Here is a 72,089-nt window from a genome sequence, read left to right as displayed (position 1 = left end):
TGGCTTCATTTTGGCTTTTCTCATTTTGTGTATGGATACTTACTACTCTACCAGTGAAATCATATGGCTGATCTAGAGCCATACAGAGAATAAACTCACCAAATGTTAGCAATACTGGCTAGTACCTTCTGAAAAATTGTCTTTGAGAAGTTTCATACTTCACCCACTGTTCGAAACAAAATGATCTTTTGGTAATTTTGGTAATTTTCGTTTCACCTCTATTGCTCTTCTAGTTTTGGCCAGAAAATGTTTGCTTGCCTACCTCTCTCAATTATATGGTATATTACATCCTTATACCAACTTCAGTGGTCATGTATCTATAACAGTAGAAAACGTGGTTGATTATAAGTACAGATGGTGTTTAATGACCACCAATATGGTTTAATGAGTAACTAGAGGAAGCAACCTGTTGAATACTGAGGACTGTACATACTAATGCGGTATAATATTTGACACAACATAATTCAAATGTATTGTAAAGTTGGCAAGGATCCAGAACTTGGTTAATAAAAAGTAAGCATTGTTATAGTACCATAAACGAAACACCAAGAAGGTTTTAGAAAAGATGTTTAGCGGGATGTACGAGAGTAGAACCATAACCACAGGATGTATACTCTGGCAATAGCTTGGATATTGATTAATTTATTAGAAAACAAGCCAGCAGGGAATATCAATTTCTCTATAAATGTAGTAGAAATATTATAAAAGCTTATCAAGAAAGCTCAAAAAATAAGGAGGATTAAAAAAAATAAGGAGCAGTACACTCTTTAACCCCCTAAGAACATTTTATCTTTTATCTCTCTTCAGCCTTATATTTCTAGGAAGCATTAGGTCGAGTATTAGTCTGAATCCATTGCAACCTTTTTAGGTCAGAAATTGTTGAGTATTGGCAATTTTATAAGGTCCAACTTAACATGACTATTTCCATCTTGCTGAGGGAGAAACGGAATTTATTATTGAGACAAAGAATTCTCAGAGAAACAGGGCAGAGAGCTATTTAGCACTTCTGCTCCCCAGTGTAGTGCTCTTTCTGTGTTTTTTTCTTCGTAGCTCCAGCTCCAGCGGCTGTCACAGAGCAGAAACTTGATAAATGTCTGTGGTGGTTTTGAAAACTGCAGCACATTTGTTGACACTCTTCCCATCAAGAGGTAGAGTCTATGTCCTTACTGCTTGAATCTAGGCCATCTTGTAATTACTTTGACCTATAGAGTATGGTGGAAGTGACGCTATGTGAACCCCGAGGCTAAGTCATAACAGGCCATGCGATTTTGCCTGGTTCTCTTGGAATGTTCATTCTTGTGACTCTCCCCTGTGCAACCCAGTCGCCTTGCTGTGAGAAGCCCAAGTCATATGGAGAGGCCACATGTAGGTGCACATGTGTAGCCCAGACTTCCAGTCATTTCAGCCCAGATACCAGACATATGGAGTGAAGGAGCTTCCAGATGTGTTAACCCCCAGCTGTTTGAATCTTTCCAGCTGAGACTCTGGACACTGCGGAACAGAGTCAAGCCGTCCTCCTATGTTCTGCTCAGATGTCTGACCCACAGCATCTAGGAGCATAATGAAATGACTGTTGTTTTAAGCCGTTAAATTTGCGGTAGTTTGCTATTCAATAATAGATGACTGGAACAATGTGGAAAGAATGTGTACTGCTTGTCCAGGAAGTCAGGCTTCACTCTCAGTTACAAAATCGAGACAGGCGCCCCCAAGTTATCTGAGTTCCGACCCGCTGCTCTCCCTGCCCTTTGAAGCTTGTGCTTGCTGTTAGCTGTGCAGGGGCATAAGCTATGCATGTCGAGGTGACACTGCCCCTCATTGGCTTGATGATCTGCGAAGGCGGAGGATGGTTTCTGCCTAGTGTGGGAGTCTCAGTCTGCAGACACTCTGGTTTGTCAAAAATGAGTACCCTTGAAGAAGGTACCCTCAAATGGGTTCTGGATGCTGCTGGAATGCCAAAGGATTCCTCGTGTGTGCATATCTTTTACTTTTAAGATAACTTTAAGATGTACTTTTAAAAGATCAATGCATATTCATTATACCATGAATTGAAAATAGAGACAAGCGAAAAGAAGAAAACAAAAGACATCTATAGTCCCACCTTGAAACAAGTGCTGTTAATACCTCTCAAACCTGCTTCATTGGGTGTAAATCACATGACCCATTTGTATATGATACAGTGAAATGCATGATTATTATAATCAAATTTATAAACATATTATATATTCATTTTTAACGTATGTGATCATACTATGCATATTGTTCTATAACTTCATTTTACCAAAATGTTGTTGACACTGTTCCATGCCTGTATATAAAACTCTAATTTATTTACTTGTACTGATTGCACCGGATTCATTGCATGATTGCTCTGTAATTTATTGCTTTCCCTGTTGATGGATGTTTACACTTTTTCCGTACCTTTATTGTACAAATCCTGTATCACCTTCTAAAGGTAGTGCTTAAATGATTCAGGCTGGCTGTTGGCTGAGGTTATTTCTTGTCTTTTGCTTATCCCAGGCACATCTTTAATAGGAAATGTTTTCCCTTATCCCCTAAATCTGTCCTTGGGAAAATCCCAAGATAGCTATGGGATCTTGAGATTAGACACTATTTAAAGGGAGTAGGCATTTTCCTTTACAGACTTTGTACAGAGTTGTAACAAACATGTGCTCCACCAAAGAAAGAAATATTTAAAGATGCCATGGGAAGTGGTTTAGGCCAAACATGAAAGCTTTTTTCTTCCCTCACTGTTGTATTTGTAAATATGTCCTCTCTGGTTTTTGCAGTTGGGAAACATCAGCATAAACATGGAATAAAAATGAGCTGGTCAGCTAGTTGGTTTAGGTTTTCTACAATAGAGGAAATAAAAAGGAGATTTAAAATGGTATCTACATGGATGAAGCTTTTGTCATTCTTTTTTTTGTTTTTGTCTCCAAGCAAAAGGTCCAAAAGGACACTCTTGCTTTCTTTAAATCAGTAAATTATAGGCTGCAGTAAATTCTACTGCAAATCAGTAGAGTATAGGCTTTTCTTGACATTCTTTGCGAGAGTAACCTGCAAACTTTTCACAGGACATTAGTGATGTTGCTAAGAGGAAGCACTTGGAATTGGGATTTTGAGGTACTAATGAGAAAAAAGGCGACTGAGAGGAGCTCTCTCTTGACAGGATTTGGACATCTTCTGTTACCTTTCCGGCTCCTCAGTGTATTCCATAGCTTGAGGCATTAACCTGCAGCTGGTTGAGTGGCTGGTTTTTGATAAAAGGGTAAGTGTGGAGGTAGTTGGAGGTTGGGGGCAAGCTTAGGTTTTGCTGTCAGTCTGAGTTGAGTCGGACCCCAGTTCCATCATTTACTTGCTTGGAGGCATAGAGTCTAATTGGACCTCTTTGAACCTCAGTTTCCTATTTTATATGATGCAGACTGCACAGGGTTGGCTTTGTGAGGGATGTAGGAGGTACATATAAAGCGATTGGCGCAGAAGAAACACTCACGAATATTGGTTTCCATCTCTGCCTAAGATTGCCATTTTGAATGTCATAGTGTAATGAGCTGGAGAAAATGAAATTCACCGGAATTCTCCTGAAAAAGTGAAAGGCATCTTTGAGGGAAAGCATTTTTATGAGAGCTTAGGCTAGTGCTAGTTGCCTACTTCCTCCTCCATCACAAGGGGCTGATATATGTTCTAAATCTGTTTTGTGTGGTTAATGGAAGAGGTTGTTCCACTGGTCATTCCAGAGGTGTTGAGAGTGAAACCAGGAGATTCTGGGAAGACATGAGCTCTGTGAGGTAACCCATCTCCATGTGTCACCCCAAGTCTTCAGGAAGCCTCTCCAAGTCATGAAACACTTGATGTGAATGGTGATTATCTTTAGGAAAATAGTAAAGGAACTGAGAGTGCTGTGGATTTAAAGATAGCCAGGGATTCAGAGGCAATAGAAGAAGGAGGAAATGAACTTCTGAACTTGCAGAAGTTGTGCAGAGGGCTTTCTACTGTTATAGGCAACGGAATTGGGAGTCAGGACAAGTTTAACCTTGTCTCCCAGTGGAAGGCCGATCCCTGGGTTAGCTTTTCTCTTTAAGGTTGTGCATCATTTGTGAGTAACGTTTCTATTTACATCTCTTTTGGACACTGGAGCAAGACTGATTTAGCCAAATCACTGGGAAATAAGACCTCTGAGTCTGACTCTTCTGTCTCCCAGACAGGTTAAAGAATCCTTTGACCTGCTAACACTTTTATGACCTTGTCAAATATTTAGTGGCTTTCCTCACAAATCCAAGTACCTTACTCAGAAATAATGTTAACTGGCAGCAGGATAGGTCAGGGCTGGATAACATCTAAAATTAATGCAAGAAATGTACCTGTTTGTCCAGAATAGAGTTTCTTCCCATTTTGACCCATTTTTTCCCCCAGATCTTGGGCTTATGCTTATTTGCATGTCTGCATTATTATGCACTTTCCACTCTACAATCTTTTCTGTTCAAGGAACAGACTGTAAGTCAAGAGCTAGAGTTGGATTCCAGTGCTTGGGCATATACCAGCCAGGATCAGACCTAGAGAACAGATTTCAGATGGAGCCAACCAGTAGGCGAAATATTCTAAGAAATATAGACGGATGGTCGAATCCTTTGTTTCCTCTTGGATTTGTCTATATATACTCAACAAACTTCAACCTTTCTTGATATTAACAACTTTATTATGGTAATTATTGGAAAGAAAGAGGGTTAGCTTTGTGCCAGGTCCTGCATTAGATGTCTAAACATAGACCATGAGTGTAATAAATCCAAGTGCCCCTTAAAGGATTGTAGGAAAAAAGTTTTCATTATAAGTGACAATAAAACCTATGCATTTGGAGTTACAGCTGACAATAAGGATATAACTAATATTGAATACAGGACGATAAACTTATGACTTGTAATTTCAGAAAAAGCTGATAGAATACTAATTGGAATGACTCCTTTCAGTAAAGATATTACAAGTTCTGCAAATGCTACTGAGTGCCAAAGCTATTAACCAGAGAAGATTATTCGAGGAAAAGGAAATGAATAGTTTTGAATACTCGTTAAGTGCCAGATTCTTAAATATATATTGTCTCCTTGAATACTTATAATAACCTTGTGATGTAAGTATTATTACTTTTACAGATAAAGACATTGAGGGTAAGAGAGGTTAAGGATTTGACTAATCTCATATGGCAAGTGAATGCAAATGTGGGGTCTAGAATTCAAACCATGTCTATTTAGCTGCTAAATGTAATCTCTTTCCATCAGTCAGGTCTCTGTAGCGTTAATGCATTTGATTCAGAAGATATTTTGCTTCAAAGCCCAATATAGGGGGTAGAACAGTTATCCACAAAGTCAAGAAATGAGACGTTCCAGCTTCACATTTATTGGCAGTTGGCAAATGTCTGTCTTCCATTGCTTCTCTAGCCCCTGGAGAGAAAATAAAAGTTCACAAGTGTAGTGAAAAGAATGGGACATGTCAAGGTGTTTTCAGACATAGAATGTTGAGAATAAAGATAATGAGTTGAAAATATTAAAGAGAGGCTGGCTGACTTCTTAGAGAGAGTTTGCAATGTCAGAACTGTAGTATGCAATCCCAGAAACTAGTCAGTGTCCCAGATTTGATGAGGCTCAGGGAACTGATTCAGTTTTCGAGTAGACTATTATTAATTTACAAAGGTGAATTTCATTTCCTGTGACCTATAATGGTATCTACCACCCAGGGATGGGGGCAATGCACAGGACAGCTCCCCACAGCAAAGAATTATCAGTTTCAAAATGTCAGTAGTAACAACGTTGTGAAATCTTGCTTTAAGGTGAACAGTCCAACAGACAGCAGACCTCTTGTTCTGCAGGTCTTTCAGACAACAGTGTGTGTGAGAGGGTAGGAGCAATAGAGACTCTAAGGAAACTTCAATATGTAGGTTCACTTAGGTTGGCTCCCAAAGGAAAGTTAAGTAACTGACATTAAGGCTTTGAAACCCATATTTTCTATTTCCAAATCCAGTGATTTCCATAGGTCCACCATTTTGACTTAGCAAGTACTCTGCACAATTTCATAAGAGATTTCTTTTGAAGAGAATATCTAGTTAGAAAATAACTCAAAGTGGAGTTATAAAATATAAACAATTTTGTTAGCAACAAACACTTTTAAAAATGAAAAGCTTTTAGTGAGGGTGCATCAAGGTTAAAGTACCAAATTGCAACTTTCTATAATTTTTGAAAAAAAAATTGTCTTTGAGAAAATGATGCAAATGTGTGAATATCTATTTAACAGGCCCAAATGTAATTTACTCTAGAAAGTTGGTGGAAAAATTGCTCTTTGTTTTAGAACGAATATTGGTCTATGATGTGGTGTTGTAAGGGAAATCTAGATATACACAATATTGGGGAAATTATTTTATTGGGGTGACTTATTAAAGAGATCTGGAGCTTCAAGTGTACAATCCAATTTTATTATTTGTGACCAAGTGTTATTTTTATTTATTTAAAATATTTTTGTTTACTAAAAATAATAAAGATGATGAACAGTGAAATTCCTCCCTAATTTCTCTTCTCATCTTCCCAGTTCCTCACTCTTTCCCTCAAAGAGAATGTTATTAGTTTCATCTGTTCTCGTCCAGAATTTCCTTATGCATATGCAAGCAAATAAAAAGATGCCTTACCTTTTTTACCCAAAGACTTGTACTACATACACTGTTCTTTATCTTATTTTCTTATTTAAGAACAGATGTGAGCGATGTTTCCAGATCAGTACAGAGAGAGTGTTCTCATGTTCGGTTTTCACTACTACAGGATATTCCATTGTTAAGATGAGCCATAATCTACTTAACCAATCGCCATTGAAGGGCATTTGTGGCTTCCAAACTTTTATTATTAACCTTATGCATCGGTCAATTCAGACATTGTGCAGGTATATCTGTGAGATAATTTTTGAGAAGAAGAATAGGAGGGTCAAACTATAAATGTATTTTTATTTTTGAAATATATTGTAAAATGGTTGAACAAAGGGGTCACATTCCCACTAGTAATACACAAGAGTGCTGCTTCCATGTAAACTGATTAATGCAGCACGTTATTAAACTTCTGGGTTCTCACCAATATAGTGAGTTCACGTTTGGATGCTTAGAACTGTTTGTATTTCTATTTTTTTGAACTTCCTGTTCATATTGTTTGCCCATTTTTCTACTGGGTTGTGATCTTTTCCATATTTATTTCTAGGTGCTTCTTACTATGCTAAGAATATATATCCATGAAATAAGTTCCATATATTTTTCGCAAGTTTTCATTTTTCTTGACTCATCTGATGTATTTTGCCATTTAGAAGGTTTAAAAATTCTTTTGCAGTCAAATTTATTAATTTTGTTTTAAGGCTTTTGGATTTTTAACATAGTTAGGATGGTCTTTCCCTCACTAAAATTATAAAAGAATTCTCTGCTGTTTTATCTTAGCACTTTTCTGTTTTCCGTTTGAAAATTAGATGTCTGCTCCACTTGGAGTTAACTAGTATGGTGTGGGTTATGGCTCCAAATGCATTTTTTTTCCCCAAATGGCTATGTAGTTGGACTAATACTACTTATTGAGTAGTCCATCTTTCCCCCACTGATATGATATGACAGCTTTGTCATCATTTTTTTTTTCTTTTTGTATAATCTTTGAAGGTTTTCGTATCAATGTTGTATTCACTTCATAATTTATATGTTTCCCTTTCTTTTCTATGTTCTGAAACATTTAACATTGGGTTTCTGCTGTTCAAAGGTTTAGTATATTTTCCCCTGTGAAACCGTTAGGACCCGGTGCTTTGTTAAAAGGTGGCTCTGACAACTTTTCTGTTTCTTCTATGGAGATCAATGTTTAGATTTTCTCTTTTTTTCCTGGGATAAGTTTTGGTAAATTCTATCAGTTTTGGAAAATTATCTACTTTATTTAGATTTTCAAGTATTTCTGTGGAATTTAGCAAAGTATTCTTATGGTTCTTTAATTGTCTATGCATCTTATCATATTTTACTTTTTGTATTTGTGCCTCCTTTTTAAAAATCACAAGATAGAGAATCATTCATCTATTTTTACTGTCCTCTCTTCTCCCCAACAAAGAATCATTTTTTACTTTGTTGGTTCAATTGTTTTCTTAGTTTTTATTTCATTAATTTCTGCTATTATCTTCATTAACTTCTTTGGTTTATTTTACTCTCATTTTTTAGTGGAATGTGTAAGTAATTATTTTATTCTCTTTTTAGTGGCGTGGGTGGTTAAGTTTATTAATTAATCCCTGAAAACAGTTTTAGCTGATTTTCATAAGTTCTAATGTCTGTAGTTTTCCTCATCCATGCTTTCCAGAAATCTGTAATTTCAGTTAGTTCTCTTTGACAAATTGTTCAAGAGAAAAATTTTTAATGTTTAGGAGTAGAGGGTCCTTTCATCTTCTCCTTTTTAAATTAGATTCTAGTTTTATTCCATTGTGATTGGAAAAAGCTGTCTGTTCTATTTTTACTTTTTGGAATCTATTGAGATTTTATTTGTGGCCTAATAGACAATTCTCACGACATTTCCATGAGAACTGAAATAAAATGCATTCTTTATTTCAGGGTGAGGAATGACATGTATCAGTAGGAGCACTTCATCAACTTTGTTATTTCCATCTTTAATATCCTTGCTCTTGTTATTTTTTTGTGGGCTACTTGATTGATGTCAATGACTGAGAGAAATGACTTAGCCCCCTATTACTAAGACGTCTCTATTTATTTCTCTTCATAACTCATGAGATTTTTACTTTGTGAATACTGTGGCTAAATTATTTGGTGCATGCATGTTCATAACTTGAAAATCTTCAATTTGAATAGCAAATTTAGCATTACCAAGTGCCCTTCTTTGTTTCATTTAACGCTTTGGAGCCTTAATTCCACCCCGTCTAGTGTTAATGTTGTTATCCCTGCTTTGTTTATTGCTTTGCATTGCATGGCATAACTCTGCTCAGCCTTCTTTTCTATTTATCTGAATCGCTTTTTAAAGATGTGTCTCTTTTATTTTGGCACAGAATTTGATTTTGCTTTGTGAACCAATCTGAAAATCTTTTTCTTGTAATACACACGTTTACATTTTTTGATGTAACAGATACATTTCATTCGAATTGTTTTATGTTTTGTTTTCTCTTCTCTGTTTTTAACATGTGGTTGACTGTGTTCTTTTTGTTTGTTTGTAGCTCTGTAATTTATAAAGGTTTGAATTTTTGTTTTAGTAAATGACTTCCATAATTATAACTTTCTGTGGCCTTCTACTATTTTAGGCATCTACTACTTCCCAAATGATCCTGTTTCCTAAAACTTCCTCTTCTTTACTCTATCACCTGCTATTAGTCAATAAAATTAAGAAAATGCTTCCTTTGTACTGCAAAATGTGTCTCTACTTTTAGTACATGGTTTGTATCTTCTAATGTCCTTGAGAAGAACTCATGGGTACAAGATTCCTGTAGCTTCACCTTCTTTTCCTGGAATTTCTGCATTTCTGCATTGTGGTCCTCATTCAGGGAAGTATTTATTTAATTAATATTGAATATAAATCCTGGTAAAATGCTTGGTTACAATTTCACTCTGCTCCCTGGCACCATTTTTCTGGTAAGGATTTTTATGTGTTGGTAAGTTTTGCTACTCCTTCCTGTTTTTCTTATAGTAAGTTTGTATCAATGTTTTACCTATATCTTTTTATTATTCATATTTCAATCAATTTTGTTTCCCTGCATGAGCTCCTTCTGAGTTGTTCCTTGGTGATGGTAGGAAGGGGTACAGGATGCCCAGACTAGTCTTCCAGCCTTCACAGTCCAGGGGCTTCCTTGTTTTTTGCTGCCACAGAGACAGGCTGCTTCCTGAAAATATAGCTCATCTGCTTATTTTTTTTTGAGTAGAGCTTCATTTTCTCTGTCTTTCCAAATCAAACTGAGTGCTGGAGGGCTTTTTCCTCCAGCCTTTTTTACCCCAGTTCCTGCACTCACTGCGACAAGCAAGAGCAATAGCTTACTTCAGGATGAGTTCCTCATCTTCAGGAAATGTGCTTTTTGCTGGCACTCCCTTAGATCTGCCACTGCTGGGCCTTCTCACCAGCCCCCGTGCTACTTCTTGTTGCTTCTAGTGAAGCCTCTGTCTCATCTCGGTTGCTTTTGGGAGCCCTTACATGAATTTTGCAGTCTACAGATTATATGTGTCCTGATTTCACTGAGAATGGAATTCGTGCAATTTAATTCTCGTTTTTGCTTTTGTAAGGTTTACAGAAGGAGAAGTATTTATTCTGGAATTCTGATACAATTTTAAAAGATAATGGGCACACTACTGTTTTAGGTGCATGGGTCAAATGAAGCACATCTGTAATTTTTAAAATATACTGTTTCACCCACACACTTATGAGTAATTGTAAACATGGGGAGGGAATATTGGAAATCTTATGTAATCTTCACCTTTAGTTTTATGTTTTTAATTCCAGCTTCTTTCTCTTCTACCCAAAGTCAGGGCATCTCTGCCAGACAGCGATGGATGTGTTTCTAAGTCTCTTTAAGACAGTTAAGTTTCTCAGATTGTGCAGTTGCATTAGGGACAATGAGGCAGGTTCTTTGACATTCTATGTGACATGGTATTTGTGCATGGTTTGGTTCCCCACAGTTTTACACCATCTCGCCGTTCCCACTCACTTACATGCAGACATAGTTGTAGAGTTCTGGGGGAAAACTATGGATAATAGACAAGGCTTTTTAAAACCCTAAGTCATGATATAGAGTCAGTGAGCATTGCAGTGAATGGCTTAGTCACAACATGGAGAGCAGTCTTTATTTTTGGGTAACCTGGAAGGTATAAGCATTTCATGAGATGTGGTATTTTCACTCACATGACATTCAAGTCATCTCTACCACCATCTTTCAATGTCAAGGGCAAGGTTATCTGTATATTTCTTTTATTATTATCTTCCAGAGTCATTGAGCTGCTTAGCAACCCTCTAGTACATTTTCTGGGTTATTGCCTATCATGTTCAAGGCAGAAATGGTTGGGGGATGGGTTGAGTAGTGATGGCAATGAATATGAAAAAGATTTTTTAAAAATAAAGAACATTTTGCAATATATTAATTTCTGTGCTGTTGGTGATACAAAGATGAATAAATCATCTGCCTCATATTCAAATGGAAGGCAGTAGACTAGCATTTATTAAACACCTATTATGTTGCAAATATTGGGCCAAGAATTTTATTTAGACCTTTAAACAACCGTAGTGTGTGGGCATTATTAGCCCTATCATAAAGAGAAGGCATCTGAGGCTCAGAGTGAAGGGGTAGAGCCCAGACTTGGATGAATAACCTAAAAGCTCACACTCCTTCTGCTGTACCATACTGATTACATTTCAGTACAGGGAACAGACATGAGGCAATTCCCTGACATGCAATTGATGGCCTGGGACTAGAAATGAAACCAGGCATCCTCTGGGTTTCCAATTTGAGTACTTGCATTAAGGTGCCGTCTAAACCTGGGTCCTAAGATTATGGACGCTATTTGAAATTCTGCCTGCATCCAGAGGCTGGAGAAGTGGCTGGAAGGAAGGAAGGGGCAAAATGTTAAGCACTTTTGGGGTGCTTAATGCCAGGAAGATTAAACATTAATAACCAAACATAAATATTATTGAGAATGCACAGTTTCAGAATATATTGTACTCAGAAAAATATGTAAGCCAGCGGGTCTCTTACCCATTCTTTAAGGGAAAGATTATAAAAGTGTGCTCCGTGCTTCTTACTCCTCAGTGGCTGGTCTCACACTTTCTGGCTCGGCATAGATGTGGGAAATCGGATGCTTTTTTGTCCCACTCTGGTAGAGAATTCAGCACTTGTCACTGCATTGGCTCTTTCCTACCACCTCCATTCTCACGGCCCCACTAAGTCAAAGTCATCTTGCCACTTCACCCTCATGGGCTTTGTGTTGAGTCCACTGTACTGTCTTCCTCACACACATTTGCTTTCAACGCAGGTTATTTGAAGTACAACTTTGCAGTGTGCCATTTCCCATGTCACATGAAGATAATATGGCTGTGTAATTAAAAAGTTTAGCAACACTGACATTTCTGTGTTTGCACTAGAATTATCTTGATATTACCAGGGATTGAAGAATGCTGCCACCTGCTAGGAACATATGCACATGTTTGAGCAAAGGTTAATGAGTCTCTTCAGAAAAATGATTCAGGTGTGGGATCAAGAGTAACTTGGTACATGCTAATGTGATAGAGCTGTGTGTTCTGAGAAGAACTAGGTCAGTTTTGGGGAAGACAATTTGAAGATCCCTGTTTTGAGAGGTGATTGGTGGAATGGTGGTTTGATTGATTATTTCAGTCTTAAATATAAGACAAATTTTCTCTGACTTGACTAGACGCTCCACCTTGCAGGTCTGTGTGCAGATATTAATTATGTGTCAAGCTAGTTGCACATATTTTAGGGGGTCAAATGTCCCTTTACTTTAATCTCTGTGTATTTGTCTTTGTATAGTTTGATGCTGTGCATAAAGATGGCAGCCGTTGTGGCGTTATATAGACAATGACTTGGATTGTATTTATTGAATACAAATATAGGTTGATAAATTTGATACTGTTTAATTATACTCACCTTGCATATCAATTCTCCATTCTCTGAAGGTCTTACTTTAGTTAAATATCACGGGCAAGACTTTGAGAGAGTCTTCTGAATCCCTGTTGTTGGTGGTGCTATGGAGTTGATTCTGCCTCCTAGTGGCCCTGTGTACAGCAGAGTGGAACCCTGTCTGGTGTTTTGTGCCATCCTCCCATCTTCCAGCACTTTATCAGACAATGCTCCGCTCCTATTCACAGGGTTTTCATGCCCAGTTTTTTCGGAAGTGGGTGGCCAGTTCCTTCTTCCTAGTCTGTCTAGTCTGGAAACTCTGATGAAACCTGTCCACCATGGGTGACCCCGCTGGTATTTAAAATACTGGTGGCATGGGTTTCAGCATCACAGCAACGCACAGCTACCATAGCAGGACAACCAACAGACGAGTGGTGTGGTTCCCTGACCAGGACGTGTACCCAGGCAGCAACGAGTCTTCATTACTAGACCACTGGGCTGGCTTCTAAATTCCTGAGTCTTTGGCAAAAATGTTAATTTCAGAAACCTATTTGTTGAGGCATTTTCTCTCTGGTTTACAAAGAGTGGTAGCACACCATTGAAGATTGCTTTCTGGACAAGTAAGACATCCTTCTCAAATCAAGATGGTGGCTTAAACTGAAGGAGCACTTTCACATCCCAGAAAAGCGTAATAGTGAAGCTTGTCTCTCTCTTACTCAACTTGCCTTACTTTGAGAAAGGACTTGTTATTTTAAAAATAGTCATCTTTTATTTCCTGCCTGTCAGGGCCTCTCTGCTTTCTTTGAAAAGCCAGCATTTACTGATACTCTGTGATTGACACTTTCCTCAGTACTAAAAGGGAGCAGAGAATAGGAGAATATTCCGTTTTATTGACAGGCTCTGAGACCTTGTCGGGGACAATTGCTTAGCAACCTTTATGGTGCCACTTTGGGGAAAGGGGGAAGAAAAGGCCAGAATTACATATAAATGGAAGGAAGGCATATGTGACAAAGGCCAACTATCATAAAACACTGAGTATTATTTTAACTAGGTCCTTAAATTAGCAATGTAACTTGTAAAATCTGCACAAATTATCTTTTCTTCCCTTGGGTTGTTGGATTACTGAAGAGTTGAGATAATGTTAGATTTCTGCAAAACGCACATCGATATGGGGAAGTGAAAGGTAGCTGTGTTCAGGGAGAGAAGTTGCTGTCTCGACTCTCGTCCTGGCTGTTTGACTCTTGTTCAGGCCACTTTATGTTCCTGAGCTTCACGGATAAAATTGGGATAACCACCCTTGTGAATACTGAATAGGTTTATAATGCATTTGAAAGGGCCTTGAAAATTGTTGAGCACTTATAATATAAGGGGTTTTTATAATTGTGCTATATTGAGACACTGTGTATTAATACGATACACATGTAAGTTTATGATACACATGTAAGTTGGACATAAATATCATTTTATTAGTATAGAAAGTACACGGGCTTATGTTTGAAAGTATTTTTCAAAGTGCTTTTGTAAATGTTGCACCACCTGATCCTTATAGCTCTGTGACAAAGAGTAACTAACTCCATCTTCCAGTTAATAATTCTTAACCCTGTCTCTAAGTATGGAGTTTCCCACAGCAACACTGGGTGGTGGACAGGGGCTTGATCAAGTCAGCTGGTCCCAAGCTTGGGGTATTTCTACTCTTTTATCAACTTCTGTTGCTACCTTCAATTATTGTTGTAATAAGATTATGTAAACTAGCTCTTTTCAAATTATCTGTGGTGAACAACTAGTTTTTTCTTTTTTTAAATATTACTGTGTCACACATGGATACTGTCATAAAATACAATAAAAATGAAATGTTAGAGTCAACTTTCTGGTTTGAACAATGGACTATGGTTAAGTAAGTTATTATCATTGGGGAGGGTGGGTGAAGGGTACATGGGAATCCTGTACTGTTTCTGCAAATTTTTTGAGTCAACTTATTTCAGAAAAATTATTAAGAATAAATTGTTAGAAAATAAATACAAAATACAATTCTTACATTTTTAATTATTAGCTTCAACAGACACAAAATTACTCTGTCAAATGGCTATCAAAGTTTCTAAATGCATACTCTCGATTTCAATACTTATTCTGGTTACTACAATACCAGTTAATACAATACTGGTGGTAGACCAGTAACAAACAGGCCCACTGACTACACCAGCATGAATGTTAATGAAAATACATTTCTCTTCTGTTCAAATAAGTAGTTCTTGAAGGAATTGGAAGTTCTCAGCCTCAATTTTCAAGTGCAAAGGAGAGCGTCTTGTTGTCCCAAACTTTGTCTGTGCCCAATCAACCATGGCAGGGTGGAGAAGGTAGAATCATGCCTGACCCAACTTAAGAGTGAGCATTCATTCTCAGAGCAGTGGGGAAGAATAGAAAACCTCAAGAAGTGACCAGTAAATGTCTCAATATGTGACCACTGCTAGAGATACAAAGACGAGTCCTTGATGGAAATAACTGTAGATAACTGTCAAAAACTACCAATTACTAAAATAATCTGAGTCTCAGAATACGGCAATTCAATGAAGAGAAAACTCCTACTTGGGGGGATTACAGAAAGTTTCTTGGGGTGGGTGGCATCTGAGCAGTTTAGATAATCCTTGAAGTAAGTGTGAAGTTTGACAAGAGATAAATGGGGGAAGTCATGGTTGGGTTTTAAACACATTGTTATTTCAGAAAAAGCAATCATTTAGAGGTGGAGAGGATGGATTAGAGGTAGGGGGTCATGCAGCCATCAGGAGTCAGGATCAGGGAGGCCAACTATGGGCTGATGCATGGGAAGGAGTTCAAACACTTGAAACACTGGTTGTGGGATGAAGAAAGAAATGGATGCAAGAGAAATTTCAGGTGTACTATAGAGCACAGCAACTGATTTGATGTGGGACATTAATAGTAAGAGACTCAGGGAAAGAAACACATTTGGGAAGAATAAGAGTGAGTTCGGTTTGGTGTACTGCTTTCAAGGGGCTGGTGCTGGTTTAGATGGTGCTTTCCTCAGATAGAAACATGGGTGTCTAAACCAGGAGTATGTGTTCCCCAACTTGGTACCTTGAATAGCGTCCCCTAGAAAGATATGTCCGAGTCCTAACCCCTGGTCCCCTGAATGTGCCCTTCTTTGGAAATAAAGTCTTTGAAGATGGAATTAAGTTCAGGATCTCTAGAGGAAATCATCCTGGATTTAGGGTGACTAAATCCTTATAAGTGTCTTAGAAGAGAAAGGAGAGGGAGATTTGACACACAGAGACACACAGAGAAGGCCACTTGAAGACAGAGCAGAGATTGGAGTTATACTGCCACAGGCCAAAGAACTCTAGGGGCCACCAGAAGCTGGAAGAGGCCAAGAAGGATTCCCCACTGAAGCCTTTGGTGGGAGCAATGCCCTGCTGACACCTTGATTTCAGGCTGATGGCCTCCTGGAGTGTGAGAGAATAAATTGCTGTTTAAGTCACCCAGTCTGTGGTAATTTGTTATGGCAGCCCCAGGACACTAATACAGAACCTCTTTTGAGAGTTCAGTATATACTTGTCGAAAGATGTTGTTCTTGTGTTGTGAAGTACAGGGAAAATCAAGCTGTTTCTTCATCTTTATTAGTATCTTGTTTCTGGGTATTTTCAAAGGTGGCTTTTCTTGCAAGTCAGCAGAGGTGGAAATAAGATAGTTCAGAAGAATGAAGTTTAGGACACCCAGCAAGTGTGAAAGTGTTTGAATTACAGATTGATCCACTCCCCCTCCCATCTAAGTCTTTTCTTTTTTTCCTTTTTCCCTTCCCTCCTCTTCCTTTCCATTCCCTTCCTTTCCTTTTTTTCCTTTCCTCCTTTTCCTCCTCCTCCTTCTTTTTTACAGAATCTCTCTGTATTGGAAGATTTATTGCCATAAAATGAAAACACAATAAGTTAGCTTTAAATTATTTTTTCTATTTCTAACTTCCAATCAGAACTTATCACCTTGGAATATCTAGTGTTATTACATTCAAAAGTAACCAGGGCTGGCCCCATGGCCTAGTGGTTAAGTTCTGTGCACACTGCTTTGGTAGCCCAGGTTTGGTTCCTGGGCACAGACCTACACTGCTCATTGGCAGCCATGCTGTGGCAGTGACTCACATACAAAATAGAGGAAGATTGGCACAGATCTTAGCTCAGGGTGAATCTTCCTCAGCAAAAAACAAAACAAAAACAAAAACAAAAACAAAACGTAACCAGAGCCCCTTACACAGTTAGCCAGTTCAGTCTTATTCTGATTAAAGATGTGATTTTTCTCTTAGGCCTTTTGAAGTATTGAAAAATAACTTGCAGACCCTCTAACTTCATTGGTACTGTCAATATTTGACAAGATATTATTACCTGGCAAGCAGGAATTCTGTTTAGCCCACGGTCTAACACAGGCTATGGCACAGAGCAGGTTTCCACATATGTTTGTTGACCTAATCTGTTGAATACAGGCTTGGATTTACTGGCCTAATAGTACAGAGTTCTTAAAGTGAATTTTCCTCATGAGATGGAAGCATTTAAGTGTCTCAGACTTTCATGAACTTGGGAAACCACTATATGTTTGCATAACCATAAGAGCTCTCTCCACTGTAAGTATCAAAGAACCCGTCAACCTTGCTTAAACAAACGGAATGTGTTGGCTTGTGTAACAGAAATGCCAGAAGTGCTGACTTTAGGTGAGAGTTGATCAAGCACCTCAACAACGCCGAGAATGGACCAATTTCTTTCTGTTTTCCTGTTCTCTCTTCCATGGTATCAGCTTTATCCTAAGGTGGGATCCCCTTGCAGATCTAGGAAGACAGCCAGTATGAAAGACAACTACCTGCTTGTTTGTTAATATCCCTGGGAAAGAATACCCTTACCTAAGCTGTCAAACAAAAATCCTGAACTTTCCTCTGATTGGACCAATTAGGGTGGACGTCTATCTTTGAACCAATCACTGTGGCCATGAGTCATAATTACACTACAAGAAAGACCTCATAGTTGGTTTAATGGTGTCTTGGCCTGACTCCTAAGCATAGGGTACTGAACTCCATTTTGATTTGGCAGTCCTTAGTTCAGAGATTCACTAGACCAGGGTATGTTAACTTGGGAAGGCTGACAATAATAAATGGGGCTCTATTTGCATCCAAATATATTGCACTGAGCTATACTCTTTAGTTATATTATATATTATATAATCCCAAAAGTGATGGTGTGCCACTGATCCAAATGAGGGGGAGTCTCTCTCAAGATGTCTTCAGACTGGCTAATCTGCAGAGCTGTTCCAGCCCCATTTATGGAGGCGGGCAGTTGAGTATCTAGAAGTCTAACTAGGCCTTACTCTCTGAAATTTATCATCTGTAACTGTGGGTCTATTGTTTAGAATTTTTGTAACCTGGAAGCATGTAACTCCTTTGGAGAATGTTGTCGACCTCCCTGCTGTATATTTTTTTTTTACCACACTGACTTCTTCCTGTATCTTTCAAACAGTAAACCTTGTTTGATTTACCCAAGCCAAGGTCAATGTTTGTTCTTACTCAGTGGATCTGTCTACTATTGACATTTGCCAATTCAGTGGTTACCCATAGCTAGCTGGCTTAAGTCAATACTGAACCACTCCTGGAGCTGGGCCTAGGGTTAGTCCCACCTAAACCACATAGCAGTTCCACAGTGGACCAGGGCTAGGAATGATGCTGTGAGAGGCTATCACAACGTCAACTCATTTCCATTGTCTGTTCAACTTCTAATGAATGTTTCACTTGCTGTCACAGAAACCATTAATGTCTTTCTTTTGCAAATGAGAAGACTGAGATCACACTCTTCCAATTTAAATTATTTATTAGTCCAATATATGTTATTTGTTTATACAAAGAATATTTGGAGCTACGAGAAATGTTACTGGAGCCAGCATGCCATAGGAAGGTGGTTTTGTTTTGTGCTTCACGGAGGCTCGGGGCTTCCCGAGATACCTCACAGCTGAGGTGGACGATGAGGGGTGAGGCTTCAGGCTCCAGCCCTGCTTCACTCGTGGTGCTGCTTTCTTGGATGTTTCACATGTGTTGTAGTTATACAGGCAGGATTCCTTTGCATGCAGGATTCTGATGCTGCTAGCATGAAGGTTGAAAACCACTTCTCCATCCTAGATCTGCGACCTTGAAAAAAAAATCCCTCCCTCTCTTTGATCCTCAGTTTCCTTTACCTGTAAAATCAAGGTGCCAGACGAAAAGTCCTTGAAGGTCCCTTTTATCTTCAACAGCCTACGATTTTGTGACTTTTGCCTTTGGCCATAGTGGTACTTATTAGTTGCATGAAAACTGACTAAATTACTACCTTAGAAGTTATTAATTCAGCACAGCTTCCCCATCTTAGTGAGTTTTCAGCTGGCTAATGCCACATGACAGTCATAAAATGCCAGCATTGCTGGTGTGGGGTGGAGTTAACAGTATGAGATTTGCTAAGTGTTTCTGTGCGATCAGTGTGAAAGCAATCACATCTCCGGAGTGAGAAAGGTCAGTGCCTGTAGCTGCCAAATCTCGCCACACTAAGGGGACATGAAGGGGACTGCTACCCACCGAACGCAAATCAGGCTAAAAAATGAGTCTCCTCTGCAGCCACAGTCCAACAGCTCTGAATGTCAAATGATATTACTTTGGGAGACGGTTAAACCCTCTTCTCAGGGCACAGCAGTGCATAAATCCCTTCATCTCGTTTGATTAATCTGAGAGACTATAGAATATGTTATTAGGCACAGAAAACATGACTGTAATGTGATAGTCTGTAGTACTCCTGAGCTTGGAGATTCCTGTAAGTCCCGATCTTTTCCCTGGTTCCAGATTGCTTGAAAGGGGGGAAAAAAACCTCATTGATCTTAGTGACTTAGTGTCCTACATGAACTAGTGTTAGTGAATATATAAATAAGTTTAAAAATAAAGGTTATGCCATGAATCCCAGCCCCTATAGGATAAGGACTCTTCCTCTTCTAAAGAGAGGACTCGTTCTGTCTCTGTCTTTCACTACCCACACTTTAAGCCCTGGAACACACACCTGTACTTGGCAGGAAGGAGACCATGATAGTAACAGTGGTTGTCTCTAGCTGGTGAGATTACAAACGATTTTTTTATTCTTTGTGTTTTTGTATCTTGTACATTTTTATAGTGGGCACATATTATAACAAGAAAATATATTTGAAATAATGTGTTATTTCAAAACACATTTTCCATTGTTAATTTTAAGGTAATTCTTTTCCCCAGAAAGGCCCCTGAGAATGCTATCTTTTTTCCATTCTGCTAAAATGGAGGAAGGTATCTGAAATGCCATGTGAAATAGATTAACGGAGCCTTGCCTAGGAAGCATCCCGCTTCTTCCTTTTCAAGACCTGGAGCCACTGTGGCCTGACAAGCGGTAAGAAATGTGATAATAAAGACGATGAGCCACTCCAGGGCTGGATTTCATTTCCAGCTTAATTAAATCCTAGGAACACACCTGACCTCTAGCTTTGAAGAGCCGCTGCAAAAGCCAGGTGCCCTCATCAGCTCGGGCTCGCCCTGCAGTGATTGTGGGAAGCCAGCCTGAAAGGAGAGGGTAGAGGGAGGCAGAAGCCAATGGAGATGAAACAGCGGAGTCAGGAAGCAATATTTCAGAGAGCGCTGTTTTATCCGGTGGGCGATCTGTTTGCCCTTCTGCTTAAAAGGTGAACAGCAAAGCTAACCTACAAATGTACTGAATTGCAACTCCTCCAAGGGCACCCTGCTGTCCTTGCCACCTGTCTCCTCCACCAAGTCCTCAACCGGCTCCCTGCCCCCACCCATTGTGGTAATTGGGTAAAAAGTGCACTTGGTTGGCACAAGCCCTGACTGGTCTATCAGTACGCACAGGTCAACTGGCTCCTCCTGTATTTACAAACTCATGGCTGCTTCTGCTCCTTCAGCCACTGCTGCTCCCTGATGCTGCTGCCTGGGGTTTCTTTGTTGTATATCCCAGAGACCAGAAGTCCTCTGGAAATGTAAATAAAGAGGAAAAATCCTTGCCTTGATTTACTGAGCCCAGGAATTATACAAGGAACTTGAATGATATCATCGCACCTAATTCTCATGTCCACTTGTGATGTATTATCAGGGATTTATAACGAGGAAATGGGGCTCCAAAAGAGTAGGTCTTAGATCTTAGATCTAACTGTCTAAAATCTAAGAAGCAGAGCCTGAGACAAGGATTTGGGTACCTAGGATTTACGGAGGGGGTGCTATTAGAAGAAACGTGGAGGGAGGCAGGAGGGCAAGAGACAAAAGATGCGGTCTCAGGATCTCAGCCTTGCCCTAACCCACAGAGGCTCTGGAGCATGCACCACACTGCTGAGTAGTCCCCGCCTTGAGGCCAGGAGGCTGACTGAACCCCTATCAGTCTTCTGCTGTGGGCCATTCCGGGGGCAAGGACGTGACTCCTCAGGCCAGGAGGCTCTCCTCAGCCAAGGACAATTCTCTGAAGGAAGGGGCCAGCTGGAGCTCATGACAGCCAAAACTCACAGTGTTTGGGGGATAGTTGTACCAGCCTGTAAAGGGGCTCTGGCAGGGTACCACCACCACCCATTAATCCACAATTCATCCACACTGCTTCCCTTAAGAACCTAAAGATTCTTACTCTGGGGTTTGGGGTGATCCAGGTGGGTCACTTCCATTCTTGTAGAATTGTGAAGATCGTTGCAAATGTGTATAAAACATGCAATGCATAAGAGGTACTTAATAACCGCTGAGAAGATGGAGAGTCCCTTGACCCTGTGGAAATTAATAAATAGAAACCTCATTAAAATGGAGTCAAGGAGCCAATAGGGAGAGTTCCCAGCCCTGGTCATAGCAGGGTCCAATAGGAAGAAGAAAGATTTCCTTTTCTTGACTGTCAAGAAGGTCAGCCAATGGGAGACTGTTACAACTCAGCCAATGAAAAGCCATGCAATTCTTTGCTTACAATATCCCTCCCAGCTTCCTCTTCCCTCTATAAAAGAGTTTCTCCTCCTCTGTTTTGGGGGGAATTTGCAGACCCTGAGTTGCAACTCTTTGCTGATCCGGAATAAACACATTTTGCTATAGAAGTAACTGGCTGTCTATTTGTTTAAGGTCAACAACCTCAAGCTGTGAATATTGCCTTCTCCTCTTTGATCTTTGAGCATTTTGTATCCATTATATTCAGAAAATAAGAACATATCTATCTCTTTGACTCAAGTGTGAGTTTCTCAAAGGAAAAAATCTGGCCCTATTTCATGTGTAACACACCTGCTTGTACACATGCTTTGCCCATAGCAGGCTACTAGTCAATGCCAGCTGTGCTGTGTACTCCTTGAATTTGGTGGGAGGCTCTTCCTCATGTTATTGTTTCAGTCACTCACTCACTCAACATTAATTCAATGTCTATTAGTTGTGAGTAATTTAAGGAGCACTGTGTTGGTGGCTGCCTGTTTTACTTCCTATCCATCTATCCAAGAGTCTCAGAGTCCAAAAAACAGCAACAAGAGGGTGAGCACTGAGGTAATTCTAGCAGAGGTTTAGTTACTGGGCTGGGAAGAAAGGCAGTTACACTGGGGGTCATGTAGGAGAAAGAAGGAGCTTGGTGGAATCAGGAGAGTTGGAACATCACTCCTTAGTTTTCACATCTGTACAATGGGACAAAGATGCTGCCTGGCTGAACTTAAGGGCTGTTATGGAGGATCAAAGGAGACAGTATAGGTGCAGAGAAGCCCGCAGACCATGCAGAGGAAATTAATAGATGTTTAAGGACCAATGATGGCTCAAAGGCAGGGACGATAGGCAAAATGGCTTGGCATCCTTCCCTGAAGTTCAGGTGGCACATTCTACTTTCACCTCATATATACTCAGAATTCAGTGCCTCAGGAAAAAAAAGAGAAATAGGAAACTAGTGTTGTTCCTTCTTTGCCTCCCAGTTTTAGTTATCTGTATATCCTGTAATTAGGGTCCCAGCTTACACCTCCAATTTCTGAAAGTTTTCCATTTAATTTTACAAGAACGTATATACTTTACAGTGTCTGACACCTGCTCAAGCAGGCAAATAATTGTTTTGACACTGTGACAGTTGTCGAGAGTATATTTTAAAAATTTCTGAAACCTGCCAATGGGATAATTAGAGTCTAATTCTCATTTGCCAGGGCAATGAGCTCTCTAGGCCAAATGACTCCCCAATGGCGTGCCAGCCACTTTTCCTGGTCCTTATTGGCTGGTGGAGATTTGCTTCCACATAATTGTTCCATTCCTCACTGGGGACTGATTTTCGACCTTTAATGATAATACCAATTACGTATTGAGTGCATCATTTGTGGGTTTCTTTGGACGGGCATTTTACTACAACTCGCATTGCTTGAAAAATAGCTTTAATTTAATTCAATTTAATTGTTGGGCTATTCAGGGCTTCATTTCCCTTGTGGAGTGACCCTCAGCTGGCCCAAGGCTGTGGGGCATGGAACAAAGGAGAATCGGCACTCCTGTTCTGGGCAAAGGGGCCGGGGAAGGAGGGATGATCTGAGGATTAGAGTCCAAAGAAGCAGGTAAAGAGAAAATCTGGGCATGAGGTGAAGATCAGTGCAAGAACCGGCCAGAAGCACTGTTTCGTGTCATGGGTTAGATTTAAGAAGGATCCTGGAAACGCTGGGGATGGAGGAGGAAGTGGTGTGATTTCTTCCCTGGACTGCTGGGGCTGCACCGCTGGACCATGAACTTGGGAGCTGTTACCATGCTGAGCTGGGACAGGCATCCTTCCAGAATCCTAACCTTGTTGGGTGCCCCAAAGAACATCTATTTCATTCCTACCACAAAGTGGATGCAGAAACTGAGGCCCAGATTAGTGAAATGACCCGTCCTAGGTTACAAAGCTTGAAGATGTTCAATTTAGGCAAAATTTACTCTGCTGGCCTCAGTGTAATCGAGAAGTACAAATTGGTCCATGCATGTATGATTATGCTGAACTTTCTAGGTATACAGAGGAAGTTAATCAAAGTGCTTGTAAACCAGTTGGGGAGATAGGATTTTATGAGACTCCCCTCCTATCAGTCATAGGCCAGTGCCCAGGGAAGGGGGTGATGGAGGGCTGAGCCACCTTATTCCTGAGTCCTGGGGTTCTGCTGTGTGGAACAGGTAGACATAAAAGAGAAACTATGTTCTCAAGGTGAGAGAAAGGTCCAAGTTAGGGTAGACAGTCACAAATGGGGCCTCAGCGAGGGGGCAGAGAGAGAACAGAAGCCAGGTGAAATGTTTATGCACACAGAAAGTTAAACAGTGCAGAAGGGTATATAATGAAAATTAGCTGTTCTTCTCCCATCCCTACTTTCCTCTGGTTCATTTTCCACAGGTAAGCCCTTTCTTTTTCTTCTTTTTCTTTTTCTTTTGTGAGGAAGATTGGCCCTGAGCTAACATCTACTGTCATTCTTTTTGCTTGAGGAAGATTGTTGCTGAGCTAACATCTCTGCCAGTCTTCCTCTATTTCGTATGTTGATTGCCACCACAGAATGGCTTGATGAGCAGTGTATAGGTCCACGCTCAGATATGAACCTGCAAACCCCAGGCTGCCAAAGTGGAGCATGTGAACTTAACCGCTGTGCCACCAGGCTGATTCACCCAATTTCTTCTTTAGGTTCTTCCAGTAGTTATCTGCAAAATTCTCAGTAGTATGTGAAACCTTTATTCTTCCAATTGTTAATTTTAAACATTAGCTATAGACTCTCTGTTATGCATAATAAAAAAAAAAGAACTCTCTCGCTTCTCCTACCTTCCCTCCACTCATTTTACTTTTCATAGGTATTGTTTTGGATTCTTCTACTGGCACATTAATAATTTTAAAAAGTATATTTCAAATGCTTCACCTTGATCCATCAAATTTAGACAAATTTGACTCAGTTTTGTAAAAGATCCAAGATGAAATTGGAAGCCCTGAACTAACTTCCACCTTTCCTCCTTCCAATTCTCATGATCTTCCAATGGCATCATTAAACGTTGTCAAGGTTTATAACTTTTTCATTCTATTTTACAAGTATGCTTAAGCCTTCCCTGCTTTGCCCGTCGCTTAAGTTGAAAACTCAAGCACCAACACGGGTCATTAGCAATGTTATGATTACATATTACTCACCCCAAGACCAAGTTGAGTGACTGGCCCTTCTGAGAGTAGGAAGTGACACAAATCGTGTGTAGATTAAGGCTATCACCTTTCCAAATTAAGTTTTTGAAATATTAAAATAAGAACTTATTTTCATTTACTTCAGCTTCTCAAAATCATGACATTTTAATTTGCTTCATTTCTGTAGTTTTTAAATATAAATTTTGTCTAAAGTTTCCAATTTTCTTTCATTTTTCTTGTTGAAAAGAAACATGATTTCTTCACCATTTTACAGATTTTCCTGCTTTATTACATTATCTATCAAATGAGAATTTACCTTTTTATGATGACTTTTGTTCTGAAACTCTAACTTGACGTTCTAGTTGGGACTTTTTATTTTTCACGGCCTGTGGCAGAGTTCTCTCTCTGGTTTTCCTTTTTAATGCACTTGTGGCTTTGACCTACTGTTTTCATGGTTTCCATTTTCTTGGTTTTTTTTTTTTTTGGTCTCCTCAAGTATATCTTCAAGTAGCTTTTTTTCCGCTAGAAAGTGTACATAATGAGGAAACTCTAAGAGTCTTGCATGATTTAATATTTAGCCTTCATATTTGAGTGCCAGTTTGGCTAGACATAAAATTATGGGTTCAAGCTGATTTTCCAGCAGAGCTTTGAAACTATTTGTTGTATGTTAGGCTCTTCAGAGGCAGAGACAGAGTTTGGAGAGCAAGATGTTTTTTAATGATCAACATCTTGAGGGCAGGATTGGGCTGACTGGGAAGCAGGACTGAGATGCAGGCCTGACAAAGCCTCAGCCAACATGGTGGGCGCTCTGGAGAGAGTACTATCCAGGAATGTCCTGTGTCTGGCTGAAATGGCTGTGCCTTTTACCTCCCTCTCTCAGTCACCAGACACAGACTGCCCTATAAAGGGCATGAACTAGTGTCCTTATAAGAAAATGAAGAGAGACCAGGGGCACAAGCACACACAGAGAAAAGGCCATGTGAAGACACAGTGAGAATGTGGCTGCCTGCCATTCAAGGAGAAAGGCCTCATGAGAAACCAAACCTGCCAAGACCTTGAACTTGGACTTCTAGCCTCCAGAACTGTGAGAAAGTAAATTTAAGTCCCTGAGTCTGCAGTCCTTTGTTATGACAGACCTAGCAAACTAATAGAGCTTCCCAAATTTTTCCGGGAGAAATTTTTGTGACACCCTTATTTAGAGTCTATTTCAAACAAATGTGATTTTCTAATATTTCTGAACTTTATTAAGGTTCAAAGTTAAGTAATTCGGAAAAACATGTTTTCATTATTTTCATGCTGGTTATGTTCTGAGCTTCACAGCAGTCTCTCCGCACAATATTGTCTGCTCATCTCCTCCACCTTCCACTTCTCCAAAGAGAGTTATTCTTGTATTTGCGACATGTTCTTTAACATTTGTAGCTTTGTATCAACGTAGTGGCCTATGCCCATCCCTAAATCATGATTTCTTAGTTCTAGGAGTCAATGAATAAATGGAAGTGAGAATGAAGGAAATCAACTTAATTAGTGGTTGCATTTAAATCCAAATAAATAGAGAGGTTGAATTTCTCTGTTACCAGTGGAGCACTTTTCAAAAAAGAGCAAATTATCTAAAATCATAACCTATTTCTTCCACACCCTAATTCCAAACACTGAATTGAAAGTTTGATTATATTGATTTGCTAGATAATTTTTCCAAGTGACAGCGTTTTTGGACGTCAGATATACGGTTGAATTCCAACAGCAAAATATTGGCCAAAACGTTCATCACTTAACTAGCATGTGTTGAGTGCTGTGTTTCTATCTCTAGGCTTGGTGCTCAGGGGATGCAGAAGATCCATAAAACGCGGTGTCTCTTCCTAAGGATTGTTGTCTTTTCTGAAGGATTGACCTGCATTAAATGATATGGATGAGTCTCCTATGGGATGATCAGGCTGTTGGAAAGTCGGAGAAACACCATAGAGGTGGGAAACATCAGCTCAGTTAAATCACAAACAGGTTGAATTGTTTTGAAAGGGTTGAAATGTTCACTGAATTTTTACTCCATAATTTCAAGAGAACAGGACTCGTAAGCTGTTCTGCATTGCTTCCCAATTGGCCATGCTGTCTCACGCTGTGCTTCGTCTTTGCTGCTTGGCCTGGACGGTGCTCCTAGACCCTTCTTTCACCTACGTCCACATTGAGGCCTTCATGGACTCTACTGACTATCTTAGCATTATCCCATACAAGATGTGACCTTAAGGCAAGTTATGCATCTTCTCTAAGTCTCTAACTGAAGATAATTATGGTTTCTTCCTAACACACGTAAAGCACCTAGCCTAGTTTAGGGCATGGAGTAAATAACTCATGAAGTATCAGGTATGTCTGGAAGGTGCCTCCTTTCTTCAAAGAGCAATTCAAGCGTCTTCTCCATGAATCTTTCCCACCCTCTGCTCAGCTGTATTTGGTGTTTCTCCCTCTGGGCTCCTATGGCATTTGCACATCTCTCTTATTTCACATCTCATATTATAATAATAATTTGTTTAATTATCTCTTGTACTAGTCTCTTAAATCATGAGAAGCCTGTTTTATATTTTACTGTAATCTTGGCCTATTATAAAAGTGCCTGGCATATAGTAGACATCCAAAGACTGTTGCTGATTAAATAACTAAGACCCATTGCTCTTTTATTGGAGATGAGGCGATAGGAAAATAAAAGAAAGGAAAAGATGGAGTTAAATTATAGAACATGGGCAAGGGACTCATTTAAGGATTTCATGATATTCAATTGGTTGGCTGGCTGGGAATTGATGGTTATAAGATATCTGATGTGATCTGACCCAATAAAAATTGGGAAGATGAATGAAATTCTCTTTGGGGAGACTGGCATTCTTGAGAATTGACAAAGGTGGTTATCTACCATCAGCTTTAGCATTATTTTGGTTCTGCTCACAAGTGGCTCTTAATGCCTGACCCTAACTACTGCAGAGTCTAATATCCTCCCAAATGCCATCCTCTACAAACAGCAAAAGTATTTCTTAGACTAAATCCCTGAATTTCTCTCAATCTGCCGGGATGAATTTCCAATTATTTTTTTGGCCCAGAGAACATCCTTTTAAGACACACTTTTGAAAAAATTTCAAAGCATCATTATTATATGTGTAGGAGAAATCTTTATTTAAGAGATTATTCACCTATAATCTGAATCTTTAAAATTACTTGGTTTATGTGGGGTTTATGATATTTGCTGGGGATCTTGCTCCTTCACGAAGGAGATGACTCAGCCATCTATTCAAAGTGAGTTTAATTTAAATATCATTATTAGGAAGCTAAATTGGTTCAGAAGATCCTGAGACCCAAGACAATTTTTCTGCTCACATCCCCGAGGGCAAAGCAAGGGAACCAAGCCTTGTCCAGGACCCTGGGGAGGTATCAGCTTGAATGACAGGTTGATGGGAGTGAAACATTTTGAAACAATGTTTAAATAAGGATTATTTTTAAAGAACTATGGTGTGAATCACACTAATTTCAATCACAGTCTCGTAGGTGAGCTGACAAATTTATATTATTAGTGAGATAGATGGGTAGGTGGCAATTTTTTTTTTCTGTTCACTAAGAAATGGTGGCAGGGAGAGGTCCAGGCTCCAGCTTTCATTTTCATAAGGGTTAGCAAGCTAAACTCAATTCCCTTGTACTGACAGTCATTTAAGGTTAGCATTCATTTAAACATACAGCATTTCACTGGATTCTTGGGACTGCCCTGTGAGGTAGATAGCTACTCCTATTTCAAAGATGTTGAAATTCAGACCCAAAGAAGCTAAATGATTGGCTCATGATCACAAAATAATACATGATTGTGACGGTCAGTTTTATGTGTGTCAACTTGCCTAGGCTATAGTCCCTAGTTATTCAATCAAACCTAGGTGTTGCTATGAAGGTGTTTTATAAGTATAATTAGTGTCTATAATTAGTTGACTTCAAGTAAGGGAGAGGACTTTAGATAACCTGCATGGGTCTCATTCAGCCAGTTGAATGGCCTTGAGAGCAGAACTGAGGCACCCCAGAATAAGAAATTACACCCGTGGACTGCCTCAACTCATGCCTGAGGGGTCAGCCTGCTCTTCCTATGGCCTCATGTGTGTGTTTTGGACATGCCTAGCCAGTCCCCACAATCTCATAAGCCAATTCATTGCAATAAACCTCTTAATATATATTTCCTACTGGTCTGTTTCTCTGGTTGAATCCCGGCTCATACAGTGACCAAGCGACTCTTTATCGAATTATGAAAACAGTACCTTACATTTGTATTGAGCTTGATAGTTTAAAAATGTCCTCACATATATGATCTTTACTACATCCTGAGGCTGTGAATAGGTAAGCTAATCAATTATCATCCTTGTCATCACCACCAGTATCATCATCATCAGACTACAGCATCATCACCATTGTTGTTGCCATTTTACAGCTGAGGAGAAGGGTGATGCAGCCTATAAGAGGCAGATCTGGGGCCATGAACCAGTTCTTCTAACTCCAAACATTATGTGCAACATCAGCAGCCACCTGCACAAACCTTCAAATACCTTATCCTTTGAGTTTCTAGATGTCTTCCAATGATCGTTTCCTCCACTATAGCTTATCACCACACATATTTCTAGCCACTACACCCACAGTAAACTCTGGACCTTGTCATCATTATTAACCATATCATTTCTAAAATCTCTATTTTGAACATCCATTAAAGAAATACCCTCCAGGTGTGACCTCTTCCTGTGGGTTCTTCTTTATCAAAGTTCTGGTCATTTTGAAGTCCCAATTTAAGTAGTGAATAGTTTGTATTCATGGCTAAGTGTATCCTAACTACAGTTTTTTATAAAGCAATTTTTAATTTAGTAATATGAAAATTCGTTTTTACTCAATGAATGTCAGTCTAGCCACCAAAATTCCAATGTAGATATCTCCTGCATCTAACATTATGCTTAATATTCTTGAACGATTACGATGAGGCCATGTATGATATTTCTCAGAGACTGTATGTATGTGTGTATGTGTGTTTGTGTGCATTCTGTACATCACAACATGTCAACTAGAGAACATGTTTGCATCTAACTCCTCCCATCACAGAGACCAGCTGGAGAAGGACAGCATTAGAGGGGTAAGAGGAGCAGCTACACTCTGATCTCATTGCTTATCCTTCAGGCTGGCACAGTGATGCACCAAGAGGGCCCTCCTAGGCCTATAGCTTCTCCAGTGGGGACATCCAGCTCCCCTGGAATTGTGGATTGCTTCCCGGGAGGCCCACTCAGGTCTTTCTTCAAAGGAATCGCTGAGAGAATCTTCAGAGCTCCATCACTGGGGATCATAGAGTGATAGAGAAGAAGGTGGGGCTTACAGCAACCAATGTCCAGATCTTATCAGACTGCATTCCTGCTTGCAGTGGCACCAGAGCAGAGATCCCACCTAGTGGCTCTGTCCATCTGCAGAGTGGAGCCAGTAGCCCTATCTGACCAGGGAACTCATTTGGCAGTTCTGTCAGATTTGGGCCCCCAGCCAATGATCCCTACCATCCAAGGAGCCAGTTCTATGACCCTACCTGGTCAGGGAATCAAATTTGCAGCCTCACTCAACTCCTGAGTATTCCCTTCAGTTCCAACTGACCAAGAAGGCTGGCCAGGGAACCTAGGAAGCCAAAGAGCCCATCTTATAACTCTGCTTGGGCAGGTAGCCAAGCCAGCAGCCCTACTCAACCGTTGAGCATAGCCTTTGGCCCCACATGACTAAGGAGCCTGAGCAGTGACCCTGGGCAGCCTGTGAACACAGCCTATGGTACTGCCCAGCCATGGATCCCAGCCTACAGCCTGACCCCACAGCAAATACCAGCCTATGGCCTTGCCCAATTGCTGAACACAGCATGAGGCCTCACCTGGACAGGGAACCCAGACAGTGACTGCCCAACCATGTAGCACAATCTCTAGCCCCACTTAACTGCAGGCTACAGCTAGAGACTTCTCCCAACCTTTGAGCCCAGCCAGACATTGCCCAACAGCAGAACACAGATATCAGCCTATCTGATCATCTATTCACCCAGTCTGTGGCTCCAACAAACTTCAGGGCACAGCCTGCAGCTCCACCTGATCACAGAGCACAACTTGAGGCCCCGTCCAACTGTGAAGCCCTGCCTGCAGCTCTGCCCAAATGCAGAATCCAGCTAGCAGTGCCATCCATTTGGGGAGCACAGCCTGAGACCCTATCTGACCAAGAGCGATTACAGAACCGAGCCCGCAGCCCTGCCCAATTGCACAGTCCAATCAGTGGCACCACCCTGCTGGGGAACACACCCTGCGAACTTTCGCAACCAGAGGTGATTCCAGAGCCTAGCTAGTGGCCCCACCCAAACGTGGAGCCCAACCTCAGAGCACAGGCAATGGCCTCACCCAACTAGGGACCCTGATAGCAAGCCCTGCCTACTCATGGACGCTACCAGCTGATCTGTCCAGTACCTCAAGCTGAGCTGTCTGGTAAAGGATCATCTCTGCCTAAGCAAACTTGTAAAGACTGGAAGAGGAGATTGCTACTCAAATGTGCAGATACCAATACAAGGAATCAAGGATAATGAGGAATCACGAGGTAAACACGACACCACCAAAGGAAAGCAATGAAGCTCCAGTAAGTGATCCTAAAGAAATGGAAATCTATGAAGTGTCTGACAAAGAATTCAGAATAATCAGAATTCAGGGTGTAAGTTGGTGCAGCCACTGTGGAAAACAGTATGGAGGTTCCTCAAAAATTAAAAATAGAGCTGCCATATAATCCAGCAATTCCACTTCTGGGTATGTATCTGAAGGAAATAAAGTCAGTATCTTAAAGACAGATCTCTATTCCATGTTCATTGCAGCATTGTTCACAATGGCCAAAACATGGAAACAACCTAAGTGCCCATCCTTGGATAAATGGATAAAGAAAATGTGATATATATGGAATATTATCCAGCCATAAAAAATAAGGAAATAAGGAAATCCTGTCATTTGCAGTAACATAGATGAAACTTGAGGACATTATGCTAAGTGAAATAAGTCAGATATAGAAATATAGATACTGTATGATCTTCACTTATATGTGGAATCAAAAAACCCAGAATTCATAAAAACAGAGAAAATTCATAGAAATAGATTGGTGGTTGCCAGTGGCAGGGGTGGAGTAGGGGAAATGGGTGAAGGTAGTCAAAGGGTACAAATTTCCAGTTTGTAAGATAAATAAGTCCTGGAGATGTAATGTATAGCATGGTGACTATAGTTAACTATCCTATGTTGAATATTTGAAAGTTACTAAGAGACTAGATCTCAAAACACACACACACACACACAAATTGTAACTATGTGAGGAGGTGGATGTGTTAACTTACCTTATTTTGGTAATCATTTCACAATATATATATATGTATCAAATCGTTGCATTGTACACCTTAAACTTATACAATGTTATGCGTCAATTATATCTCAATAAAGCTGGAAAAAATGTAGATGAAAAAATAAAAGCTTACAGTATATATTGTCTCTGCTTTTGACATTTAGGTAGTTCCATTTTTAAACAGCACAAATCAATAAGGAAAAGACAAATCTCAATAAAATGGGCAAACGACTTGATCAAAAAAGAAGATATGTAAATAGCTAATGAGCTCATGAAAAATTGCTCAACATTATTAGTTATTTGAGAAATGAAATTAGAACCACAAGGAGATACTAGCTTACATCCACTAGAACAGCTTAAATTAAAAAGACTTGCAATACTAAGAGTTGTGGAAGATATGGAAGCATTGGAACTCTCATACATTGCTAGTGGGAGTATAAAACTGGTACAATCACTTTGGAAAAGTGTTGGCAGTCCCTTGTAAGGGTAAACATGCACTTATCCTGTGAGCAATTAATGCCACTCGCAGTATTTACTTAAGAGAAATAAAACCATGTTTACAAAAAGGTTTGTATGAGAATATTCATAGCACCCTGATTCATAATAGCTCCAATCTGGAGAACCCAAATATTTCCTTGATTTATTTCTCAAGAACATTTCTTACTGTGAAAGGAATTTTAGGAATTTCAGCATAGGGACCAGGTGGACCTCCCCACTTCCCATGAAGAAATGGCATCGCAAAGGGAGCAGATGACACACTTTCTTAAACTTTAGACTTGTACCAAGGAGCAGCTGTAGACTTCATTCCAAATCACCACTCTGGGTGGCTTGGTCTTTCCCCTCAGTGTTCAGGGTACAGAAGCCCAGAAAAACGGGACCCCACTTGCTTTGATTCCTGCTCTGTTCCTGGCATGCTAGAGTGAAAGCCAGTTGTGTGTCTCTCCCAACTCTGCATCCAGTGATGTCACATTGGTAACATGAAACCAGCATGGTGGGAGTATTTACACCATAGGAATTGGCAAAGGCTACACGTTAGGGCTTCTCACCTCCCACTCCATGTCTCCCTGGAAAGCCAGTTGTTAAACATTTGCCAGCATATCACTCTCTGTACCTACCCCTTCCTCCCTGGTGATTCTGCTTTGACCAAATTAGTCATTCTTTCTGTTTGACCAATATCTAGTGTACATTGTTGTATCGCCAGAATGGAACTTTATACACTTTTATTGTTCCCTGATTCTGCTTCAGAGTCAGCAGGTGACGGCAATTTTCCTCTTTGCCAAAACCTAAAAGAAGGAACCTCACTTCCCCACTTAGTGAAGGAGAATGTCACATGAGATGATTTTCCTTGTTCATAATTTTCTAAACATTAAGGCTAAACAACTAGGAGCAACTTGCGAGGAGACATTACTAAAAATATAGGTGATTTAGGATAAATGCATCTGACAGGAGGGTCGAGTAGGGGTTAGCAAACTTTCTCTTAAAGGCCAGATAGTAAATATTTGAGGCTTTGCCTAGAGGCAACATTGAAGCTGTTATGCAGGTACTTACATAACCACTTAAAATGTAACCATAAAAGAAAACATTTTTAATTTGTTACTGTGAAGAAACAGGAAACTGGTTGACTTGGTCTGCAGGCTGCAGTTTTCTGACCCCTGCCACAGAGGACTGGCTTGGAGGATGAGGAATAAGGCAAGGTGGTCAGGTTGGAGGCTGGCAGATGACGGTGGTGAGGGTTTAGACTAGGATGTTGACAGTGGGGAGACAGGAAGAGGGTAGAAGAAGTTAGAGGGAATGTAAATATTTGATTAGATATATGTATAGTGGATGAAAGAAAGGATGAATCAAACGTGATGCAGAGAGTTGGCTGCAATTTGTAACTCTGTCTTTGGGATTCACAGACATATTAGGATATTAAAAGCTCTGAGAAATCTTGCAGTAAATAAAACTGTCTTTGTTCAATCCAGCACTTCTCCAAGTTATTTACTCATTGAGTCCTTTATTCATGGACTACCTATCAATGCCCTCAGCGAAGTAATGCATCATGGAATGTACTTTTGGTTTCACTGACTTGATCTAAAAGTGTATTGGAGAATACAGTGTCCTGTCATGAAAACAGGGACCATACCAGTTAATTTAACAGAGATGATTTAATATAGGGAATTGAATTTCTAAACGGGCATTTGGAAGACTGTAACTGTAGAAAGATGTAGTAACTGCAGGAAATATTTGCCACCCTTGGGGCAGGGGGAACAGAGGGAAGAGGTTGGGGTTATTAGGACCTAGAAGCTTGGATGAAGGTCCCTACAGAGCTGCAGCCCAGACCATGAAGCAGGAGTTGCCACCTGGTTGGTGCTGGTGTCTCTGAAGGGAACCCAATGGGTCTGGTTCTGGGAACATGGAAAGAAAGGACCTGGAACCAGCTGTTGCTGCCAGGGTGGAGAATCATTGCCGAGGTGACATTGATAAGAACAGGAAACAAACAGCAAGGGGGAAATCTCTTCTCCTTCCTCTGGCCTTGTAGTCTGCCTTTAACACCTTTTATTGGCAGATCCTAACAGGGAGCTAGATGGCAAAGAATAAATTTTATCATTGGAGTCCACCTTAGAATCATAAAATAGAGAACAGAAGAGTGGCTGGGTCCTGAGAGACAAAAGTTTAATAACCAGCCCAATTCCCAACCTTCATGTGTGGTCAGTTTCCAAACAGACTGAGTCTGGATGACTCAAGACTTCTTTCTATGCTCCCAAGGGCTAGAATAGTCACAGGTATCTTTTTGAGGCTTTCCCTTTTTCTTAGACAGCAGAAGCTGTTCATTTGAGTAGAGAAAATCATGGTTTTAATTACGTTTTTCTTATAATCCAGAAGGGTTTAAATGAAGAGAAAAGAGATTTTGGCAAAGAGCAAAACTATTTGGCAAGTTGTTCTAAAGGGGTTTTCAGCATCCCTACATTCAGCTGTTCCTAATCCTGTGATTATGTACTTCAATTTTCCATTTTAAGTACCAGGTACTTAAATAAAGAGGTACCTCCTTTACTACTGGTGGTCGGTGCTAGTGGACAGCCTGGGCATGACAGGGCTGTGTATGGAAACGAGATGCACAAAGGACAGAAGGAAAGAGATACCCTGTTCTCCTAAAGACTCCCTCTTCTGAGCTGTGCAGGGTGAGGCACTTTTCTGGAGGAGCTGAAGCATCCTGGAATCTTCTCTTTGGATGTTCCAGTGTTCACTGCTTTTTTCTTACACATGATTTTCTTACACATGAGACTGCTCCAGTGTGGAAGTCTGACTTCAGGTAATGTGCATAGTTTGAGGAAAGAGGATGGCTGGTTTTTAACCCAGCTCAATCACTTACTAACTGGGTGGCCCTGAGACAGTCAATTCACTTTATGACTTACTTTAATATTAATAATGATTGCACCTGCCCTGCCTTCTTTTTTCACTCACTCTGAGGATCAAAAGAGAGGATGGCTGAATGTGAAAACATATTGCAAAGAGTAAAATGAAATAAAAACACAAGGAATCAATGTTGATGGGGTTGGGGCTATCAGTTCACCTGTTTCTTGACTCTATAATGATACAAGAGAGCCATCCTTCCCCCAAATTCCTTTCTGTTAGAGAGAAGGTACAATGTGTACCTTTCTGGGCTTGTGTTGCACATTTATTTCCATATAAATATTTGTCTCTAATGTTCTCATCAGCAAGGCTTCCAATGTGGAATTGAAAACAAACCTAGGAAAACTCTCTCTTTGTTACTAGACCAATTCAGTTTTCTGTGTTTGCTATTTTCAGTTTTTCTTGGGGCCAAAGTGGAGTAGATGTTTCTGAAAATTTAGCTTGAAACTAGGAGTCTACTACTACTACTATTACTACTACTATTAGTACTACTACTACTATTACTACTACTACTATTATTACTACCACCACCACCACCACTACTATTACTACTACTACTACTATTACTACCACTACTACTATTACTACTATCACTACTACTATTACTACCACTACTACTACCACTACCACTACTACTACTACTACTACTACTGCTACTACTACTTCTTTTACTACTACTACTACTATTACTACTTATTATTATTATTATAGTTACGGCAGTAGTAGTAGCATTTATTGAGTGCTTAGTGTATGCTGGTCACTTTTTAAAGCACCTACACTGTATTACCTCCTTAAAAATAACCCTATGAGGTAAATATTGTTTGTATTCTCATTTAATATTAGAAAACTGAGGCATAACGAGGTAAAGAACTTGCCTGAGGTTACAAACAGTAAATTATGGAGCTGGGATTTGAACCCACATAAACTAGTTCCAAAGTCTGAACTTTTGCTCCTCTCTTGTATTCGAGAAACACTTTTTCATATATTGTGTAACCCAAAGTTGCCTCTCAAGGATTCCTATTTGTTCATGTAAGGATATCATTTATTGAACACCTATAATGTGCTAGGTAGGGTTCTAAGCATTCTCTACACATTATCTTATTTAATCCTCACAATATTTTACAATCATTTTCCTTATTTATCAGATGAAAAAAACTCAAGTTCAGAGAATTTAAGCAATTTGTTCAATCAGTCTTACACTTTTAATGACTGTAGAAGCTGACATTTGAATTCAGGTCTACATGACTCAAAGCTCCATGTTTTAATGTAGTCACATACCTCTTTGCTTACTAACAATAAATATTTTTCCTGCTTCTCAAAGAGGCACCCCTCAAACTTCCCTGAACATTAGTGTAAAGTTTATAACAACAGGAAAGCGGAAATAAAGCTAAATGAAGATCAGAAATCATGTAGTGTCATTAGAGACCGGGTAATTATGCCAGGAAACTGGGATGAGGTGCGATGAAACAGAGTCTAATGCTCAAGCTTTGAACTTCTTAGAAAACAAGACCAAAAAAAAAAAAGAGAAATCCAGTTTATCTAATTTATCTAGTTCTTATTGTCAGGTAAAAAGAAGCAGACAAGTTATGCAGAGGACAGACACTTTCTCTAGCATTCAAAGTCGAGAAATTTATCATATGTCTTGTATTTGTGCAATAGTCATAGTTTAGAGGGAGCTTCCACTATGTGCAGCATGATGTGAATGAATACTTGGTGAAAGATACAGATTAGAATTTACATCGTATGTGAGATAGATCAAATATTTTCAGAGTATCTTTAAAGGAAATGTATTAATTTCTGACATCCTTATTAGAACTCATATTCTAGTGTAACATATCAATTAATGTCCTTAGATCTATTATACTAACTACATGGGTAAATGTGCTTATCAATCTCAAAACAGAAACAACTTCAGGGGTCAGCCTGGTGGTGTAGTGGTTAAGTTCATATGCTCTGCTTTGGAGGCCTGGGGTTCACAGGTTTGGATCAAGGGCATGGCCCTAGCACTGCTCTCCCAGCCACGCTGTAGCAGCATGCCACATAAAATAGAGGAAGATTGGAAGTGATGCTAGCTCAGTGACAATCATCCTCAAGCAAAAGGAGGAAGATTTGCAACAGATGTTAGCTTAGGGCCAATCTTCCTCACACACACAAAAAAGAAAGAACTTCATTTATGTACTAAGAGCCATTGTTTACATCTTGAAATTTTGGAGAGAAAATTTTAAAACAAACTTAAAACTTGTTCAACTTCCACTTAGTGGATGGTCTCTATTTTCTTCTTGCAAGGTCTGGTTGAGACCTGAGGCTTGCTCACTCATTTATTCAAGTGTCTTTTAATTTAGTTCCGTATTAGTTAAGGAAAGCCTCAGGCTTGGCTAACATCCAGGCAAAAGAAACAAGGGAAGAAATTTTGGCCAAGAACCTGGTGGATCCCAATGGCCTGTGGTGCATTCATGGGCTCTATGCACAACTAAGTCCACTGAATCTTGCCCGTTAGTGTTATGCTGGAACGCACAGACTGAAACTAACTATAAATCATCCATGAAGGTAAGAAAAAGGCAGGGGTACGATCAGGAGACAAGTCAGAATCTCTGAGGTAGGTGGTAACCTTTCAAGGTCAGGGAGATAAAGATGCCCAGAACTGGGCTTATAGTCAAGTGATAACAGCACAACATTTTTGAGGTTGGGACTGCAGGGCTTTAGCAAACCATAATCTCACCTGCTTAGGCTGGGGACTGGAACTCCTCATGCTGAATCAGTTCATGGATAAAATTGCAAATAGACAGATCAAGGATAAATTGAGAAGCTCATGGGATCATGGTCATGTGTATAGATGTATGACCATAGCTAGAGTCTAGGGTTTGGCTCAAATCTGACATCTATTTATCTAAAATCTATTTGTCCATCTGTCCATCCATCCATCCGTCCATCCATCCATCCATCCATCATCTGTTTAATAGAATTATGTCTACTGACTCAGGAATTAAACCTAGTTCAGTACTAATGGAAATGAAAGCTAAATTAAATTTATTTGTTTCATCAAAATTAAGGGAATTAAAGGAAAGTAAGCTATGCATTCATTTATAACTACAACAAACATTTATTAAAACAGTCTTGTGTGCCAGGAACTGTGGTAAGAGCTAGGGAAAGTATAAAGATGAGTAAGACATGGTTCTTGCTTTTTAGAATTCACAGTCTAGTAGAAAGCATTTACATTCACCCCTCTGACCTCATATCGTATCCTCTTCTGTTCACTAACTCCACTCTAGAGACACTGTCCGTCTTCCTTTTCCTAAAATATGCTAGGCATCTCTTGCCTCAGGACCTTTGCACTTGCAGTGTTCTCTGTCCAGAATGTTGTTTCCCCAGATATGAACAGCGTTGACTTCCACACTTCCTTAAGGTTTCTGCTCAAATGTCATCATCTATCTCAGAGTATCCTATGTAGGATAGCAACTGCCTCTCGCTTGAGGAACTCTATATCTCCATAATTCTGAATTACTTTTCTCCCTAGTCATATAAATATACTTATTTTGTTTGTTTGTTTGTTGTCAGTATCTCCCTAAATGCCAGCTAGAATATATGTTCCATATAAGTCGGGACTTTGTTTTGCTCTTTGCTCTGTCCTTGTGTCCAGAAAAGAGCTTGACAAATAGTAAGTGCTTAACAAATATTGTTAGATGAACAATACAAAGAAGAAAAAGCAATGCTAAAATGAGCAAATGAATTGTTTGACAGCAATGGGGAAAGGGTGACTCTTTTGGATAGGGGATGTGGCTTATGGATGCTTGAATAAAAAGTTATTACCTTACTTTTAAAAGGAAAGTCCACATATGTGGGAGAGCTCCATGGCTACCTTCCAAGCCAGATATACCCAACATTTCAGGAATCAAGGTGCTGCCTAGATGTGATGAATGACCATATGATGCCTGAAAATTTTCCATTACTCTTTGCATTTTTTTCTTTTAGTCTGGCACCATCTGGAAACAAATGGGTTTGACCTCATTTCCAAAACTACTTGTGAAGCCTGTTCCTGTTAATCAGGAACTAAATCTTCACTAGCGGGCTGTCTGTGCTTGATTCTGTGCTCCAATCCTTACAATTCCATCTACTGATGGGACTCAAGAGAACACTGAGCATTTTCCTTCTTGCAAAAGCCATCACTCACTAGAGACTGGGAGCAGGGAAGGACTCTAATATCCACTGGAATGGCTCAGTGCAACCCGGACTGCCAAAGAAAACAGGTGTTCAATGATTACTGGAACGAGTTTGAGGCAGAGAATCCAAGCTGCGCGTGGGCCCATGTGATCGCTTTCCTTTTAGTGCTTGCGGATGTCAGACAGGTAAATGAGGGCTCTCAGGCAGCCAGAGATGACCCTTTGGGGCAGCTTTTCATTCTTACATTCATTCAGCCAACAATTATTTATTGGGCATCTGCCTTGTACTAGGCTCAGAGCATGACACAGTCTTGATCCAACAAGAGGGTCTCTCTGGTAAGTTTGTCAGATCCCCCAAGAGTTTCTGGAAGCTTTCTCTTGGAAGTTGTTTTAATGAAAGAGTATTATTTGCAGGAAGGAGAAATTCATGCAAACAAAATTCTTTAAAACAGAGAACGGGGGAGAAATTTTTCAGAATTCAAAGGCAGGAGGTGGCAACATAGTCACTCACTACACGTTTCTCTACATGGTGCTATGCTCTCTGGGCACCTACTTCACTTGTCTCTCTTTCCTTGGATGTGGTTCCTCCAATGCTCAGTGCATCAGGCCACAAAAGACCATTTTTGACTGGCTGGATAGCACTCTCCAGGAGCACTCAAAGGAGACTGCCCACAGCCTGTGTGTTCCATTCTAAACTCCTGCAAGAGAGAATCTCAGTTGCTCACCTTGTATGTGGGGTCCTCTTCTATGCCATTAGATATAACCAGGAGTCAGGGTCCTGTGGCCTGCTGCCCACTCAGCAGGGCTGTGGGAGGTGATTCCCCCAGAAGGCAGACTGAGGATATAGGGAGGTCATGACTGGCATCTCTAGTGTAGACTAAAAGTGCTGTTCAGAGTTAGGGACCAGTGAATTAAACAGGACCTGAGGGAACAGAGCTGTCATTGACAGGAGCTATAGTTAGATACATGGGATGTGGGGGAGGGGTAGTTCAGATATGAAGAAGGAAGCCTGGATACCAAAGCTGAAACCATGGGAAGAACTGGGGCACTGGGGTCATCAGCCAGGGACTTGCAAGTAGGCAAATGCCCATTCACCCTTCAAAGCACTCAATCCTACACTAGGTAGTGACGTCCTTGAGGGGAGGAGCCTTGAACTTGTTCATCTCCATGTTTCAACATCCAGCACAGTGCCTGGACATTGCATATCTTGGAAACATAGCTGTTGATCCAATAAATGACTGAGTAACTGAAGACACCTGAAGGAGTACTACTTCCTCTGTGAAAATTTTCTAAGACTTCCTCCAACAAAGTCGGAATTCCCTCCTTTAAGCTTCTACCACACTAACCACATTTTATGGTCATTGTCAGATGACAAGTCAACCCTCATTACACTGAGTGAACTCTCTTAAGTAGAAAGTGGGTTCTAATAAGCAAAAATAAACAAGTGGGACTGCATCACACTAAAAAGCTTCTGCACAGCAAAGGAAACCATCAACAAAATGGAAAGGCAACCTACAGAATGGGGGAAAATATTTGCAAACCACATATCTGGTAAGAAGTTAATATCTAAATTATATAAGGAACTCATACAACTCAATAGCAAAAAAAGCCCCAAAATAATCTGATGGAAAAATGGGCAAAGGACCTGAATAGATGTTTTTCAAAGAAGACATACAGATGGCCAACAGGTACATGAAAAGGTTCTCAACATCGCTAATCATCAGGGAAAGACAAATCACCTCACACCTGTTGGGATGGCTATTATCAAAAAGACAAGGCTGGCCCGGTGGCACAGTGTTTAAGTTTGTATGTTCTGCTTCGGTGGCCCGGGGTTCGCTGGTTCAGATCCTGCATGCAGACCTATGCACTGCTTGTCAAGCCATGCTGTGGCAGGTGTCCCACGTATAAAGTAGAGGAAGAAGGGCATGGATGTTAGCTCAAGGCCAATCTACCTCAGCAAAAAGAGGAGGATTGGTGGTGGATGTTAGCTCAGGGCTAATTTTCCTCAAAAAAAGGAGAGATAACAAGTGTTGGTGAAGATGTGGAGAAAAGGGAACACTTGCACAGTCTTGGTAGAAATGTAAATTGGTATAGCCACTATAGAAAGCAAAATGGAGGTTCTTCAAAAAATTGAAAACACAACTATGATATGACCCATCAATTCTACTACTGGGTAAATATCTGAAGGAGACAAAATGAGTACCTCGAAGAGGTGTGTGCATTCCTATGTTTGTTGCAGCATTATTCACAAAACCTAAGATATGGAAACCACCTGAGTGTCTGTTAACAGATGAATGGATAAAGAAAGTGTGGTAACTATATACAATGGAAAATTATTTTGCCATAAAAAGGAAGGAAATTCTGTCACTTGTGACACTATGGATGAACCTGGAGGGTATTATGCTAAGTGAAGGAGAAAGAGAAAGACAGAGAAAGGTAAATCCAGTATGGTGTCACTCATATATTGAATTTAAAACAGTCCATGTCATAGAAGCAGAGACTAGAATGGTGGTTGCCAGGGGCTGGGGGGTGGGCGAAATGGGATGATGTTGGTTAAAGTGTACAAACTTTCAGTGATAAAATGAATGAGTTCTGGAAATCTAATGTACAGCATGGTGGCCATAATTAATAATACTGTGTTGTATAGGAGAAATTTGCTAAAAGGGTAAATCTTGTGTTCTTATCACACATGCGCACACACACACAGAGAAATGGTAACCATGTAAGGTGTTTAATATGTTAATTAGCTGGATTGTGGTAATCATTTCACAATGTGTATGTATATCAAATCAATATACAATTTTTATTTGTCAATTACACCTCAATACAAAAGGTATACTTGGAAAAAAAAGAAAGTGGGTTCTATTAATCTTAGAATTTCCAGCTTCAAACACAGTGACTGGCTGTGTAGGAGCTTCTCAATAATTGGCTGTTAAATAAATGTTATATTTGCCTTTAGATGACCTTGACCCAAAGGCTTACTTTGTTGATTAAAAATTTGATGACTTATTTTTTTAATTATGAAACAATATTATATTCATTATAATTATAAGAAATAAATAAAACAATATTCATAACCTCACATTTTGGTATATTTATAAATTTATGTCCTTTTGGAGGAATAAAATTGTAATTATACATATGTATATATGCACATATTTAATAGTTATATATATATATATAAAATGAACATTTTCCCATATCAATAATTTTTCTTCAACACTTGGTTTTTAATGTCTACAAAATATTTCATCATTTAGATATAATACAATGTATTTAGCTATCTATCACTGGACTTATAGGCTATTTCCAGGTTTCACAATTGTAAATATTTCTGTATGAGAATTTTCTTACACATGAAATTTTGTGCCTTCCTCTGGGTACTATCCCAAAGTGGAATTATGAGATCAAAGGGTGTGGACTCTAGAGCTCTTCATAATTATTTCGATACCTCTAGAGTGGGTGACTCAACTTACTTGACACCAGTTGTGTATGATGACTCTCGTTTCCCCACAGTCTCGCCATCAGATGGAATTATAATTTAAGAAGTTGTCAATTTGATCCATGACTCCACTCACTCAGAATGGGGCAGAGACCCTGACTTGCCCTGGGAGCAACGTCACTGGCTGACAGCACGAGGGCTGTGGCAGGGCAGAGATGAAAACAATACCGTTCATGCTCTCAAGTAACTCAGGGTCTTTGGGGTTAGAAACATTTTATAAACATCTCATTTTAAAGCAAAAGCAGCACAAAAACATCAATATGAGAAAGCCAGCAGGAAGACAGGCACAGGCTGCTTGTCTGCAGGAGGCCTTGGACATGGGTCATTTCTCAAGGTGCTGTCACAAGGAAGATAAGACAGGCCTTTACAGATACGCTAGTCTAGTGCGATGTTAACAGCAAGAAGCAGATGCCCTGCTCGGGGGACATCTTTGGAAGCTGATCAGGTGTCGAGAGTGACAGGTAAGGACTAGGATAATTGGAGGCCGCTTGACTCTGCTGAACCTTGGACTGTGGGGTTCCTGACGCTGCTCAGAAGTGATGGGCAGCTCAGGAACCCCGGCCAGACGTGATGAAGCCCAGGGTCTGGGCTGCCCCGCGAGTGACTTAAGGAGCTCACATGGGAGTGAACAGGAAACACTAGGCTATAGCTTCAAGTGGAGGGAGGCCTGGGGAGGAGTTTCGAGACCGAAGATAAAGAGACTAATGGATTAACATTAGTCCTAGAGAGGAATAGACTCTTAGCATTGTGTCTTATCTCTTCTCTGCCTTCTCCAAATCCACCCCATTTCTTCTCTGCTCACTCACTCCAGCCTCCAAATACTTATTAGGTGGAATGATCGAATTTCTCTTAATTTCCCTGTCTTCTTACGGACTAAGCATCTGGGGTTTCAGCTTCCCCAACTGATGTAGTCTATCAAGTATTTTCCTAAGCAAAAATTATCCTCTCATAAGAGGATGTTTGGTTTCAGTTATTAAAATGAGTTTTTAATCCTGGCAAATAGAGATGCTGGCCCAAATCAAATTTGAGACATCGTATTTCCTCACCCCTTGCTGAAGCTCTAGGTTTGTGCTGACCCCTCTCTTTCCTCCTTGTTGAGGGCACAGGGCTCCTCTGATCTCTGTGCTGGCTTAGGCCAGGGACATCTTGAAGGTATTCTTCATTAGGGGAACAACCCCTCCCAGACCTCTGTTCTTGCTTTTGGGAGGCAAGTCACCGCTGAGAGAAGTGGATGGGACTGGCTATTGGCCCTGCACAGAGTGAGAGAAAAAGGGCACCTTTTGGTGTGGAGGCCCAACCTCTGCAGTACACCCTAAACCCAGCGCCTCTCGGTGGAGCAAGGAGCCAGTGAGTGCCTGGGTTGTGCCAACACTGTCTCCACTGTCTCCTCATTAGCTACTGCAGGTAAAACAGGGATGAAAGAGACTCTCCTGGACTAAGGAGGAGCTGCCAGAGAAGAGGGATTAATGGGCAATAGCCCACGGGAGTACATTAGTGACTCACATTATCTTTTCTTCCTTGGACCTGAGTGGATTTCCCTGCACATTTGGGAGTCTCAGTTTATTGTCGTAAAACATGAGTCTGAGCTGCAAATAAGAGAGAGCCTAGGGACTTGTCTTAACTGCAGTATGTGAAAGACAGAGACATTTCCCCCCATTCTAAGGAAAAGGAGAAAGGGCCATTTATCGAGTAACTACTATGTGCCTGGAAGTATAGACTGAGGTGGATGCTATTGGTATTCCATCCAGATACTCTTGAGGCTCTTTTGCCATGTCTGCATCCCTTCCCTGATTTCAATGGGCATTTGCTTCCAAATGGCTGGCCCCTGAGTGTTCTTTGGTGGATGGTGCTCTGCTGTGGGAGTTGCTTTGCTCACATGTGCAGAGGTCAAAGTGCCTGTGAGTGTAGGTTTCCCTTCTAGCTCCCGCTGAGGCTCTTGGCTGGTGACTGATGGGTGAAGGGATATGCAAGTCCTGCTCTCTTGCCTCCAGTGGGACAAACCCTGAGGTATAACTGCCCCTCCAGAGCTCCCCTGTGGACTCAGGCTGAGGCCAACCTCTGCAGGTCTCTCCCTGGGGTGGCACCCTCACCTGGCTTCCTCCTCCTCTCTCTCCTGCTTCTTGCACTCCCTTGCTGGTCTCCCCGGGAGCATTTTCTTAATAAATCACTTGTGTGTGAATCCTAGTCTTGAATTCTGCTTCTCAGGAATCTGATCTACGTTGCCTTGCCCTCATTTGCACTTGACAAAATGTGGAGTAAATGTTATTATCCCCATTTCACAGATGAGGAAACTGAGGGTCAAAAGGAGGTAATATGTCCAAAGCTAGCGATTTGAATCCAGTCTGTCTGACACCATGAACTCAAATGCCATGAAAAACAATCAGCATTTAGATAAAGCTAGCTGGGGGTCTCCCCACAAACTCAGTTGTTTTCTCGAGGTCACATAGGGAGTTCGTTTCCTGAACTGAATCACAGGAATGGAGTAAGTCTGAGGTCTCAGGCCTAGTGCAGAGTTGGCTGACAGCTGTGTGACACTTTTGCTGACTGTCTTTCTTCTTCCTTTAGCCTGTACCTTACCTCCCCACCTACCACACTGATCAGCACGCTTTGTCAAGAGTCTGCTTTCATCTCTGGCTCCTGTACAAATCAGTAAGCTTGTTGAGGACCAGAACCTATCGTGGTGCTTGGCGCATGAGAGGTACTTAAATGAATACAACTTCAGTGAAAGCACCCAGCCACAGGGCAGGTTCCTTCAAGAAAAGTCCACTCTGGAGAAGTCAATTAAGTCAAAGTGAAGGGATTTTTCTGAGTCCTTAAAAGGAACTGCCATACCTTGAGTTAATTTCTTACTCTCTGGTACCTATATCGTGACTTCACGCAAATACCTCAAGCTAATGCTCTCTCTATTGAGTATCTTTCCTCTGAGGTTTCCTTTCCAGCAGCATTAACTAATTCTGTCACAGGGTTTTTACCCTTGATACATTTTCAGATGATATACATATTTTAAAGGCCCAGCGACATCAACTCTAATTCTGGGGAATTCTGAATTCCTCTTCTTAATTTTCTATGCAGAAATTTTCCACTAAAATCAAGCTTAATCATTACATTGGACATCAAACATGAGTAATGCGTAGGGCATGATTTAACCAATTTCGGTGGTTCAAATAATGGCATTATTATGTTTTTGATTTTGAATCAATATTAGAAGCACTTGTCTTTTTCTATTGATGCTGCTAGCATATTTTCCTTGCTGTGTTTTTATCAACCCTCCCCTCAGTGTACCAAGCCAGACAATAATTCAGATGGATATTATGGCCCACAGTTCCTGGAATTTTTCTTCTGAAAGGTCTGTAGGTGGACTTTGTGATTATGTAAGCATGAAGCTAATAGGATTGGCGGGAGCCCCGGCCGAGAGCAGGCAGGTGCTGGACAATTCTCCCTCAGCCTCACTCTGCTAATGCCTCCCTGGGTGTGGGCCGGTGCTGTGCTGCTTCTGTTATGCTGCACAACAATATCGCCTCCTACTGTGCCCTGTCACATGTTAGTTCCCAACTGTAACTAAGGAAGAGGGGGCCTGACTTTTGGACTCCGGCAGCCTTTAAAGTCACAACTACAGAAGGAACTTGGATCTAGAATCTGAGAGTGTGTAAGGTTGGATGCAGGGGAATCCCTGGTAATAACTGGGTTGAACTGGGTGCTGCCATTAACCATAAACTTCGTGGAAAATAACGCTTAGGCGTGTGTTTCGGTTATCTATTGCTGCAACACAAACCACACTGAAACTTAGTAGTAGAAACTATCATTCCTTTCTTGGGATTATGAGGGTCTGTAATTTTGACAGGGCACAGAGGAGGTTGAATATCTCAGCGTCACTTGTGTCTGCTGGGGCTGGAATGTCCAAGATGGCTTCTTCCCTCACAAGTCTGACACTTGATAGAGGATGGTTTGAATGGCTGGGGCCTGGTGGGAATGGGTCGACTAGGATCAGATTTTGGCCTTGGTTCTTGCTGTTGCCTGCTTTCCTTGGTTTTCCTTCACGTAGTTTCAGAGACTCTCTCTCTCCAAAATGCTTCTCCATGTGGTTTTTCCAGCAGAGTACTGAAAGTTCTTACATGAGAGCTTAGAGCTTCCAAGAGTGCAAAAGCACAAACTCCAGAGCTTTTGAAGGCTTAAGGTCAAAACAGGCGCAGAATCACATGCCTTGTATTCTTGTGGGTCCAAATTCAAGACAAGGGAAAAAGGATGTGAGTATTGGAGGTGTGGTTCTCCACATCCCCTGATGGAACAAACTGCTGCAGTGTGGTTCGAGGAAGGTTTATAGACATGGGACACACAGAATAGACAGAGGCTGCTGGGGTCTGCGAAGTGCCTAGGTTGCCAGGTAAAATGCGGGACATCCAGTTAGATTTGAGTCTCAGATAAACAATTAATAATTTTTTTCCCACTCAAGTCAGCATAGCACACAAAATTTGGGACGTACTTATACTAAAATAATCTGTTGTTTTTCTGAAATTCAAACTTAATTGAGCATTCTGAATTGCAACTATAGATGAGAGTCCTGCAAACAGGACTAGGGCCCAGGTCCTAGAAGCTGTTTATTGGTTCAGTTACAAGGTTGTTCCGGACAAATGAGGACTGGGGTGTGACAGGGCAGACTTTTGAGGCTAGCAGAGAACAACTGGACTGAGTGGGAGGCCTGAGCATTAAGGCACATGCCAGAGTGGCTGAGGTTGGGACAATAGAGTCAGACACACCAGAGAGGGAATCCTAACTCTGCGTGACGGCGCTCAGCATCAGTTCTTTGGTTTTATTTTTTGGCGGGGGCGGTTTGTAAGTAAGGCAGATAACAGTGCTACTTCATAGAGTTGTGGTGAGGATTAAATATAGGGGAGCCTGGAATACACTTGGCACAGTGCCTGGTACCTAGTAAGCACAAAGAACAGATGAGGTATAATCACCATCAGAGTAACAACTGCAGTAACGATAATAGTGTTGTGGGTATTGAAGCTGGTGCAGAGAGAGCGGGGAAGAGGCACAAAAGGAGCTAACATTCCCAGAACACATGCCAGGCTCTGTGCCTGGTGCTTGCAATTCTCCATCTCCCTTAATCATAATAGCCTTTGCAGGGACAATAAATCAATTTTAGAGATTAGTGAATAGATTTGGAGGAATTAATAAATTTGCCTGAGCGGCAAAGCCAGGTCTGTTTGACTCCAGAATTCTTTTCCCATATAAAAAGACAAGTTAATATAGTTCATTCAGGCAGACCTAAATTTAGGGGCTTCCAGTTAGTGTCCTGTTGCCAGCCTTTCCCATTGACCTTGGCCTCTGTGTTGCCTTAACTCTGAGCCTCCCCCCGTCAAATATAAGATGGGAGAGTAGCATCCACATTGCTTCTCCCAGAGCCTGTTGAAAGCATTCACTGTGGTAAAGGGCATTTGGAACTCTAAAGTGCCCCACAGATGTTGAAATTGTTTTATAAAGCCTAGGACATCAAGTGTCAACAGAATTGAATGTTAATCCTGTATTCTGCTAATTTGAGGACTTGACAGGATAGGAAATGCAGTTCTCCCGAAGGTGGTGAAGGAAGGACTCAGTGAGGCAGAAGAAGGAGAGAGGCGAGACTTATCGTGTGGTGTGCTATGCTGACTTGCTCCCTGGAACATTCTAGAACAAGATTCTGGGGGTATGCTTCCCCCAGGAGACTTCCAAGTGGATTTAAGGGCAAATAGCAGAGCAGGACAAGAGCACGCCTGTGTGGACTCTGTAGCTCTCCCTCTGGCTCATGCTTTTAGGTAGGCTTGCAAATAGTCCCTTGCCTGAGGCATAGGGAGATGTAACCTAGTGATTGATGAAATGCTGATTTCACATTTCTTTCATTGTCTGCTAAAGATTTGGAACTTATTTACAAGGCCGCTATGAACTTTTAGACTTCCTCAGACAGAAGCAGCTTAGGAATATGTGGAAATGTTGTCATTATCTATTTTATGGGCAAACATGATGTAAACAGTGACTGACACAGCCTGAGTGAGCCGGGTCGTGCCTCTGGCTCGGGTTTTCTCTTTCTCTAATTCACTCTGGGTCTGAATTTCTATCCTCCCAGCACACTGGACGTGCAGCTGCATTCATTAATCTCACCAGCTCTGCCCAAATCCGCCACATAAGGAACAAAACGGTCTGCAACCACAGACTCATTTCCCGGGCAGTAAATTATGATAACGTGAGAAGAGAAGGTTCTAGTTCTGACACATATTTTCCAAGTTTACCAGAGGTAACAGCATAGCTGGCGGTGTGTGTGTATGTTTGTGTTTATGTGTGATGGGGGTGGACTGAATGTGTGGGCTCTGAAAGGCATCTTGTGAACACCACGGTAGAAGAGAGAGGCGAGATCGTTCGCTGCTTGGTAATGAGATTCAGTGTTATGGGGCTGTTATTTTTAGCATTTAAGCTATGAAAATCTCATTTTCTCCCTAGAGGCCTCCTCTCTGCCATTCTTTAGCACATCAGGTGAGAAATCAAGTGTCATCTTTAAAAAATGATAACAGATCCCAAGTTAGCTTGTAAAAAATACTGCTCTCCCCCAATTCTAAGTGTTTGGTGTGGTAAGAGTCATCTTATAAATTGGAATTTTGATTTGAGATGAGCAGGGGAGAGAGAGAAAAAGAGAGAAGAGATGTGAAAATCTTGAGTTAGATGAGGGAGATTACAGATAGAGAATTAAAAAAAGATGGAAATGATTCTATTCTTTCTGAATAATTAAGCATAAATGCCCAGTGCAAGTACGTGTGCATATAACTTTATATGTGTATGTTTGTATGTATATGTATAACTTGCATCTCCCATATATGTGTGTGTGTTTCAGATATCCTTTTGATGAATTCTATGAATACTTTTTGATGATCTTAGTCTAAATTCTCTTCTTTGGTAATGCCCATATTTTATGCTCACAATTGTGCCCATCAAATTCTGTTAGAAGAGCTAGCGAACTGATTGCAATCTTAAAGGTCCAGAGGTTTTTCTCCTTCGACTACATAAGCTCCAGAGACAGATTTCTACAGTTCTATTTTTATCCTGTTTACCATTGCATAAATCTAGTCAATTAGTAAAATTCAGGAGATTTAAACAAGAAGGTGCTCATGGCTTCAAATACCAGCTATATTGGTGATAACTTCCAAATATATAGCTCCAACATTAACCTTTCCCATGAGTTCCAAACTTGTAAGTCCAACTGCCTACTTGCCAGGTCCACCTGTGTAAGTAACACATATCTCAAACTTAATACATCGTAAATCAAACTCTTAATTCAATTCATGCCTACCCCTGATTTAATTCTGTTGCAGCTTTCTGCTTTTCAGTAAACTCTATCAGTTTCTTGAGTCAAAAGTCATTGTCAGCCTTGATATTCCTGTTTTCTTCTCCTAGCCTAACCCAATCCATCAACAAATTCTGTCAGCTCTACTTTCAAAATACAATCAGAATCTGACCATTTGCCACCTCCACTGCTCCCACCTTGATCCAAGCCACCACCATCTTTTGCCTTTATCATTGCAATAGCCTCCTAAATGGTTTTGCCCCCTCTACAACCTATTCTCCAAGAACGGTTCACGTGATCCTTTGAAAACCTTGGCCATATTATGTCCCTCTTAAATTCAAAGCCCTCCAATGGCTTTTAAGTGAAAACCATTGTGACAGTGAAAGGCAAAGTAAAAGCTGGATCCTTACATTGACTGCAAGTCCATGTGTGCTGCCTTCGGCTCCCACCACCTCCTGCTTGCCCATCAGCACATTCCTCTTCATGCATGCTTATTGCTCCTCTCCCCGTGAATGTGCACTGTTAAAAACTAAACTGAGGCATACTACCCTCCCAAAATTCAAAGCCACTCCCAAGGGTGACCAAAACAAAGAAGCACTTATACAATTCCCCTGGGAGCTGGCAACAGTTGGTAAGACCCTAGCTGCAAAAGCAGCAAAAACCACATTTCTGTCAGGCCAAACTTTTTGGGCCCCCAACCTGATGGTTGTCAAGCCTAGTTATCAGGACACAAAATAAGACAAACAAGAAAGCACTAACTGTCCTTACGAGAGAAAAGGTCGGTAAGCAATGGGTATCTGAAAGCAAATTCATGAGTCACAATTCAAAGATTCAATTCTTATAAATGTTTTTGCCTGTCAATCCGAATTTGGAAAGGAAAGGACCATGCGAAATTTTACCTTCCTCTCTCAACCAGGCACTACAGATAGAGATCTGGAGAGCTGGTGTTGGTAAGAATTTTCACCTTTTTCTGGCTTCTGCCAGTTTTCCCAGGATACCACTCAAGCTCTGGAGCAAGTGGGTGTCCCAGTATGTCTCATCCTGGTCACTAGAAGCTGTACAGGAGGAAAAATAGTTTCCCCTCTACCGTTTATGGTGAGTGCTGGGCGGAGACCCCTTTTTCTCTGGAACACCTCATAAATGGATAAGCTTATCTAGGGTTAAAGTTCTGCACTGTGGCCACTGCAATTCAAGATTATCTTTGGTAAGATTAACCTGCTTCTTTAGCCTTAAAACAAATTTTATTCACCTGAGACCTTATACAGGACTCAGTTCAGCTTAAATTGGACCCAGTTTGATTACAGACCCAGTCCAGTTTCCAGGTCAGGTCTGATCTGACCCTGGATCTTCTCCATTCTTTTAACTTGGACCCAGTGGGATTCTGGCCAGTTTCCAGACCCAGTCTGAAAAAAGGAATTCTCAAAGTCTGAAAGCTCATAATGACAAAAACTGCTGAGCTGGGATCTGAGAGGGACTTACCCATCCCCTCCAGAGGCAGGGATAAGGCAGCAAGCTCAAGGGGCTCAACGGGTCTGGTTGCTTCTTGCTCCTGGGGGTCCTTGGGGGCCTCTTTTGGCTCCCTTTTGTGACATCAGAGCTGTTAAAAGGTAAACTGAGTCATATTAAAAATTTTAGGAGTTTATTTGAGCAAAAATTGATTCCATTTGGGCAGCACCCAATCTAGCAGATAGAAAAAAGTTCTGAGGATCTATACGAAATGAAAGACTTTTATAGCCAGAAGGGAGCAGGAATGAGGAAATTATTCTAGGCAGAAAGTGGGTTGGTTTTTGCAAGGTTACTTTCCTCTGGGGGATGGCAGGAGTCTATCAGACAGATTATCTAACTAGTGCTGATCAGGAGATTCCTGATTGACTGGTCTAAGACTCCATTTCTGAGAGAGCTGAAACTGTAATTAAGTTAAGTCTCAGTTTGGTGACATAGGGTTTAACGTAAGCGACTCCATTTTGGGCCCATTGTCCTGTTTCCTAACAGCCCATTTCCGTTCACCTTCAGTTCATTCTGCCTAGATGCTTTTCTTTCCCATATGTGCATATTGATCTTCCATTCCATTTTGTCTCTACTCAAATGTCACCTCCTTAGAGAGATTATCTTTGAGTATTTAATAAAACAGTGCCCCTATTCTCTTTCTGATTCTACCTCCCTTAGTCTATTTTATTTTCCTTCATAATACTCATCACCATCTGACATTATATGCTTATTTATTTGTCTGTTTCCTCTCACCCCAATGTAAGCTTCCTGAGGCAGGATTTGTTTGTTTCCTGTTTTTTTTTTACTACTGCGTCTTCGGTGCCTAGAACAATACCTGGCCTGTAAAAGTTGTTCCGTAACCATTTGCTGAACAAACAAATGAATGGGTGCTCTGCTAATGCTTTCTACAACGTTCCTGTAAATTCTCTCTGGTGTTAGCGCCATTATTTTATTTTGATGCTCTGGGATGTGATGCAAGGGAATGTACATAACTGACAGTTTAAAAGTGGAATTTATTCATCATTTCTCTCTTGTCACCCACTGAAACTCCTTATTCTGGGGAATGATCCTGATTAGGGCCGAGGGATCACATATCCAGGAAAAGTGTGGGGTGCTGACTTTTTTTCTCTTTTTGTAAAGATCCTGAGAGAGACTTCTTTGTAAGCTCATTCTCTGGGAAGGGCAAAGTGCTTCTTGAACGCAGCCAAGTCAGGAGAACTCCTTGGTGACCTCCTGGGCTGACTTGTGCTTTTTACAGCAATACGGAGGAAAATCTCCTAGTTATGATGCTATTTTGCAAAACTAAAAATAAATTTTGAAACCAAACTGTTTTACAAGTTTCCTTTCTTGACTCATATTTTCAGCCCAGTTCTTCACTCTTTCCCCAGTGTACCACTGCAGCTTGGTTCAGTCATAGTATTTGCTTTGATGTTGCAAAATATTTCTCTGCTTTCTCATCAGCTTAAAACAAGTTTCTGTAAGGGGAGGAATAGGTGAGAGGTGGGCTTCTTAAAAATCAAATATACGAAAAATACCCTGATGGTTGCAAACTTATGTAGGATGCTGTATTTTAAACAGTCACAGATGGTATGCATTCCTGAGTCCCTGTCAAACGCAGTCTGGCAGATCAAACCCTCTTAGCTGATTTTGTCCCCAGTGGCCAGGATCCAGACTATCTGCAGTTGTGTATTCTCGGGGGCTCTCTAGGTCCTGAGTCATGTCTGCACAGACTTGATCCATACCTGACAGGCCCTGCTTGTAGCTGACAGCAAAGCAAATGCTTTCAGAAAAATTACTTTTTTTTCCTTTTGGTCTTTTCCATTATTGCCTATAAGACTACTTCAGCTCGTCATGATGTCCTCTTGTTTTGCCGTATTTCCCTTTCTGGTGCCTCCTTGCTGCGTGGTATCTTTGGGTAGAGGGAGGGAGTCTCGGGCCCAGTGGGGAAGGAGAGAGTTTCCCCCGGCTCCTTAGGGTCAGTGGAGCTTCTGATACACCCCCCTTACTGGGCTTACCTGCTGTTGTAGAGGGCTCCTGTTCAATCAGGAGGAGAGCTGAACCTACCTAGCTTGGTTCTGTTCCAGGCTGGGGATCAGGAAACACCTGGCCTAGGTCACCTCTTCTCTAGGTTTAGAGGTCGTATGACGCCTTGCCACTGTGCTGTGCCTTCAGTCTTGGGGTCTCAAACCAGTTCAACTTCCCCTTCCACCTTTCAGAGTTCTCCTTTGGTTATAACTCAGGAAAAGATAATTTCCTGAGTTATTTGCAGTGTTTATTATTGTACTTAGTGAGAGGAATGGTCAGGGCAAGACTATGCCATCTTGTCCAGGCCAGAAGTTGACAAGTTCTGTTTTTAAAAATACATTTTAGTCTAATACTTTTTATGATCTGGAGGAGAAGGCAAATGCTTCACAACTAGGTGGACTTGAGTTTGGGTCACAGCTTCACCTGTTAGTACACATGTGACTTTGGGTAAGTTCATTAATCATTGTAAGTCTCAGTTTCCACATGGGTAAAGAATAACCATATGTGTTAGTCAGGTTTCTGAAGTTTCAGTCAACAACAACAGATCTGGTTAGCTTGAGAAAAAGAAACAAGGAATATCCTAGAAGGTGGGTCAGTCAGGAAAACTGATGTGGATCAGAAGCCATATCAGTTATTTTAATACAAAGGGTTTAAAAAGGAGTTTGGATTAATTGGATGTTGGAGGACTGAAAAGGCAAATATAGAGCATTAGGACTAATATAAAATTAGTAACTGTAAGAATCAGTTCCACTCCTAGGGCTGAGGAAACAAAGGAAGGAGTTTAGGATAGTCAGAACCTAGAGACCTATGGGTGGGTCCCAGTGAGTTGGGACCCACACCTCTGAGGAAAAGGCTCTGCCTTGCTGGTGCTAGTAATTTGGGGGCAGGAGGAGTGCTAGTGAGGCTGGTTCAGCGAGTGTGGAAATAAAAGCTGGGCAATAGAAACAATGCTACTAGAACCAATTATTTCTGGAATTAACTACTGCTACTGGGGTGAAGAGATGCTGTTCAAGTGTCACTGAAAAAAGTAGCGTGCATGCAGGAGGAGTAAGCTCTTTCTCCCTCTTGTCTTCTAGTCTCCCTTTCATTTCCCCTTTTGGCAGAGTTGAATGCAGATCTAGTGGGCAAAAAATTCCCTGTGATTTGCATAGGTCCAGCTCTAGCAAAGTAAAGAAGGGTATGTTTTGATCTGAGAGACAATCACTTAATAACTAGCCAAGAAGGATACTAGGTAGTTCACAGAATCAAAGGAATAGATGAAGAATCAGGTCTTAGAAAGGGCAAGAACCAGACCTGATCAGGGAGGCTTGAAGTAATCACTTACTTAATCCTTTAGAGCGTTGACATCATGTAGGAATTCTTTAGGGTGTTGTTCAAACCTCTTTTGGATCCATAACGTCCTCATTCAAGAGCAAAATATCCAAGATAGAAAGAGAAATTTGCCAAGCTTAAGTTATATATCCAATCTAATGGTCAGAAGAACAAAAGGATGGGAAAAGTATGGGATCCCATAAGTGGCAGTCCCCTGGGATCAAATGGATTATGGAAAGGGCAGTCTCCAAAGGAAATAACGCTGGGAAGAAAAAGAATTAGGAGATACATACTGCATTCCACTCCTCCATTGCTTTTTATTCTGGTATCAAGGGAAGCTTGAAGTGGCCGAGTCTCAGTTTCCAGTTTAGTAAAAAGAAAAAAAACTGCTCTATTTTCTGGAGGAAACAATCCTTCCTTGGGTCCAGAACTTCTAGACTCTACCATTTAGAGTCTCAGAGATAGAGGGTGAAATGTTTGCAAGGCATTGAGAAGCCCATCCATGTGTCTAGTCCTTAGATCCTGGATTTTTATATTCTGGTTACGAGGAAGAACAATTCATATTTATCTTGAGTGTATAGTAGACTCTGAAAGAGAGACTCATACAGTCCAAAGATTATCTCCTGTAACTGTAGTTGGGTCTTCCATAACATTTCATGGTTCTCTGAGACCAGTTACTTCTGAGTTACGAGGTGCTGGTAAGCCTGATAGATTCCATTGGTGTTAGTTTATACGTGCCTTCTTTTACCCTGAAATGTGTTCCTTTGTCAGTAATGTTTGAGATACGCTGACTGGACATCATGGCTGTGCTAGAATAAGCACGATATCAGGGAGAGAAAGAAAGATATCAGATTACAGTTAGAAATATTTTTATTCCATTGAGGACCAGTTGCTGTCCTGTACATGACAAGAGTAATAAGTAATTGACTTGTCACAGGTATCTGTCTGGTCCTAGGATATGATACCTTATAAGGAACTCAAGGTGGGTGGTGTGTTTCAGTTTTTACCCTACTGACTTAGATTTTTATATATTGCTTCTTTTCATCTCTTACAATAATTTAAGGTAACTTTAAAAATACCATACTTTTTTAAAGTATCGTTTTTAGTTGTTTTAAAATAATTTATGAATGAGTTTTGATGTAATTGGCTTAGTAATTCTTCTAGTGTTGGCTTTTTTTTCCTTTTGTAAACAATTCTGTGATAAATGTCTTTATACATAAATCTCATAGTGTGCTTTAACTCCCTTGACTAGAGAACCTGTAAGAATTTTGGTGAGTCTTCCTGGGTTCAGATTCTGATGTGTAGTGATGAGCAGGTTATACATCAGCTGATATGAATGCTTCCTCCTGATGCAGTGCAGTGCACAACCTGCACAGCTATAAGTGGCAGCCCTGAATCCTAACTCTGCCACATACTTACCGTGTGAACTTCTGCAAGTCCTTTTGCAGCTCTGTTGCCTCAATTTCTGCATCTATAAAGTAGAGAAAATAATACCTACCTCATAGGGTTGCTGTGAGAATTAAATGAGTTAATATAGATAAAAACCTTAGAACAGTCCTGGCACATAGCATTGCTGTGTATGTTTGTTATTATTATTTATTATTATTTTGTTATTATTGTCAATGGTTAGGAACATTTCAAGACGTTAGCAGCAAACTGCCAAACTGAAGCTCATCTTTAAATGACTGAAGACCTAATATAATCCTCTAAATCTGGAAGCTTGGCAACTCTAGTTGATGTCATGATTTGGATTAAAGACTCTCCAAGAACTGTAGAATGAAGTGTATCTGCTCTTGGCGCCCTGGTCAGGTGAGGTTGAAATACTAAGCCACATTTTCCAGAGATGTGATGACGCACAGAAATGGAAGTTCAGATGGCTCTATAGGGGAATGGAAGCCCAAGAGGAAGCGTGTGATTACAGAATCATGATTACAACAAAGGAAAACCAGTCAAGAAAGCAGGTAGAAAGGAGTTTGGTAGAAGAGAAGCCTTCCCTCTGTGGGGAGGAGAGACGACTGCATGCTCTCCGTGAGCAGGTGGAACGGAAGGCTGGTTCCCACCAGAGGCTGATGCTTAGTTGCTGTCTGCCACAGTTCATTCTGAGTCTGGGTGTTTTGTTTACCTGTGGCTTTGTGTGGCATTATGGTCCAGATGAGAGTCACATGCTTGCATCTGTTCTCCCTTTCTGAAAATTCTTCTCTAGAATAATGATCACCTTGTTAACCAACACCAACAATTTTCAAAGGAATGTTTTCAGAAAGATACAAAGCACCAGCAGAATGCTTGACCAAACCCATCTGGTTTCAGAAGGCCTCCTTTTCTCAGATGTGTCTACTCTCATTAAAACAAAGCATGAAGATTCCCATGCCTGGGGATACATGCAGAAAAGCTCTACTGCAGGCAGTTTCAGAGACATCTCCATGTGGAATAAGCAAACTGAAGGCTTGGACTTCTCTTTCACTGCATTGAATGGGCTGTGGACTGCTTTCTGCTCTTTCACCGCATACATTTGCCTCTCCATTTACCTTCTTTCTGGGAGGAGAAGCTAATTCAGACTGTTTGGGGGCTAGGGTATTCTTTGGGGTCACATTTAACTAATAGGCAGGGCTCCTGTGCTATCTTAGTTTGGGGGAAGCAGACCCCAAGACAGGGTTTTGAGTATAAATAATTTGTTTGGGAGGTGTGAAAGGAAATCATGAAGAGGGTGGAGAAGTGGGAGAGGGGAGGGAAGTCAACCAATAAGAGGTGTATTAACAAGCCAGTTACTGCCATGGACAATTGAAGCTTAATCCCGTAGGCACACTCTGAGAAACAGAATAGAACACAGGATGCAGATGTATCCTACCCTGTGGTGAGGGAGTTGGGGTGTTTATACACCAACTTCCATCAATCATTAGCTGAGGGCTGCTCTGAGAAATGTTAATTCTTCGGTATTTCCCAAACTCAAAGGCCTGCTAGAAGTTTTAGAAAAAGCCCTCAGGCAAAGAGATGCAGATACCGGCACTTGGAAGTCTGCCTGCACACACCAAAATGGAAGCAGACTGAGGATTATGGATGGGGCACCTACCATGTTTGTTGCATGTGGCTTAAAGATCAACATCCAAACTCATGTCTTCCTCTGTTCCTTTTTCCTGTGGCAAATCTTGGCAGATCAATGTGGGTAATGGGGGTAATGCTGATTAAAAGAGTAATTAATCATATTAAAACAGGAAAAACTGTTAGGTTAAGTAATATTTATGGAAAATATAGCTTTTTGTATATGATCATGCATCTGGTGTTTGGGATTATTTTGTTCAATATGTTTTCTTGGTAGAAATACAGCATAGTGTACAAATTGGTTGGGATGTAAAACATGTCTAGGGAAATAAGACATTTGGAGTCACAGACATGTTTCAGAGGAAGAGACTACAGAGTTTTGATATTTTTGTAACTATGAGACTGGTTTCAGTAGAGAAAATGTCTGAAATTCTACTGAGGAGGGTTGAGTTGTGGTGAAAAAGGAGGCATTGATCTTGTGAGCTTCAGAACATCTTGGAAATGGCACAGGCCTGGCCTTTTTCCCAATGTTGTGGTCACAGCCAAGGTTCACCTGCTGCTTTTCAGCTCCTTCCAGCCAGATCAATTGCGTGGAGGAAACTTTGGGCTGTAGGATATGGAATCTACCTTCAGGTGGTTTTTGTGAGTTGGTTTGGGTTGCTCTTGTCACTGGGCTTAATGGAGCATAAATAGGAAGCATTCTTTCCCCATGAACATTTTTGTAAAATATTCCTTCCCTACCTCTTGGATGATGTCACAAGGATATTCCATTGCTTTTCCAGTTCTTTTGAGATACTAGAACAGTTTCATTTGTAAGACTAAGAAGTCAATCTATTCTAGCTTCAAAACTTTAGATTCTCCAATTCAAAACTTCTCCTCTCTTCCACAGTTAGACTTAACCCATGGCTTGAGGATAGGCAGGAGAGAGGGGAAGTTGTGGTCTGTTTCTTTCGTTTCCTATCCCTCCCCTTTCCCAGCTAACTGCTGAATTTGATTTCTTCAGAGCCAGAGAATATGGAGTGGAGGATTTACAGAAGATGGAGGCTGGAGGCAATGTTTTTTGTTTGTTGTTAGTTTTTAACCTGACACTAATTGTATCTGTCTTGTGACTGTCAAAAGCCCTTCGTCAAGGCAATTGCTGGTTCCTTTGCGTATTCTCAGACATCTCCAATGAGGACTTCTATGCTTCCCTGTTTTCTGGGGCAATGGATGCACTCTCTGCTGACTCCTTCAACTCCTCTCCGTATCCAGCCTGCCAAGGCACATCACTCGGAATGCTTTGCCCCAGCAGACAGTCTTGTTGGGTGAGGTCTTCTCAAGCTAGTTTAAGCATGAGCTAAACTTCACAGGGTCCACATGGGAACTTGGCTTCCCTGATCCACCAAGTTCTCATAGTGCCGTTCATTTCTATTCTGTCCTCAGCTAGCCCCTCACCTTCACATCTCCCCAGGTTCTAGGGAACCTATGTCAGTTTCTCCCAACAACTCTTTCCCAACATTCCAGTCTTTTTTTTTTTTTTTTTTAAAGATTTTATTATTTCCTTTTTCTCCCCAAAACCCCCTGGTACATAGTTGTATATTCTTCGTTGTGGGTTCTTCTAGTTGTGGCATGTGGGACGCTGCCTCAGCGTGGTCTGATGAGCAGTGCCATGTCCGCACCCAGGATTCGAACCAGCGAAACACTGGGCTGTCTGCAGCGGAGCGCGCGAACTTAACCACTCGGCCATGGGGCCAGCCCCCCAACATTCCAGTCTTATCGTAAGTTTCTTGGGCTCTACATATCTTCAGCCAGGGAGGAAGTTTCTACTCGATCTTCTTGTTAGGCAATGCTAATTTCTAAAAATGAGTTTTTGACACTTCCCACTTGTTTTAGGTAAAATAAAGAGTAAGAATCCTCTCTAACGATTCCACCTTTAATTAGCCCATCTTATTTTATGTAGACTGGATGTCAAAGATGGGCTGAATGAGTTCAATCACTCAGTGGTCCAAACTGCATAGATGTGTCAAGCACGATATAAGCCAGCATAGGCTAAGTGTATAACGTCAACCCCGGAATCGCAGTGGCTTCAAACAATAGAGATTTACTTCTTGGTCATGTCATTGACCAAAGTGGGTTGGTGGTTCTTGTGGGGAAGCTCTGCTCTGTACAGTTGTTCTGTATCTAAACTTCTCTACTTGTGTCTTTGCTGTCTTCTATGTGGAGAGTCTTATTTTGTGCCTTGTCTTCCTTTGGTAGTCTGGTGAAGCCTGTGGACTTTTTCTCAAAATAATATTTTTAAGTGAAAAGAATATAATAATCAACTACTAATAAAATGTGTTGAAAGTAGTATACGTGCTTCTTTATTAAAACATTAAATAGTAAAACTGAAGTGGCAGATTAATGATTTATGCAATTCAGAAGTAGTCTTGAACAAAATGATATTTTGAGATATCTCTAAAAATTGTAATATACTATGAAAACATCTGTGACTTTTGTTGGTGACAATGTCACACGTACTGCTAATGCTATACAATTTTTTGTCTACATTAATAAATTGAAGGAAACATTAATATCAGTTATAGGTTAGTGAGTATAACAGTGCAATCTTTTTTCTCATCAAACTTCATGAATTTCCTGAAATGGATTCATTGAATTTGTGGACTCTCATTTAACAATCTTTATAGGGCCCTGAAATCCTCTACAAGATTTGGGCCAGTATTATAAGAGAAGGCATGGGGAAATGTGACTGATTGCAAAAATAGCCACCGTTCTCTACCCCTCCCTCTTTCCACATTCTTGGCAATTCGACTTTGTAGTTCTTCCCATCAAAAGGTGGAAGTCTAGATTCCTGTCCCTTCACTCTGGGCTGCCTTTGTGACTTTCTTTACCAAATGGAATGTGGTAGAAATGAAAGTGTGCCAGTTCTGGTCTCGGGTCTTAGGAAACTTTGCACACTTCTGCTTTCAGTTGAAATCCTACTACTTCCATCTGAACAAGTCTGGATGTGTCTGCTAGAAAATGAAAGACATGTAGTCAACTGCCCTGTCATGTCCGCTGACTGCCAGGCAAACTCCAGAGGCAGAGATGCCAGCTGACTTGCGTTTGACTGCAGATACATAAGGGAGCCACACTGAGACCAGAAGAACCACCTAATGGAGCCCAGCCTAAGTTACCAACCTGCTGGATTGTGATCTAAATAAATGTTTCTTGTTTTAAGCCACTATTTTGAGGTGATTTCATAGAAATAGCTAACTGATGTGAGGCAGATAACTTAGCTTTTAATTGACTTGGCTAGGTAGTGAGACGGTTCCTTTCATTTACGTTTCACTGTTGAAATCCAGATATAGGGTCCACCTACATACAAGAGGAGACTATAAAATGTAGGCTAGTAGTACGTCCAGAAGAGAAGGACATAGACTTTTTCTCTGCTTCAGAGTCTCAGGTGAAACTCCTGTATAAAGACAGAAGGACTATGTAAAATCCTTCTATGCCTTGTGATGGAGACTGACTACCTGATGCTCCATTGACTCTCGTTGCCCCCATCTGCCTCCAAAGAGGTTAAGATTCTGGTTAAGCCAACTCAAGGCCTAGTCATCTTTATTTGAAGAAGAGGAAGGAGGAAGCATGCAGGCCTGAGCCATAATCTCCAAGTGCATCTTTAAAGTGCCTCTAGTTTCTTGTGTATAGTTCTTTGGGATCCCATAGGGAGGAGCTGTCATGGCTGCATTCATGCACTCTTGTGTTGCTGTGTTGTGATTGATACCATCAAAGCAGCATCAATATCTTTGTTTGTTGCTCTTAGGAGTCAGTATCCAGTCTAGTGTCTGTGGTGTCTGGTAACAGGATTTATGGTCCACGAGTCTGAATGACGCTTCAAGCACCCTAACACCACACAGAGAAACCAGGGTGTGTTGAAGGGATTGCAATATGCCAGATAGACCCAGGTCTCAATCCTTTCTTTACAACTTGCTAACTTTGTGACCTTGGGCAAATTCCTTAGATGCAGGAGCTGTTTCCTTTCTGCAAAATCACAGTAAACATCCGTGTTTCTTGTGAGCATTACTTGAAAGAATGAGTGCGAAAGTACTTGGCATTAGTAGATGCTCTGCCAATACTAACTGAATCTAAATTAAAGGAAGAGCAGGCTAGTTTTAAAAATCATGCTTTAAAAAGTGGATATAAGACAGAAAGTTGAGTTAATCATAGCACATTATAGTCATAAGTCCATGAAAGACCCTCTCTTGATTTATTTAATGTCCTCTTTTTTTTTCTGTTTCACTAATTCATCCTTTTCCATAAGTAACCATTCTAATGTACTTTATATATATTCTTAAATTAATTTATCTTTGGAAAATATAATGTTGTTTTGTATGTATGTCTATGTAAAGTTTATGCAAATATTGTTGTGCTATACCTTTCTTTTTTAACCTTTTCACCCAACACCAATGTTTTAAATGAGTGTCTATGGTGCTGAAAGTAATCTCATTCATTCCTTTAAGGATAAACAGTATTCCATTATAAGTATTTTCCACCTTTAACTTATCCATTCCCCAATTTTTGGATACTCAAGGTGTTTCCAATACCAAAAACATGCATTCAAAATATCTTCTAAAATGCCCCTCTACTATCTTGCTGGAAAATTTCTCTGGCACATGTGTTAAGGAGAGGACTGATGGATCACGGGTTGTGCGCACACTTGATTTTACTAAGGACAGCTAGGTGGCTTTCCAGAAGAACAGTGACAGTTTACGTGCCCACCAGTACTGCATGCGGAGCCTGTTCCTGACAGCACCACCATCTTTCTAATTTGTATTTTGTGAATATAAAATGATATCTCATTGTCATTTTAATTTTTATTTGCTTTCTTGTGAGTGTGAGAGTGTTTTTATGTGTATGCTGGCCTTTCAGGAATTCCTTTTCTGCATCATCTCTCCGTGTCCTAGAGAATCAGTTTTGTCAATGCTATATACTAACCAAATTATCCTTTCCCCATTGCTTTGAAGAGTTACCTGTGTCAAAGTCACATACAAACTGGGATCTATTTCTGAGGTCTCTATTCTGCTACACATTTGTTCCATTTGTCTCCTTCTGCACCAGTCCATATTGTTTGTATTACAATGGCGTTTGCCTGTATCTCAATATCATGTATAGCAACCCTCCCCCTGCTGCCATCTTTCCTCTTCTATTTCAAAACTGGCTTAGCTGTTTGTGGCCTTTATTCTTCCTTTATATCCCTAACACCAATTTATTAACCTGTTGTTCCAACACAATTTATTAAAAGAGTTAGCTTTTAATAAGTAATTTATAAGTTAACTTAATCATACATCTACATTTCTAAGATATGGTAAGGAGTATTATTATTATTATTATTATTTTTAATTGTAGGTTCTTTTTTTTTTATTTATTTTTTATTTTTTCCTTTTTCTCCCCAAAGCCCCCCGGTACATAGTTGTATATTCTTCGTTGTGGGTCCTTCTAGTTGTGGCATGTGGGATGCTGCCTCAGAGTGGTTTGATGAGCAGTGCCATGTCTGCGCCCAGGATTCGAACCAAGGAAATACTGGGCCGCCGGCAGCGGAGCGCGCGGACTAAACCACTCGGCCACGGGGCCAGCCCCAGGAGTATTATTATTTTTGTTGATTTTTTTTAGTGGTCATTTTCTTTGCCTCTTTGACGAAAGAGTTATCATGGAGAGTGATTTTTAAAAAATTTCAAGTGGTTTTACTTTCAGGGTTAAGATATTCTTATTAATTTCTAGTTTTATTGCATTTTGATTAGAGAACATGGCCTGCAAAATACTTGTTAGAACTCTACATTATCTTTGTGATCTAATATATGATGAATTTATGTGAACGGACCATGGGCACTGAAAAATCTATTCTCCATCGAGTTAAAGCTTGGTAATTATTAAACCAACCATTATTAATTATTTAGCTCAAATCCTTTTATCTAGAATTTGTTAACTCATAGGGGGCCATTAAAAAGTTTATGAATGGGCTTAAGGGTATCCATAAATCCCCTGACAAATAGGCAATATGTGCATGCTTCTGAGCAAGGAGAGAGCTTTCATGAGATTCTCATAGGAATCCAAGAGTCTAAAAACATGAACAACCACAAGATCTTGATTTTTGTTTTATGTTTGTTTGTATCTATTTGATCTGTCAATATCATTGTAACTGTGCTTTTATAATTTTTTCTTGTTTTTCTGCCAGTTTTCAGTTTTAATTTTGAAACAATGTTGATTGATGCATAAAGATTCATGGAAATTTAAAACATCACTGTGAATTTTATTCATTATCATTATAAAATGATAATTATAAAATCATTAAAAATCCCTTCTAATATCTTTCCTTGAATTCAGCTTTATCTGATTTTATTATCCCACTTGTAACTTTCTGTTTATTTGTATTTGTCGACATTTTTTCAACTTTGGATTTCTTGTTTAATTGGATTCTTTTTATATCAAGCATGTTTAATGTGGAATTTTATCTCTTTTATGCTTACTGAGATAACTGATATGTTTACTCCTACTTCTATCATTTTGTTTTTATTTGGTTGTTGATGTTCATGGTGTTCTCTTTTTGTTCTTGTTTCTGTCTTTTGCTAAATGGATTTCTATTAATGGCTTTTCTCTTCTTCAATGGTTTGCATATTTTGACTGCAGTTTATTTAAAATCATACTGTTAATTCTTTAAAAGTTTTTCCAAATGTGTTCTAACACATAGTCTCTTTTTGATATAAGTTAATGTCTTTTAAGCTCCCTTTATATTTTAAAATAAGAATTTGAGCATGCTTTTACTTACTCTCTTATCCTCTTCTATTTATTTATGAAAACTTAAATTTTAATTCATTTCTCTGCAATTCTATAACTATTTTGGTATTACAGATTTCATGGGCATATTGTTATTTTTTGCATTTTTAAATCATATTTTAAGAATTTAGCCAAATTATATTAATTATCAGTAACCTCTAATAATTTCATACTGTGACATCTCCTTTCTTGGCCTCTTAATTTTGCTTTATGTTTTCCATTGTTTCATGTCTATCTTCAAACAGTTTTTTTAAAGAGAACGTATTTTCAAGTCTTTCTTATTTCTGAGATTGTATTTCTTTACCTTCCCACATGAATGATAGCTAGTGTGAATGTGAATGTATTAGTTAGCAAATTTTCCCTGGAAAGGTGCACCAAAAATTAGTGACTTAAAACAATAATCGTTTATTTGGCTCACAATTCTGCAGGTTGGAAATTTGGGCTGAGGTCTGCTGGGAAGTTCTTCTGGTCTAGCCTGGTCTCACTCACGTATCTCTGGTCACCTGCTAGGTTGGCTAGGGGCTGGCCTCCTCTGGAGTGGCGCTGACCTATGTGGTCCTTCATCATGCAGCAGGCAAACCCAGGCTTGTTCATATGGCAAGCAGGCAGGGTTCCAAGAGAGAGCACAGAAGCATGCAAGGCTCCTTAAGGCCTGGGTTTGGAACTGGCTCCATATACCTTCTAAGATATTCTATTGTCCAAAGCAAGTGACTGAGGCCACCAGCTCATATTGAAGGGCTGGCAAAATAGACTCCACCTCTTGGTGGAAGACACTGCAAAGCCACATTGCAAAGAGGGATTCATAAACACAGTGGCTACTTATTGTCACTTTAGCAAATCAGTCCAATATGGTATATGTAATTTCTGACACAATCCCTTAAAAACTCAGATCTTACTTATTTATCTTCTGGCATTTGGTGAGTTATCCTATTCTGTTTCATTCATATTTATATATATTTGATATTTACATATCTTTCTGTTTTTTTCTTCATATTCCAGAATTGTTTTCAGCTTTTCGGGTTTGCCCTTTACATATAGATTAAATTTCTATAACATCGGTTTTACTCCTTCAATATTTATTATTGTTTTATTGAGTTATCTTGCAATAAGCCCTTTTCCTAACATCTCTCCTTTCACTTCATCCTGTTGCTAATTTTGATTACAACTTTTTCTGACCTCACAGTGAAGCTATATATATATATATATGCCCTCTTTTATGGTCAGGAAATTTCATTCTTGACTGTCTGATAATTTTCAGGCACATTGCTTTATAGATTTTTTAAAATAATAATTTCATACTTATTTTTCTCCTTATTTATAATCAGAAAATCAAGATTTATCTAGAATCAGTTTTTTTTCTCTTTTGGGTTCTCTTAAAAGTTAAATATTAAAAATTATATTACTAAAGTGATATATTCACATGCTAAAATATCAAGCAGCAAAGAATGGTATAAAATAAAAAAATAAGTCTCTTCCCCTACAGCCTACTGCCTTCCTGGCAGTAACCACTGTCAACAGTTTCACGATAGACACAAATATTTTTCTTTTGCATACATAGGGCGTAAACACATATTTTACTCAAATAAGATAATATACTCACATTGTTCAGCACCTTTTTATTTTTTCACTTAATAATTGTTTTGAAGCTGTTCCTGGGTCAGCACACGTAGAATTATTGTGTTGTTTTTTAACAGCTCTGTGGAATTCTATTATGTGGATCAATCAAAATTTATCTATTTATTCCCCTACTATCAAAGGTTTAAGTATTTTCAAGTTGTTGTTAGCATGATTTTTTTCTATTACGTAAGTCTTGTGAAGAATTCCATCACATCTTTCTGTATATGTGTATGCATACCTTTAGAAACATTTCTAGGAAAGACCACATGTATTTTACATTTTCGTAGTTATTGGCAAATTGCCTTTGAAAAAGTAACACCAATTCCCAATCTAACCAAAATGAATGATCATACCTCTCTCCCCATTTGTGTTTAAAATATTTGGTTTAATCATTTGTTTAAGATTGCCAATCTGATAGGTATTTGTATCTCAATGTTTTCTTGGTATCTTTAGATGATTATTGGCCATTTATGTTTATTGCTTTGTGAGTTGGTTGCTCATTTCCTTTATCCTCTCCTTTTATTTAAACTAGGTTGTCTATCTTTTTCTTATTGATTTTTAAGAACTTGTTCATAAGCAGCATAAAATGGTGATTTGCAGCAGGGCGTCTTGTGTTACTCTTCATGGTTTCATATCCTGGCTTCACTGTCAGCTATCTGACCTGGTACAAGTTCCTTAATCTATCAGTATCTCAGTTCCAACATCTATAAAATGTGGATACTAAGAATATCTACCATTTAGGTTTGTAGTGAGAATTAAAACAGATAATTCATGTAAAGTACTTACCATAGTACTTGATTCATAGTTAGTACTAAGTAGAAGTTAATAATAATAAAATGATATTTAAAATATTGGCCTATTGTCTATCATATGCATTGCAAAAGTACTTTTCCAGCTTTTCATTTGTCTTCAATTTAAAAGACATTTTTAATTCAAGATTATTTTAAAAAATCAGTGGTGATTTTTTCAGACAATTTTAGGGCTTTGTTTTTTACTTTTAAGTCATCAATTTATCTGAAATGTATTTTCGCATAAAGTTTGGAGTGTTGATTCAGCTTCATTTTATTTCCAAATGGTACATCAATTGTCCCAATACTATTTTCATTTCTGATAAAATATGTCAATTTTATTATATTATAAATTTGCACATGACTTTAAGGTTGTATATGGACTTTCTAGATTCTTTCATTGATTTTTTAAAATTTCTTCTCCTGAACCAAATTACATAGCTTATAAATATTTTCACTAAATACGGTAGGCATATCCGCTTTAATTACCCATACTTTGTGCTGTTTTCCAGGTTAAATATACACATTCATTTATGACTAAATTTTAATATAATTTACTGCGATTTTAATTAAAGATTATATAATATAATTGGATATTTTGTCATAAGTAGAAGTAATAATGCTAAGTGAGCATTTGTGTCCCCACTAGCCTGAGAGATAGAACATTACTTAGAAGGCTCTGGATGCTCCTTTCTGATCTAATCTCCAGATGTAAACACTATTTTGAATGTGCATTTACATATTTACACATATTGCAGTGGATATTTTAGCTTTTCTTGTTTTTGAACAGTGTATAAATTCAATCATCCTGAATGAACTCTTCTTGACTTGATGTTTTGTTTTTGCTCAACATTAAGTTCATGGCATTCATCTACGTTAATTTTTTTACTGCTTTTTGTATCCCATTACATAAATACACCACAATTTATTTATATATTTCATTGAGGGGCATTTGAGTTGTTTCCAGGTCTTTAAAAAAATGTTTTATTACTCTCACTATTGCTATAACGTTCTTGACTATGTCTTTCTGGTACACATATGTAAAATTTCTCAAGGAGCGGAATTGCTGGACGTCGGGCAAACACGTCTTCAACTTTGTTAGCTATTGTGAAGTAGTTTTCTTAAATGGTTGAACTAATTTATTTTTCCACCAGCAGGTTATAAGAAAGCATGATTTTTTCCAGGTTCCCTCTCCCATTTCTTCCCCAATGCCCATCTCTGTAGCAAAACAACCACCACTATTGTTATTTTATTTACAATGACATTAAATTAAAAAATTAATTTAAGGAGACTTGGTATCTTTACAGTTTTGCATCTTTTTATCTTAGCACAATGGACGTCTTTCCGTTTAAAACTTCATTTATGTCTCTGAGAGTTTAAAAATTGTCTTCAATTTCTTGTTAGACATCACATTTTCCTCAAGTTTTTATTATAACATTTTCAGCCATATGCAAAAGAGTGACCATGTCATATTAGGTTTGCTGAGCCATTTGAAATTAGATTGTGTTCGTCATGACGCTTTATCCCTAAATACTATGGCCTAATTCTCCTAAGAATAGGAACATTCCCTTACATAGCTCAATATCATTATCTTACATAAAAGAATTAAAAATAATTCCCTACTATAAGCTAGCCCACACTCATGTTTTCCTAGTTATTGCCAAAATGTCTTTTTTCTTTTGAGGAAGATTGGCCCTGAGCTAACATCCATGCCCATCTTCTTCTAATTTATATGTGGGACGCCAGCCACAGCATGGATTTTAAGTGGTGCATAGGTCTACGCCTGGGATCAGAGCCGGTGGACCCTGGGACGCCAAAGCGGAGTGCACAAACTTAACTGCTATGCCACTGGGCTGGCCACCAAAATGTCTTTTACAACTGTTTTTTCAAAAGAAGATTGAATCAAATTTCATCGATTACACACTGCATTTTATTATGTGTCTATAATCTCCTTTTTCAAGAATAATACCCTCTCATATTTATGAGCTTTTCATACGACTTTTTTTCCTGTAAGGAAGATAGGCCCTGAGGTAACATCTGTTGCCAATCTTCACCTTTTGTTGCTTGAGGAAGATTATTGCTGAGCCAACGTCTCTGCCAATCCTCCTCTATTTAGTATGTGGGATGCCACCACAGCATGGCTTGCTAAGCAGTGCACAGGTCCATGCCAGGGATCTCAACCCGTGAATTCTGGGCTGCCAAAGTGGAATGCGCAAACTTAACCATTAGACCACTGGGCCGGCCCCTTATACAACTTTTTATTACAGACATTTTCACACATACATAACTGTACATGGATTAATAAGTGAACCTACATGTATCATGTATCCACTACCTAGTTTTAACAATTACCAGTATTTTGCTAATCTTGTTTGCTCTGTTCATCCCTCTTCATACGCTAAACATGGTTTTTTTCTTGCTGACAGCTTTCAAAGCAATTCTCAGATACTATGCGAATTTATCCTTGAGTAACTCCTTATGCGTCTCTTACTGATAAGAGCTTTCCCCATGTAACCACCATGCCATTACAACAGTTAAGAAAAATATCAAGTTCTTAGAATTATCTCATTCCCATTTCATGCTCACATTTACCTGATTGTCTCAAATTTTCTTTTGAAGTTGGATTGCCTGAATCAGGACCTTAATAAAGGCCCACACATTGCATTTTGTTTTATATTATTCTATAAGATGTACAGTCCGAAGACTGAATTCAAATGTCAGTTGAGATGTTTATTTTCTCTATTTTTAATTTTAAAGTTTGCCTGTTGCCTTTTGATTTAGCATTATTTTTTTGGAATGTGTAAAACATTTTCATAGTTCAAGAGTCTAAAGTGTATAAGGGTGAACACTCAGAAAATTCTTATGTCCACCCTCCACCCTTTCATTCTCTTACTCTTCCCATTACCCCTGACTTCTATAGGTAACCATTTGTACTGGTTGTGGTTTATCCTTCCATTATTTCTTTTGACAAAAATAATTGTGCACGTATGCATGTGTGTATGTGTTTGTTTATTTCCTCTGTTTTCTTCAAAGAAGGTATCATGCTCTATAAACTGTTTTGAATCCGGTAGGGTAGCAGAGCACTCCACTGCGGGATTACTTTGTTTCCCTGGTTTGTTTAGTTCGTTTCCTGAATGATCTTGAGCACATATTGTCTTAGTATTTGTGAAAGAGTATCTTCAGGGTAGATTCTGAAATGTGGGATTGGTGGTCAAAGGGAAAAGGCTTATGTAATTGTGTTAGATATTGCTATCCTAGCATAGGATGTATTTTTCCTGCTGTGTTTTCTATCAGGCCAGACTTCAGCATTTTCAGCAGTCAGGCTTTTGGCTACATTCTCTGTCCACTTGTTCTGTAGTTGAATTTATCACAGATATTCAGTTAAAGGCAAATAAATCTGTACAGTTGAGAGTTCAAGTTCTTATTTCTGGCAGACTTTCACTTTATTGAGGTGGTGCCTTTCTCTCTCACCAGCGCTTTTGGGCCCTAAATGCTGTAAGTGAATCTCTACAGTTACTGGAATACACTGCTCTCTAGGGTCTCTTCGCCTCTGCTCCTGCCTGTGGCACTTTTCTCATGGAACTCCTCCTTCCCCAGATATGCAATTTACGCAAATACGTATTGGCTTAACTGCTGTTCAGGTAATTTCTTGGTATTGCAATCTTATTCTGGATGTAAAAGAATGGCACTTGATTGTGGGCTATTTGGGGAGTGGGTAGAAGAGGGGGCTGCTATTCTACTTTTAGTACAGAATATTTGGGAGCAGAGACAGGCAGAAGAGAGAAATTGCTCTTCAATTTTCAGTTCTGTTCTTATTAATTTTTGGATGAAGTTTTCTCTGGATTATATCTGTTCTTTCCAGATTCATGGATTGCCTTTCAGCCCAAGTTTTTGTGCTAGTATGATTTTTTATCTTATGCTATACTTTCATTGGTAGTTCAGTGAGAAGATAGTTAGGAAAATCTGTATTGGGACTGCTAGTCAAGCATCACTTTAAACTAGAAAACTCATTTTTTAAGTATTGCGTCTGTCAGCTATTGCTGTGTAACAAACCACCTCCAAATTCAGTGGCTAACAATAATAATAATAATTTATTCTTGCTCATTTGTGGCTTGGCTGAGCATCAACTGATCTAGGCTGGGTTTGGCTGGGAAGCTATGCTTTCCTGGTCAGTCTTACTGGGCTTAGTTCCTCACTGCAGACTGGATTCAGGTCTGCTCTATGGATGTTCATTATAGAACACAGGCTGAGCGACTTGGAAAAGCTCTTCTCATGGTGATGAAAGAAGTACAAGCCAGATAACGGAAACATGAATTTCCTCTTAATCCCTTAGATTTGGAATAGGCACACTGTCTCCTGGACCCAATTTCATTGGCCAAAGTGAGTCAGATGACTGAGTTTTTTGCTTCAAGGAACAAAGAAATCTATTCTACTTCTAGTGGAAAGGACTGCAAAATCACATGACAGAGAATATGGAATCAGAGAGAGTGCAAAAAATTAGAGCTAAAAACTCAATTTGTCAAAGTATTTATTGTATGCAGGTACTAGGCCAAGTGCTTCCCACAGATTGTTCATATC

This window comes from Equus caballus, chromosome 16 (assembly GCF_041296265.1).
Source record: "Equus caballus isolate H_3958 breed thoroughbred chromosome 16, TB-T2T, whole genome shotgun sequence".
In the NCBI taxonomy this organism is placed as follows: domain Eukaryota; kingdom Metazoa; phylum Chordata; class Mammalia; order Perissodactyla; family Equidae; genus Equus; species Equus caballus.
The sequence above is the reverse complement of the archived record's forward strand: the minus strand, read 5'-3'. Positions refer to the sequence as shown.